The sequence below is a fragment of the Pongo abelii genome, chromosome 12, assembly GCF_028885655.2.
Source record: "Pongo abelii isolate AG06213 chromosome 12, NHGRI_mPonAbe1-v2.0_pri, whole genome shotgun sequence".
Classification (NCBI taxonomy): Eukaryota; Metazoa; Chordata; class Mammalia; order Primates; family Hominidae; genus Pongo; species Pongo abelii.
In genome coordinates, this window is record NC_071997.2 from 36,604,677 (window position 1) to 36,676,765 (window position 72,089).

At 38.4% G+C, this 72,089-nt stretch overlaps 2 long non-coding RNA genes and 1 pseudogene across 2 annotated transcripts; 1 reads left to right on the forward strand and 2 right to left on the reverse strand.

The window, feature by feature from the left end:
• The first annotated feature begins 999 nt into the window (after positions 1-999).
• Positions 1,000-48,428, forward strand: LOC129057639 (uncharacterized). The gene is made up of 4 exons (XR_008522268.1): positions 1,000-1,288; positions 7,842-7,952; positions 39,392-39,510; positions 47,567-48,428. It is a non-coding gene; the product is annotated as an uncharacterized LOC129057639 (long non-coding RNA).
• On the reverse strand, positions 44,625-46,190 carry LOC100455721 (elongation factor 1-alpha 1-like; annotated as a pseudogene).
• Positions 48,429-50,892: 2,464 nt separating the features above from the next.
• LOC129057638 (uncharacterized) lies at positions 50,893-55,738 on the reverse strand. The gene is made up of 2 exons (XR_008522266.2): positions 55,171-55,738; positions 50,893-50,958 (listed from the first exon to the last, which is right to left on the reverse strand). It is a non-coding gene; the product is annotated as an uncharacterized LOC129057638 (long non-coding RNA).
• Positions 55,739-72,089: the final 16,351 nt, after the last annotated feature.

Sequence of the window (72,089 nt, forward strand, 5' to 3'; positions counted from 1 at the left end):
CCCTTGGTCTCTTTCCAGTTGGCCAGCAGCAAACAAGTGAGGGTCTAATGCATGCCAGATGCCAGTCACACAGCTACTTTGTAGGTGCTGTTGCCTGTGACATGCAACTTGCCAATTTAGATGCTCCATTCTCTCTACTGCCTGCATAATTTCTGCTATTGCTTACCTTGCCTTTGCTTATGGGGAAATAGAATCTACTCCTCTGATGTCTACCCTCACAGAGGGGCTTTGCTTTACAGTTGCTTGGCCCAAGGGATTTATATTTCTTTTAATTTATACATCATTTGGCTTCTCAGTGCTATATTTGCCACAGAGTTGCTGGTCCAGTCTGGGTCCCTAAAATCCACACCACAGTTCAGTTTTTAACATACCTATTGCTGTGCTTCAGCTTTCTATCTAAGGACCTAAATGGTGCTATCAAACACTTTTGAACTCTTTCCCCATGAGGCTCCTTGACCCCATACAAGTAGACGGGAACAGACAGACATCTGAGCACAAAGAGTTGCTTAATTCCAGTCACAGATATGTCTGTATTCCAGGATCAGCTAAGTTCAGACATGCAGAGATGTTTCAAGATTTAAAACAAAATGGAATATTCGTTTTAAAGTAGCTCTTGACTTCTAGTCAAATTGGTGGATTGAATGTAGCAAATTACCTTCTTATGTTCCAGTCACCTTCTTATATTCTGAATGAAATATTTTAAAATGCTTTTAAAGGTGCAAGCATCATGTAGGAAACTCTAGATGGAAGCAGAGGATAAACTGAGCTGGCCCCAGGGCAATGGCTGGCTTTTGACACCCGTATGGGATTGGGAAACAACTTTGTAGGAGTCACGCTGAGCAAGGAGTAGACACTGAACTCCTACGTGAACCCAGAAGCTGGGAAATTGCTGCTTGTTCTTGACGAGGGACTGTGCTATCTGTCCTCCAGCCTCAGTCGTAGCAAAGAGCAAACTGACCACTCCCATTCAGAGCTGTAACCAGAAACATCTATGACCTCAGACCTGTGGAACATCAGGTTGCTGGACTCGGCTTTACATTCTCCCTGAGACTGACTGGCAGAGTCCACAGTAGGGTTTGAGCAAAGGCAATCAACAGACCAGTATCCAGAGAGGTCTCAATGACCCAGAGAAAGAAACTCAAGGAGAACCTATGATAGGAAACAAGGTCATAGAGAAGGATGACACAATATTTGAGACAGTTCCAAGAAAATCAGCCTACATCACCCTGCCCACTGGTGAACGCATAACTAAGAAGCAAGAGCCAAGAGAAGAAATGAATTCAACTAAGTAAGTAAGTATGTTTAAAAGAAGCCCAAAAAAGATAAAAGAGGAAATAGTGAACACGATGAAAGAATACGAGGTTATAAAATGGAGCAAGCAAATGTAAAAAATAGCCTAAAATATAGTACTTTGAAATTTTTTGGTGATTGATTAAATAATAGACTGGGAAAAACTGAAGGGAGAATCAGTGAAATGGAAGATAGATTGAGTAAACCTTTCAGGAATCAGCACTGAGACATAATGAGATGAAATATAGAAAAGAAAAAATAAGAGATAAGGAATAGAAAATGAGAAGGTCCAATTACCTTTAACTGGAGTTCCAGAAGTTTATGGCGGGAATAGTGGAGTTAATGTTTAAAACTGTAATACTGACAATTTTCCAGAAATGAAGAAACTCTCAGATTGAAATGGTTGAAAAATATAAATAAGTTGTATAAATATATGGAGAAATGTTGTCATGAAACTGTAAAACCTCAAAGGAAAATCCTAAAACACAACAGAGAAAATTCAGAGTATTGATAAAGAAGCAACAATCTGATAGGCTTCCATGATAAATAAAAGAAGAAATAAGACAATGGAATCAAGTTTTAAAACTCCAAGGAAATATTTTCATTTAAAATTCTTGCTGATAAATGAATATGTAAGAATGTGGACAAAAAGAAAACATTTTCAGTGTACAAATACTTGTTGTTATTTAAATGAGAGTTATAGTGGCTCATGCCTACAATCCCAGAGTTTTGGAAGGCTGAGGTGGAAGGACTGCTTGAGGCCATGTATTCGAGACCAGCCTGGGCAACATAGTGAGATCCTGTCTCTTCCACAAAAAAAAAAAAAAAAAAAAAAAAATAGCTGGTTATGGTGACGTGCCTGTAGTCCCAGCTACTCAGGAGGCTGAGGTGAAAGGATCTCTTGGGCCCAGGAGTTCAAGGCTGCAGTAAGCAATGATTGCAGTACTGCACACCGGCCTGGGTGACAGAGTGAGACCCTGTCCCTACAAATTAGCAAATAAATATATAAAAATAAAGATTATTACAGCAAGATAGATGAAATACACAAAATAATGTACTTAAGCAATAAATGTGAATCCATAAAGAAGGAGTGGGGTGCAAGAAGTAATTGTGAGCACAGAAACACTGTAGAACGTGGTGGTATATTTAAATGCATGTCCACTATAAAATAAGATTACAGTAATGAGGGCAAAAGTGAAAAATATTTTGTTTGCATATGAGTTTATAGGCTGTACGGAAATAAATAACACAATATTAATCATGTGAATTGAGGTTTAAGAGTGTAGAAAGTTTGGAGGGAAGTTATTACTAATTTTTTTGTCTTGTCTGAGAAGAGAATAGGGATATTGATTAATGTTATACTTGTTTGTACAACAGAAATGTAAGTATGTATGTAAAAAAACAAGGGTAAATACACAAATAATAAAAATATAGTAGATAATTTATAAACAAATAGTGGAAAAGACAGAAAATATAAGTAGTTTAATCAACCTAGTGGAAGCTAGCAAAAAGTAAAATAGAAGTGGATAGAATATATATAAAAAACAGAACAAGGTGTCAGAAATAAGTTCAAGTATATTAAAAAATCATAAAACATATGAATGGATAAAACAAAGTAAATGACAGATATACTCAGATTTTATCTAGTCTATATTTTCAAGAAACAAATGTAAAACATAAGGATGCAAAAATGTTGAAAGACAAAGGACTAAAACATATACGCCAGGTAAATATGAAAATAAAGTGATAAAGATTAATAACGAAAAATAATATTAGATTAAAATAGAAAAAGAAAATATTTAAAAAGAAATCTAAAAAATCCCAAGAAGTTATATCAATAATAATCCTATGTATAATAATACTATTTCCAAACTTTTGAACCAAGTACTGACAGAATAACAGATGCAATTGATAAATCCACAATAACAGTAGGAAGTTCAACATATTTCCTTCAGAAAACAATGACTCAAACATCTAAAAAAAATAGAGAGTTAGAAAAACACAGTTGAAAAGTTTGATCTACTAGTTTTACATAGAATTTTGCATGTGACAAAGAATATACTTTTTTCAACTGTATATGAAACTTTCAAAAAAGTACCGTGTATTCATAAAAATGTTTCAACAAATCCCAAAGAATTGATATCGTATACCCATACTGTGACTACACTGCAATGAAAATAAAGAATTAGAAATACATAAAAAAACTCTCAAATATTTATAAAAATACTTAGAAAAATTACATTTCAAAACAATGCATAAGTTATAAGAGGTGATGAGGAAAATTAAGAAAAAGATGATATTTAAAAAATTTGTACTACAGTTAAACCAGTTATCAGAGTGAAATTTATAGCTTTCAGTAAATTTATTAGAAAATAAAACAATTTGAATACTAGCTAGCTAAGCAGCCAATTCAAGAAGTGAGAAAAAGATCAACACAGCTGTCACAATTCATTTTCAATTCTGAAAAAATTCAGACATTATCTCTTTAAACATTGCCTCTGTCCCATTCTCTTCTCTTTTTGGCATGCAGATTAAAAGTATGCTAGACCTTCTTGTCCTATTTTCTGTGCCTTTTTTTCTGCATTTCTTTCTTATATTTTTTCTCTCTGTACTATATTTTCAATAGTTTCTTCTGACCTACTTTCCAACTCATTAATGCTTTCATTAGCTATGTCTAATCTGCTGGCAAACCATGCTTCGTGAACTTTTAAAAAAATTTAATATTTTAATCATAGACGTTCTGGTTTTGTTTTGTTTTGTTTTCAGATTACTTATATCATTTTTTAATAGTTTCCTGTTCCCTGCTGATAATTTCAAGCTTGAATTTTGTTTTTCACTAAAGTAGTAATTATAGTTGCGTTCTTAGTCATATGTAATAACTTCAATATCAGGTCTTTGTAGGTTTGTTTCTCTTGTCTGTTCTCTCTCCATTTTAGTGGTGTGTGTGTGTGTGTGTGTGTGTGTGTGTGTGTGTGTGTGTGTGTGTGTACTAGGTTATCTTTGACTGTGTGCTGGTCATTGTATTTTAAACTTTTTTTGTAGGAATAATGTGAGGTCTAAGATGAGGGTATATTCTTCCAAAGAGGATTCACATTTCTTTCTATCAGGCATTTAGTGACACTACCAGTTTGTGGATGATTTTAATGCGAGATTAAAGTTTGATGTTATCTGGATCATGCAGATGATAAGAGCTCTGATTTCAATAACTTCCTGGTTTATTTTCATATTTTGAGTCTTGGTTTTAGTAGTCCCCAGTTAATATGTGACTGAGTGTTCTTCTTAATCTATATTCCTAATTCTGCAGTTGTTTTATGTTTTGGATATTCATGTTGCTAATTCCCCTACTCCTTTGTTTTCTCTCTAGATAGCAAGTGCCTATTTGACATCCCTTGGATGTTTTGTTGATATCTCAAACTTAACATGATCAAAAGAAGACCTTTTATTAACACACACACTCTCTCTCTCTCATATGTCCACACACTCACGATCCTCTGGTATTTTCATTCCCTTACCCTGGTGCATTATTTAACTGCAGAATCAAAAACCTAGGACCCTGGCCAGGTGTGATGGCTCATGCCTATAATCTCAGCACTTTGGGAGGCTGAGGCAGGTGGATCACTTGAGGTCAGGAGTTCGAGACCAGCCTGGCCAACATGGTGAAACCATCTCTACTAAAAATACAAAAATTAGCTGGGCATGGTGGCATGTGCTTGTAGTCGTAACTACTCAAGAAGCTAAGGTGGGAGCATCACTTGAACCCGGGAGGTGGAGGTTGCAGTGAGCTGAGATCATGCCACTGCACTCCAGCCTGGGTGACAGAGTGAGATTCTGTCTCAAACAACAACAAAAATAAAAATCTAGGACTCATCATTAATCCTCTTTTTTTATTTTCTTGCTGTCTGCTCCCCATTCACTCTATTGGCAAGTTCTCTCAACATAACCTCAGAATCCACCCATTTTTCTCTAGTCTCCAAATCCACTATCACCACTCTATTTCTGGACTGCCATCACCCCTTCCTACATTAATCCAGGGACCAAGTAAATTAGATTAAAGTTTTGCTTCTTCTCTTGCTGAACACATCACGTCCATCTTTAAACCCCAGACAGAATGATCTTCAAAAATGTAAATTGTATCCTGTCCTGTCCTCCCCTGTATAAATGGCATTCTTTTGTTGTTGTTGTTGTTGTTGTTGTTGTTGAGATGGAGTCTCATTCTGTCACCCAAGCTATAGTGCAGTGGCACAATCTCAGCTCACTGCATCCCCTGCCTTCTGGATCCAAGCGATTCTCCCATCTCACTCAGCCTCCCGAGTAGCTGGGACTACAGGTGCATGCCACCATGCCCGGCTAATTTTTTTTTTTTTTTTTTTTGTATTTTTAGTAGAGATGGGGTTTCATTATGTTGGCCAGGCTGGTCTCGAACTCCTGACCTTGTGATCCATCTGCCCCGGCCTCCCAAAGTGCTGGGATTACAGGCGTTAGCCACCATGTCTGGCCTTAAATGGCATTCTTTCAGTTTAGATTAAGGCCCACTGACAACGAAAATCTATGGGTCAGATGTCCATCTATCCTCTCTCCTCCTCTTGTGAACACACTCCATGCCCTTGTGTTTATTTCGTTTACCTGACAGATGGAGCTTATACTGCCCTGGTGACTTCTTATTCTGCTAAGGGACATGCTTCCCTAGGTCTTTGCTGGTTTTGCTTCTTCTGGCCATTCAGCTCTCAGCTTGTGTGGTGTCTTCTGTAAGGGCCCTCCTGACCATCTAATATAAATCACCAACACTGCTCTTGTGCCACTGTTCCTGTCCAACAAATCATGTAATCACTAATTCCTATCTGAAGTGGTTCTGCTTCTTTATTTTCTTGTTTATGGCCTGTCGTTTATATTCGAATGTGGCTCCTAGAATACTATATGACACAGAAAAATGTTCAATAGGTTTTTTTTTTTAATGTGGTTGTTGAAATAGGGACATTTCCTGTGTACTCACCGAGTTGCTTTATGTTCAGAAACACAGGTTACATTTGAATATATGAAATCTTTTTCTCCTTTAGATAAAAAAGGGCAGAGATATGGGATATGGTCTGTGCTTAAGAAGACATCCAGGGAGAGCTTCCTTCCCTCTGCTGGTAGAGGGATGTTCATATCCATTGCAGATCCTCCTCCAAACTGACTCCTGTGAAATATGACTGTAGGCGGGTCCCATCTGTCACTGTCCTGGCACCTAGGACCCACCCAGCATGGGTCCTCTTCCCATCACTCTATCTTTCTCATCTGGCCTTCCGTATCCCCACCTATGTTCATCTTGCCTATTTTCTGGTTGACTGTTTACCACTCCTTTTGCTCCAATGACTCTTAGTAGTTGTATTATTTTAAGAAATACTGTCTTGAATTTGTAAGAGTCTGATTCTTTCAAATAGTTGCATGTTTAATTTGGTTCTTAAAATTACTATGGACTTAAGGATAAGAGTTTGAGACAAACATTAAACACCTAAAAGGTGTTTAATACATGAAGGAATACATACATGAAGAAAGGAAAATATTTAGGTGTGTAGATTTTAGATCTTCAATTGGTAGTTGGCTAATATTTCCATCATAATTATCTTTCAGAGTTTCATGTTTATTTTATATTAGGTTCATTTTTTTCCTACTCTCACCAGGAAAACAAAACAAAAGGGAAATGAATTCCTAGTGTTTGGGCTTGAATAAAGAAATTCTTAGTTCTATTATTATAGAGGGGCTCATAGCAAATACAGGGAGAGGAGAGAGACAGGGAAGCTGGGACACCAATCAGGCTCCTCTCAGGCCAAACTTCTAAGTATCCCTGGATCACCTAACTCAGATTTTGAGGAAAAGACAGATTGTATTGCAAGTGAACATTAAAGAAATAAAAGAGTGCGGCATTTCTGAAACTGTAGTGGCGGGTGCAAGGTGAGCTGTGGCCCTAGGTTGCATGTTATTGCTGCTTTCTCTTTATGTATTCTGTCTAGCAGGTTAATCTTTCAGCTTTATTCATGCACTGTTCACAGGGAATTGATATGCTCTACCACTCTCTAATTCAGATCATGAGCTAATGTTTTGCCTCCACTCCTTGTGTGCATTGTTGCTTATACATTCATTTACTTTGTACCTTTCCAGTATTTCTAATTTCTTGAGAGTTCATTCTACCAACTGTGAGGAATATATCTTTACTGTGTGCATAAAGAATTTAGAGCTACAGTAAAAATGAAATACGAGCAGTCCCTGACTTATGGGGACATTCCAAATATGGTTTATATTAATAAATTTCTTGTTTAAAAATCAGAATGCATTTTGCCATAGCCACAATATGATAAGAAGTTACTAGGTTCCCAATCTAACCCAAAAAAGCTAATTAAATTGTTAAGCTTTTGGGACTAGAATAAGGACTCATTAAACCACAGACTAGGATGGACTATAGAATTGGGAATACTCACGAGTCTAATTGCCCTTTTCAACCCTGTTTTGAAGTCCTGAGGGTACCAGAAATTTATCTCTGCTGACACATTCTTTCTCTTGTTATTTGGTTCCAGGTGGAATTCATGGTGGATTCCTTTGATGGGGATTTTCCTGCTTTGAAAGGAAATAATAGGACGTTTTCAATGTGGAACAGGGCTGAGGTTCTGACTGCTGGCCTAAAAGAAGTAAGTACCTGTTTAGATCCATATGATAATTTCTGCTTAGGAGAGTAACCAAGTGGGAGAGAGCTGTTGTGAGAATCACAACACAAGAAACACCAAAGGAATTGGAAAGCAGTGAAGTGGTTTAAACTGTGAAGCAGGAGAAATGTAAAGTATTGAACGGACTTCTGGAAGGAATGATTCATTTATGTATAAGGTGGTAAAAATTGCCAATAGAAAAGCTGCAGTAAAGTTCACAGAATAAGGTATTTAACCCAGAGCCTATTAGTCTCTTGTCTACTCAATAGAACATCTGAGCCACATTACCATTTCTATTTTACAATGCACAACTGGTATAGTCATTAAATCTTATTAAATCCGTCTAAAACTATTGGGAGTTGTAATTGTTAGTTTTTATGCACTGTGTATAAAGTCTTATCAAACTATAGGCTTCCATAATTGTATTTGAGGCACTTCCTCCCAGAGCCCCTACAAATAATTCCCAATACCAAGGTGCTTGGAGATTCCACTTCTTTTATGTTTGGTCTTATAGGACCAAACATATGGTTGATTTGACCCTCCAGCAAAGTAATGAGATGAATTAATTTCTGGGATGATTAGCTACATTTTATAGTGAGTATATTGGCTTAGTAATGAAGAAAAGCCATATGTACATGTGCTTCTGTGTGGATACAGATTAAGAAAATGAGAGAAGGCAAATGCTTTGTTATGATACCAGAATGTCGAATTTATATTATCTTCATTCTACTCCAAACAAGAGGCTGTCGTTTGAATAACTCTGTTAATCAGCTCAGGTAATAAGTGTTGTGACTGCTTATCTTACATCTCATTCTTCCAGAACAGAAGTGAACGACAACACAGCACAGTGTTGTAATTACCCATAAAAGCCCAGGAATCTGATCAAAATGAAAATAAATGAAACAAATACCAATGTAATTTTCTGTTTTGGGCTGACATTTGGGGAAGGCTGTAGGGTAAATTTTCTCTCAAGTTTTTTAGAATTTTTATAAAAATTGTATTGTTATAGGCCTTCCATCCTTCTGATATGTTGAAAATTTCATTATTTATTGCCATGTTTTGCTGTTTTTTCTAAATCTCAGAAATAAAGGGCAGTTAAAATTTAGTAGTCTTAAGCTCTTGAAATAAAATGGTATCTCTCCACCATGGCACACGTTTACCTATGTAATAAACCTGCACCTCCTGCACATGTACCCTGGAACTTAAAAGCTGAAGAAAAAAATTGCCACAACACTTTTTTTTGGCCACATGTTAAAGGTTTGATGCATTTTTGAATTAAAACCATCAAATTGTAGTCTGAGTCAGAATCTCAGAGGTTTATGTACTTTTTGAGGGGAAGATAGAGTCATGTGTTTTTACCACTCACTACACTCCCCTCTACCCTCTAGAGGTAACCACCAATTTTATGATAATTTTTTCTTACTTTTATTTATCTGTGTACCAGCAATATATAACTCTAAACAAAATAGTTTATTTTGCCTATTTCGGAACTTTATATAGTGGGTTCATATAGAATGTATTATTATTATTATTATTTTGTTTGTTTGTTTTGGAGACGGAGTCTCGCTCTGTCGCCCAGGCTGGAGTGCAGCGGCCAGATCTCAGCTCACTGCAGCCTTGCCTCCCGGGTTCAAGTGATTCTCCTGCTTCAGCCTCCTGAGCAGCTGGGACTACAGGCATGTGCCGCCACGCCCGGCTAATTTTTAGTAGAGACGGGGTTCCCCTATGTTAGCCAGGTTGGTCTCGATCTTCTGACCTTATGATCCACCTACCTTGGCCTCCCAAAGTGCTGAGATTATAGACGTGAGCCACCACGCCTGGCCTATTTTGTTCTTTTAATCAATGTTTTATTTGCAATTTTTTGTATGTATTGCATGTAGGTTTGTTACTTTTTATTACTATAAGCGTTTCATTGTATGACATCACTGCAACTCATTGATTCTTTTGAAGCGGAACATTGATGTAGTTTTTGGTAATTGTGAACTCTACTGCTGTGAATATTCTTATACATATCTACAAGAGCACATGTGCAAAAATTTCTCTAGGGTATATATCTAGAAGTAAAATTGATGAGTCAGAACACATGTGTATTTAAAGCTCTAACAGATAATGCCATTTTCCCCCTAATATGGTTTGGCTTTGTGTCTTCACTTAAATCTCATCTTGAGTTGTAATCCCCTGGTACTGAGGGAGGAACTTGGGTTGAGGTGATTGGATCATGAGGGCAGTTTCCCCCATGCTATTCTTATGATAGTGAGTGAGTTCTCACGAGACCTCATGGGTTTATAATTGTTTGGTAAGTTCATCCTTTGCTCATTCTTCTTTCTCCTGCCACCTTGTGAAGAAGGTGCCTGCTCCTCCTTCTGCAGTGATTGTAAGTTTCCTGAGTCTTCCCCAGCCATGCAGAACTGTGATTCTATTAAACCTCTTTCCTTTATAAATTATTCAGTCTGGGGTAGTATCTTTATAGCAGTGTGAGAACAAACTAATCCTGGAAATTTGTACCACAGAGAATGGGATACTGCTATAAAGATACCTGAAAAGGTGGAAGTGACTTTGGAACTCGGTAACAGGCAGAGGTCAGAACAGTTTGGAAGGCTCAAGAGAAGACAGGAAGATGTGGGAAAATTTGGTACTTCCTAGAGACTTGTTGAATGGTTTTGACCAAAATGTTGATAGCGATGTAGACAGTGAAGTCCAGGCTGAGGTGGTTTCAGATAGAGATGAGGAGCTTATTGGGAACTGGAGCAAAGATCACTCTTGCTATGCTTAAGCAAAGAAACTGATGTAATTTTGCCCCTGCCCTAGAGATCTGTGGAACTTTGATTTGAAATGGGAACTTACGTTTAAAAGGGAAGCAGAGCATAAATGTTTGGAAAATTTGCAGCCTGATGATGTGATAAAAAGAAAAATCCATTTTCTGGGGAGAAATCCAAGCCAGGTGCAGTAATTTGCATGAGTAATGAGGAGCCAAAGATAATGGGGAAAATGTCTCTAGGGCATGTCAGAGGTCTTGGCAGCAATCCCTCCCATCATAGGCCTGGAGACCTAGGAGGAAAAAATGGTTTGTGGGTCAGGCCCAGGGCCACCCTGCTCTGTGCAGCCTCTGGACTTGATGCCCTGTATCCCAGCTGCTCCAGCTCCAGCTGTGGCTAAAAGGGGTAAGGTACAGCTTGGGCCATTGCTTCAGGGGGTGCAAACCCCAAACCTTAGTGGCTTCCATGTGGTATTAGGCCTGCAGGTGCACAAAAGTCAAGAATTGAGTTTTGGGAATTTCTGCCTAGATTTCAGAGGATGTATGGAAATGTCTGGATGTCCAGGCAGAAGTCTGGTGTGGGGCAGAACCCTCATGGAGGACCTCTGCTAGGGCAGTGCAAAGGGGAAATGTGGGGTTGGAGCCCCCACACAGAGTCCCCACTGGGGTACTGCCTAGTGGAGTTGTGAGGATAGGGCCACCATTCTCTAGACCCCAGAATGGCAGGTCCACCAACAACTTGTACTGTGTGCCTGGAAAAGCCACTGGCACTCAATGGCAGCCATGAAGGCAGCCAGTGTGGAGGGTTGTACAAAGTCACAGGGTTGCAGCTGCCCAAGGCCATGGGAGCCTCTCCTTTGCATCAGCATGCCTTGAATGTGAGACATGGAGTCAAAGGACATCATTTTGGAGCTTTAAGATTTGACTGCCCTGCTGGATTTTGGACATGTGTGGGAACTGTAGCCCCTTTGTTTTGGCAAATTTCTCCCATTTGGAATGGGAGCATTTATCCAATGCCTGTACCCCCATTGTATCTTGGAAGTAACTAACTTGATTTTGATTTTACAGGCTCCTAGGTGGAAGTGACTTGCCTAGTCTCAGATGACACTTTGGACTTGAACTTTTGAGCTGATGCTGAAATGAGTTAAGACTTTGGGGCACTTGTTGGGAAGGCATATTTGTTTTGAAATGTGAAAGAGACATGAGATTTGGGAGGGGCCATGGGCAGAATGATATGGTTAGGTTTTGTGTCCCCATCTAAATCTCATATTGAATTATAATCCCCTAGTGTTAAGGGAGGAACCTGCTGGGAAGTGATGAGATCATGAGGGCAGTTTCCCCGATGATGTTCTTGTGATACTGAGTCAGTTCTCCCGAGATCTGATGGTTTTACAAGTGTTTGGCAAGTTCCTTCTTTGCACACTCTCTCTCTCACCTGCCGCCTTGTAACATGTGCCTACTTCCTCTTTCACTGTGATTGTAAGTTTCCTGAGGCCTCCCCAGCCATGCAGAACTGTGAGTCAATTAAAACTCTTTCCTTTATAAATTATCCAGTCTTGGGTAGTATCTTTATAGCAGTGTGAAAATGGACTAATACACTCCTTGAGGTTTAAACCTCTGATGATTAATTTGTTTTGGATGTTGCTGGATAAATAGTTCATACTTGGATATTTTTGCATTGACATTTGCCAGTTGACATTTTTGTTTAACTTCCTCTATTTATCTGTACTTGGTATGAAAGTTTTGCTAGCATCATGAAGTGAGTTGGATAACTTTTATCCCTTTTATCTTTTATTGAATGGTTTGTATAAGATAGAGAATGTATGTGCTACAGCATTTGGTAGAATCCCTCGTAAAACTACCTGGTCATTTTGCAGTAATGGCAGATGGGGAGATTTTGATGCCCACATACATTTCATTAATTGTTATTTTTTTGGAAATGTTTCAATTGCATTGTGCCAGGGCTTTTTTTTTTTTTTGCATGAAACTTTAAGAAACAGATTTATTGAGATATAATTTGCATAGTATAAAACTCACCCTTTTAAGTTTGAAGTGTACAATTCGTTGGTTTTAACTGTATTGAGAATTGTGCATCCATCACCTCATCTAACTTTAGAATACTTCCATTTCCCCTAAGAGAATACCTAATACCTACTAGTAGTCACTCCCCATTCTCCAACCCCTCAGTCCTAAGGAACCACCAATGTGTTTTCTGTCTCCATATATTTGCCTATTCTGGGTACTTTTTATAAATGTAGTCATAAAATGTGTGGTCTTTTGTGACTGCCTTCTTCACTTAGCACATTGTTTCCAAGTTTCATCTATATTGTAACATGTATCAGTACTTCATTCCTTTTATTCTTGGATATCCGGCATTGGCTATTATAAATAATTCTGCTATGAATATTCATGTACAAGTTTTTTCATGGACACATGTTTTAATTTCTCTTGAATATACCTAGGAGTGGAATTTCTGGGTAATATGGTAAATCTGTTTAACATTTTGAGGAATTGTCAGATGGTTTTTAAATTGGCTGCACCATTTTACACTTCTACCAGCAATGTATAAGGGTTTTAATTTCTCCACATCCTTGCTAGCACTTATTATTATCCATTATTATTATTATGATTATTATTATTGTCATCCTGTTTGATGTAAAGTGATATTTCACTGTGGTCTTGATTTGCATTACTTAATAGCTAGTGATTTTGACATCTTTTCATGTGCTTAATGGCCATTTGTATATCTTCCTTGGAGAAATGTTTACCCAAATCCTTGGCTCATGTTTAAATTGATTATTTGTATTTTTATTATTGAGTTATAAGAGTTATATTTTGGACATCTCATCAGATGATAAGTTACAGTTTGAAAATTTTTTTGTCATTCTGTGGGTTTCCTTTTCTCTCTCTCTTTCTTTCTTTCTTTCTTTCCCTCTCTCTCTCTCTTTCTGTCTTTCTTTTGTTGTTGTTGAGACAGAGTCTCTCTCTGTCACCCACACTGGAGTGCAGTGGTGTGATCTCAGCTCACTGCAACCTCCACCTCCTGGGTTGAAGAAATTCTCCTGCCTCAACCTCTCAAGTAGCTGGGATTACAGGTGTGTGCCACCACACCCGGCTATTTTTTGTATTTTTAATAGAGATGGAGTTTCACCATGCTGGTCAGGCTGGTCTTGAACACCTGACCTCAGGTGATCTGCCCACTTCAGCATCCCAAAGTGCTGGGATTACAGGAGTGAGCCACTGTGCCTAGCTACCTTTTCACTTTCTTGATGGTATCTTTTGAAGCAAAAATATTTTCAGTTTTAATGATGTACAATATCTATTTTTTTCTTTTCTCTCTTGGACTTCTGGTATTAAATTTAGGAAATCATTACCTAAACCAGATTGACCCTTATGATTAGTTCTACGAGTTTTATAATTTTCACTCATAATTTTAGGTCTGTGGCATATTTTGAGTTACTTTTTCATATGGTATGAGGTAGGAGTCTAAATTTATTCTTTTTGCATGTAGATATCCATCTGTCCCACTACCATTTGTTGAAGACCATTTCTCCCTTGGATTTTTGTGTCAACCTTGTCCAAAATCCATTGACCATAAATGTAAAGTTTTATTTCTGAATTTTCCACTCTATTCTATTGATCTTTATGTGTTTATCTTTATGTCAGTACCACACTGTCTTGATTACTGTAGCTTTGTAGTAAGGTTTGAAGTTGGCAAGTTTGAGTCCTTCAAATTTGTTCTTCATTTTCAAGATTGTTTGGCTATAATAGGTGGATCTTTATGATTACAGGCCTTTTTGTTTTCTTTATTAAGACAGGGTATTACTGTATCATCTAGGCTGGAGTACAGTAGTGCAATCATGGCTCACTGCAGCCTTGAACTCCTGAGCTCAATTGATCCTTCTACCACAGCCTCTCTAGTAGCTGGGACCACAGGCGTGTACCACCATACCACCATACCTGGCTAATTTTTTGTAGTTTTTTTTTTTTTTTTTTTTTTTTTTTTTTTTTTTTTTTTTAGAGATGAGAGTTTTGTTATGTTGCTTAGGCTGGTCTTGAACTCCTGAGCTCAAGTGATATGCCCTCCTTGGTCTCCCAAAGTGTTGAGATTATAGGCATGAGGCACCATGCCCAGACCCCAAACTTTTTGTAGGAGAAGGAAATGTACTGTTAGAATGTCAGCAAACATTTATACCACCTCAATATATAGTAACCCTTCATGTAGCACTGGGAACTGACATTGCAAGCAAACCTGGCCCCAGCCTAGCCCTGGACATCTGGGTCCAAATGTAGCTCTGGCCATTCATGAGTAGTGTAATTTTAACTTCTCCAAATGCCCGTTTCTGTATCTGTGAAGTGGAAGTCAAATAAATCCTACTCACAGTTATGTCAGCTACCTATCATGGCAATAATGCTGGATAATAACCACAAAACCTCACCAATGAACAATAAGTGTTTATTAGTCACATGCCTGTGGTCAGCTGGGAGCAAACTAATGAGCTCTGTTAATATCAGCTGGGATATCTCTCAGATCTGAGTATGGGTCAGTGTGGCCTGGTGATTTGTCTCTGCTCCATGTGCTTTTTTTTTTAAAAAAAAAAAAAAGAACAAATGTTTTTTTTTTTGAGAAGGGGTCCTGCTATCTTGCCCAGGCTGGAGTGCCATGGTTATTCACAGGTGTGATGATAGTGCATTGTAGCCTTGAACTTGTAGGTTCAAGTGCCTCAGCCTCCAAAATAGCTGAGATTATAGCTATACACCACTTTGCTGGCTTCCATGTGCTTTTTGTACTCCATAGTGTTATGGCAATGGCACAATTGCAAGAATGAGAAGCCCAGTCATACATGTGTGTTTCATGTGTTATGACTTGTAACATCCCATTGACTCAAGGAACTTGGGTGAAGAAGGGTCTCTGAAGAACCTACCCAAGTTACTCCATAAAGATAAAGTCATCTGCTACACCCAGATGGCACTCCTGCCATGTTACAACTATCCAAGTCCACTGGAGACATTTCTGTCCCTCCTCTCACAATCTTCAAACTTAAAGAAGCAAGGGACAGCACAATGAGTCTGGGAGGAGAAATGGAAGAGGAGTGGGAGATAATAGTGATAAAAGTCTCCTGCCCCATTGCAGACTTCCCCATCTGAGCCAGGACTGAGCTAGAACAGGGGATAAACTTTGAAGTTGATGCAAGGTAAAAGTTTAATATTGAATTAATCTGGATTTTTTAATACCTAAAAAAGCAGACTAATTGTAATAACTGGGAACGACCACAGTAGTTGTGAGATCTACTCAAGGCTATCTCCAGGGCTAGAGGTGGGAGATTTGCCATAGAACAGAGGAAATACAGAGCTGGCCAAAAAGCAAACTGACTTTCTGCTTGCCCCCTACAAAATCCAACTCATTCAATAAATCTGTTACAGGGACAGATAAAAGTATTCAGAAACAGTATCTGGGTAAGCAGAATTCATTGTTCATGTAATATAACCTATATATATATATACACACTTTTTTTATTATTATACTTTAAGTTTTAGGGTACATGTGCACAACATGCAGGTTTGTTACATATGTATACATGTGCCATGTTGGTGTGCTGCACCCGTTAACTCATCATTTAGCATTAGGTATATCTCCTAATGCTATCCCTCCCCCCTCCCCCCACCCCACAATTGCTTTCACATATATTACCTTTGCTTTCAAAAAGTTTCCACCTGACAAAGCATAGAATTTCTTATTTCTCCTCTATGGACATTGCTCTCTCAACCGTTTTCACATCCATAATGTTATATTCAAACCTACAACCTGTGTACACAAGTTTTATGGTTCATCCTAAAATTGAAAAGAGTATGAATGCTCTTCAGAGTATATGCTGTTAAACCATTGTTTTCCTAGAAAATTCAGTGACTATAATAAACATGGGGTCATGGGGTTAGAGCTTATGTCTGACCCAAATAAGATAAGGTTTTTGGTTTGTAGCCATTCTCTTGGTGGATATTCCCATGACAATAATGTTTGTTCTTAGGGAACCACACATATGTATCTCCCATTGGGGAATAGACATAATTTGGTGGTCAGGATTATATTATCATAATGGTGACACTATCTAGCTCCTCAAAACAAAAACCTGGAAGTCTTTTATTATTAATTTCATCTTTTGATTATAAAATATTTAATTGAATATCTGTATGCAGTATATATAAGGTTTAAAAACTGAGAGTAAATACTCATATATGTGCTCACCTCCCAGGGTAATTAACAGAGTACTATGCCTTCCAGACCTTCCTCAGTCCTCACACCCTCTCTTCTCAGCAACGGCCACCAATATGGTGAATGCTGTGCTTATCACATCTTTAATTTTTCTTAGAGTTTTACCTCAGATGTATGTGTCGATAAACAATAGAGTATCACATGTATCTCAACTCTATGTAAGTGTTGCAATCCTGTATGTTTATTTTTCACATCTTGCATTTTCATTCAACTTTGATTTTTGCTTTGTTTTTGAAAATTTGTATTTAATCTATGGGTTGCAAGTGTAATTTTCATACATGCGTAGACTGCATAGAGGCAACATCAGCGTGTTTAGAGTATCCATCACCCAAATAACATGCATTGTATCCATTAAGTAATTTATCATCATCCACCCCAATATGGTTTGGATCTGAGTCCCTGCCCGAATTGCATGTCAAATTGTAATCCCTAATGTTGGAAATGGGGCCTGGTGGGAGGTGATTGGGTCATGAGGGCAGTTTCTCATGGTTTAACACCATCCCCCTTGGTGTTGTCATGGCAATTGTGAGTGAGTGAGTTATCATGAGATCTGGTTGTTTAAAAGTGAATAGCATCTCCCTCTTCCCTGTCTTACTCCTGCTCTGGCCATGTAGGACATGCCTGCTTGCCGTTTCCCTTCCACCATGATTGAAAGTGTTCTGAGGCTTCCCCAGAAGCTGCTATGCTTCCTTTATAGCCTATAGAACCATGAGCTAATTAAACTTCTTTTCTTTAAAAATTACTCAGCCTCAGGTATTTCTTTATAGCAGTGTGAGAATAGACTAAAACAGAAAATTGGTACCAGGAGTGGGATATTGCTATAAAGATACCTGAACATCTGGAAGTGACTTTGGGATTCAGTAACAGGCAGAGGTTGGCAGAGTGTGGAGTTCTCAGAAGAAGACAGAAAGATGAGAAAAAACTGGGAACTTCCTAGAGACTTGTTAAATTGTGACTAAAATGCTGATGGTGATATGAACAGTGAAGTCCAGGCTGAGGAGGTCTCTGATGGAAATGAGAAGCTTATTTGGGAACTGGAGTAAAGGTCACTTTTGCTATGCTTTAGCAAAGAGCCTGGTTGGATTGTGCCCTTGCCCTAGGGGTCTGTGGAACTTTGAACTTGAGAAGGATGATTTAGGGTATCTGGTGGAAGAAATTCTTAAGCAGCAAAGCCGTCAAGATGTGGACTGGCTCCTTCTAATAGCCTATGCTCATATATGTGAGCAAAGACATGATCTGAAATGGGAACTTATATTTGAAAGAGAAGCAGGGCATACAAATTTGAAATATTTCCAGCCAAGCCATATGGTAGAAAGAAAAGCCCATTTTTGGGGGAGGAATTCAAGCAGGCTGCAGAAATTTGCATAACTAAAAGGAAGGAAAATGCTGATAGCCAAGACAAGAGGGGGGCCTTGAAGGCATTTCAGAAACCTCCATGGCAGCCCCTTCCATCAAAGGCCCAGAGGCTTAGGAGGAAATAATGTTTTTGTGGGCTGCGACCAGGGCCCTGCTGCTCTTTGCAGTCTCAGGACAGTGCTCTCCACATCCCAGCTACTCCTGGCTAAGAGGGGTCAGTACAGGCTTCTTGCTTAACAGGGTGCAAGGCATAAGCCTTGGCAGGTTCCATGTGGCATAAAGCTTGTAGGTGCAGAGAGGGCAAGAATTGAGGCTTGAGAGCCTCCACCTAGATTTCAGAGGATGTATGGAAAAGTCTGGATGTCCAGGCACAAGCCTGCTGCAGGTACAGAATCCACACGTAAAACCTGTCTTAGGGCAGTGCAAAGGGTAAATGTGGGGTTGGATCCCCCAACAGAGTCCCTACTGGGGCATTACCTACTGGAGCTGTGAGAAGAGGGCTACTGTCCTCCAGATTCCAGAATGGTAGATCCACCGACAGCTTCCACCATGCACCTAAAAGTTATGCCTGGAAAGGCACTCAACACCAGCCCTTGAGAGCAGCTGCAGGGACTGAACCTTACAGAGTCACAGGGGCAGGCAGGCCAAAGTCTTGGGAGTCCACTCCTTGCATCACTGTGCCCTGGATGTGAGACATGGAGTTAGAGGAGATTATTTTGAGTTTTAACATTTAAGGACTACCCTGCTGGGTTTCAAACTAGCAAGGGGCCTGTAGACTCTTTTATTTGGCGATTTCTCCCTTTTGGAATGGAAATATTTACCCGATGTTTGTATCGCCATTGTGTCTTACAAGGAACTAACCTGTTTTTGATTTTACAGGCTCACAGGTGGAAGGGAGCCTTGCCTCAGATGAAACTTTGGACTTTGGACTTTTGAGTTAATGCTGGAATGAGTTAAGTCTTTAAGGGACTGTTGGAAAGGCATGATTGTATTTTGAAATGTGAGAAAGACATGAGATTTGAGAGGGGCCAGGGCTGGAATTACATTGTTGGAATCTGTTTTCCCCCCAAATCTCATGTCTAATTGTAGTCCTCAATGTTGGAGGTGAGGCCTGGTGGGATGTGATTGAATAATGAGGGTGGTTTCTCATGGTTTAACACCATCCTCCTTGGTGTTGTCATGGCAAGAGTGAGTGAATAAGTTATCATGAGATCTGATTGTTGAAAAGTGTATAGCACACCCCCCACCTTCCTCCTGCTTTGGCCATATAAGAAATGCCTGCTTCCCCTTTGCCTTCCACCATGATTGAAAGTTTCCTGAGGCTGCCTCAGAAGCTGCTATGCTTCCTGTACAGCCTGCAGAATCATGAGTCAATTAAACTTTCCTTCATAAGTTACCCAGTATCAGGTATTTTTTATAACAGTGTGAGAACAGACTAATACAAATCCCCTCCTACCTCCTCACCCATCTGAGTGTTTATATTTTGAGGTCATCTGCAATGTGTATGGCTGTAATTGATTTCTTCTCTCTCCTGTCCTGTATTTCACTGTGCCACCATTTTATCCTTCTGTCTAAGGATATTTGGATTCTTTGCAATTTTTGCCAGTAAAAATAATTTTGTTATTAACATTCCTGTGTGTGAAACCTGTGGTACCCATGCAAGGGTCCCTCAAAATACATGGGCACAAGAAAAACGGCTGCATAACGTAATGCTATACTTTTGTCATCTACATAGGATGAGAGTACCATTGGCTAGCATCCTTTCCAATCTTAGTAGAAGTAAAATTATGTATCATTTGGTTTTAATTTCTATTTCCTGGTTATTAACAAGGTTAATCTTTTCATGTGTTTTTCAGTGAAGTGCCTGTTGATGTATTGTTTTTCCATTTTTTTTTCTTAAGACTTCTTTTCCTTTTAATTTTCAGAAATCCTTTATAAATACTGGATACTAACCCTTCTCTGGTTATGTACGTCAGAAAGATTTTATCTTTTCAGATGCTTAGTGGTGTTCTTTCAATAACAGAAGTTTTAAATTTTAAAGTGGTCAGGTTTATCAATCTCTTTGGGTTTTGTTCAATGAATTCTCACATAATTTTAGAAGTATTATGCTATGTCCTCATCTAAAAGTTTAACATTTTTGCTTTACACATTCAATCCTTGATCCACATGGAACTATTTGAACTGATGTTTGTAATTGCTGTGAGATTTGTACCAAATTTCATTCTTTCTACATGCATTTCCAGTACCAAACTCTACTGAAGAATACTTTCCTTTTTCAAAGATCTGCAATTCCCTCTGTTATTTATCAAGTTTCTATCAAATTTGTGAATTTATTTCTGATATGTGTTATGTGCCATTGATCTATTTTTCTATTCAAAGCTGATACCACAACATTTTAGTTATTGCTTTCATAAGTCTTGATATTTGACAAGTTATCTCACCTTGTCCTTCCTCAGCAATCTGTTTTTTTCATATTGTAAATTCAATTTATATTGAGTTCAAAAATAAGCAAAACTAAATTATATCAGCAGAGGTCAGGATAGTGATTAGCTTTTTTAGAAATTTATTTTAATTTTAAGTTCTGAGGTACATGTGCAGGACATGCAGTTTTGTTACCTAGGTAAACATGTGCCATGGTGGTTTACTGCACCCATCAACCCATCACCTAGGTATTAAAACCCACATGCATTAGCCATTTATCCTGATGCTCTCACTATCCCTGATCCCCCAACAGGCCCCAGTGTGTGTTGTTTTTCTCCCTGTGTCCATGTGTTCTCATTGTTCAGTTCCCACTTATGAATGAGAATAGGTGGTGTTTGGTTTTCTGTACCTGTGTTAGTTTGCAGAGGATGATGGCTTTCAGCTTCATCCATATCCCTGCAAAGGACATGATCTTGTTCCTTTTCATGGCTGTATAGTATTCCATGGTGTATATGTACCACATTTTCTTTATCCAGTTTATCATTAATGGGCATTTGGGTTGATTTAATGTCTTTGCTATTGTTGTAGTGCTGCAATAAACATACACATGCATGTATTTTTGTAATGGAATGATTTATATTCCTTTGGGTACATACCCAGTAATGGGGATTGGTGGGTCAAATGATATTTCTGGTTCTAGATCCTTGAGGAATCACCACACTGTCTTCCACAATGGTTGAACTAATTTACATTCCCACCATCAGTGTAAAAGCATTCATATTTCTCCATAGCCTCGCCAGCATCTACTGTTTCTGGACTTTATAATAATTGCCATTCTGACTGGCATAAGATGGCATCTCGTGGTTTTGATTTGCATTTCTCCAGTGATCAGTGATGTTGAGATTTTTTTCATATGTTTGTTGGCTGCATAAATATCTTCTTTTGAGAAGTGTCTGTTCATGTTGCTTGCCCACTTTTTGATGGGGTTGTTTGTTTTTTTTCTTGTAAATGTGTTTACATTCCTTGTAGATTCTGGATATTAGACCTTTGTCAGAGGGATAGATTGCAAAAATTTTCTCACATTCTGTAGGTTGACTTTTAGCTCTGATGATAGTTTCTCTTCCTGTGCAGAAGCTCTTTAGTTTAATTGTATGCCATTTGTCAACTTTTGCTTTTGTTACAATTGCTTTTGGTGATTTCATCATAAAGTCTTTGCCCATGCCTATGTCCTGAATGGTATTGCCTAGATTTTCTTCTAGGGTTTTTATGGTTGTGGGTTTTACGTTTAAGTCTTTAATCCACCTTGAGTTAATTTTTGCATAAGGTGTAAGGAAAGGGCCCAGTTTTAGTTTTCTGCATAAGGCTAGCCAGTTTTCCCAGCACCACTTATTAAATAGGGAGTCCTTTCCCCATTGCTTTTGTCAGGTTTGTCAGAGATCAGATGGTTGTAGATGTGTGGTCTTATTTCTGAGATCTCTATTCTGTTCTATAGGTCTATGTGTCTGTTTTGGTATCAATAACATATTGTTTTGTTTACTGTAGACTTGTAATATAGTTTGAAGTCAGGTAGCATGATGTCTCCAGCTTTGTTCTTTTTGCTTAGGATTGTCTTGGTTACACAGACTCTTTTTTGTTTCCATATGAATTTTATTTTATTTTATTTTTTGAGACAGAATCTCGCTCTGTCACCCAAGCTGGAGTGCAGTGGCACAATCTTGCTTTCATATGAATTTTAAAGTAGTTTTTTCTTTTTTCTTTTTTTTTTTTTGAGAAAAGAGTCTGGCTCTGTCACCCAGGCTGGAGTGCAGTGGCGCAATCTCAGCTCACTGTAAGCTCCAACTCCCGGGTTCATGCCATTCTCCTGCCTCAGCCTCCCGAGTAGCTGGGACTACAGGCACCTGCCACCACACCTGGCTATTTTTTTTGTATTTTTAGTAGAGACAGGGTTTCACCATGTTAGCCAGGATGGTCTTGATCTCCTGGCCTGGTGATCCGCCCACCTCGGCCTCCCAAAGTGCTGGGATTACAGGCATGAGCCACCACGCCTGGCCTAAAGTAGTTTTTTCTAATTCCTTGAGTGTCAAGGATAGTTTAATGGAAATAGCACTGAATCTTTAAATTACTCTGGGCAGTATGGCCATTTTCATGATGTTGATTTTTCCTATCTATGAGCGTGAAATGTTTTTCCATTTGTTTGTGTCCTCTTTTATTTCCTTGAGCAGTGGTTTGTATTTCTCCTTGAAGAAGTCCTTCACATCCCTTGATAGCTGCATTCCTAGGTATTTTATTCTCTTTGTAGCAATTGAGAATGGGAGTTCATTCATGATTTGGCTCTCTGCTTGTCTGTTGTTGGTGTACAGGAATGCTTGTGAATTTGCACATTGATTTTGTATCCTGAGATTTTGCTGAATTTGCTCATCAGCTTCAATGACAAAAACCACATGATTATCTCAATAGATGCAGAAAAGGCCTTTGACAAAATTCAACATCCCTTTATGTTAAAAGCTCTCAATAAACTAGATATCGATGGGACATATCTCAAAGTAATAAGAGTCATTTATGACAAACCCACAGCCAGGGAGTTAAAGAGATTTTGGGCCTAGACAATGGGCTTTTCTAGATATAGGATCATGTCATCTGTAAACAGAGACAATTTGACTTCTTCTCTTCCTATTCAAATACCTTCATTTCTTTCTCTTGCCTGATTGCCCTGACCAGAACTTCCAATACTATGTTGAATAGTGGTGAGAGAGGGCATCCTTGTCTTTCATAGGTTTTCAAAGGGAATGCTTCCAGCTTTTGCCTATTCAGTATGCTATTGGCTGTGGGTTTGTCATAAATGGCTCTTATTATTTTGAGATATGTCCAATCAATATCAAGCTGATTGAGAGTTTTTAACATGAAGGGATGTTGAATTTTATCAAAGGCCTTTTCTGCATCTATTAAGATAATCATGTGGTTTTTGTCATTGGTTCTGTTTATGTGATGGATTACGTTTGTTGATTTGCATATGTTGAACTAACCTTGCATCACAGGGATACAGTTGACTTGATCATGGTGGATAAGCTTTTTGATGTCTGCTGGATTCAGTTTGCCAATATTTTACTGAGGATTTTTGAATCAGGGATATTGGCTTGAAGTTTTCTTTTTTGTTGTGTCTCTGCCACATTTTGGTATCAGGATGATTCTGGCCTCATAAAATTAGTTAGGGAGAAGTCCCTCCTTTTGAATTGTTTGGAATCACTTCAGAAGGAATGGTACCAGATCCTCTTTGTATCTCTTGTAGAATTCATCTATAGATCCATCTGGTCCTGGGCTTTTTATTGATTAGGCTATTTATTGCTGTCTTAATTTCAGAACTTGTTATTGGTCTATTCAAGGATTTGACTTCTTCCTGGTTTAGTCTTGGGAGGGTCTGTGTGTCCAGGAATTTATCCATTTCTTCCACATTTTCTAGTTTATTTGCCTAGAGCTATTTATAGTATTCTCTGATGGTTGTTTTTATTTCTGTGGGGTCAGTGGTGATATTCCCTTTATCATTTTTTATTGTGTCTATTTGATTTCTTCTCTCCTTCTTTATTAGTCTAGCTAGCAGTCTATTTATTTTATTATTTTTTTCAAAAAGCCATCTCCTGGATTCACTGATTTTTTTGAATTTTTTTTGTGTCTCTATCTCCTTCAGTTCTGTTCTGATCTTAGTTATTTCTTGTCTTCTGCTAGCTTTTGGATTTATTGGCTCTTGGTTCCCTAGTTCTTTTAGTTATGATGTTAGGATTTGAGATCTTTCTAGCTTTCTGTTGTGGGCATTTAGTTCTTTAAATTTCCCTCTTAGTACTGCTTTAGCTATGTCCCAGAGATTCTGGTATGTTGTCTCTGTGTTCTCATTGGTTTCAAAGAACTTCTTGATTTCAACCTCAATTTCACTATTTACCCAGGAGTCATTTAGGAACAGGTTGTTCAATTTCCATGTAGTTGTGTGGTTTTGAGTGAGTTTCTTAATCTTGAGTACTAATTTGATATTTGATAGCACTGTAGTCTGAGAGACTGTTTGCTAGGATTTCAGTTCTCTTGGATTTGCTGAGGAGTGTTTTACTTCCAATTATGTGATCGATTTTAGAGTAAGTGCCATGTGGCACTGAGAAGAATGTATATTCCATTGATTTGGGGTGGAGAGTTCTGTAGATATCTATCAATTCTACCTGATCCAGAGCTGAGTTCAAGTCCTGAATACACTGAATACACTTGTTAATTTTCTGTCTCAATGATCTGTCTAATATTGACAGTGTGGTGTTAAAGTCACCCACCATTATTGTGTGGGAGTCTCAGTCTTTTTGTAGGTCTCTAAGAACTTGTTTTATGAACCTGGGTGCTCCTGTATTGGGTGCATATATATTTAAGATTGTTAGCTCTTCTTAATGAATTGATCCCTTTACCATTATGTAATGCCCTTCTTTGTCTTTTTTAATCTTTGTAGGTTTAAAGTCTGTTTTGTCAGAAAGTAGGATTTCAACCCTTGCTTTCTTTCTGCTTTCCATTTGTTTGGTAAATTTTCCTCCATCTCTTTATTTTCAGCCAATGTGTGTCTTTGCACATAAGATAGGTCTCTTGAATACAGCACACTGTTAGGTCCTGACTCCTTATCCAATCCAATTTGCCAGTCTGTGTCTTTTAATTGGGGCATTTAGCCCATTTACATTTAGGGTTAATATTGTTATGTGTGAATTTGATCCTCTCATCATGATGCTAGCTCAGCAATCTCTTGGCCTGAAGGAGCATATGGCATACTTTGCTACTTTAAATAATTTCTAGAATTAACATTCCAAGTCCTATGAAAAACTCTCTGTGTTTTATATTTTGACACTGGCATACCTACCAACATTATTATATGCTGTTTTCTTGCTAAATTACATAATTGTTTTTAGACTTTGAAACTACCAGTCAGTGATTTAAAAACTATCTTAAGGCTGGGCATGGTGGCTTACGCCTGTAATCCCAGCACTTTGGGAGGCCGATGGGGGTGGATCACGAGGTCAGGAGTTCAAGACAAGCTTGACCAACATCATGAAGCCCCGTCTCTACTAAAAATACAAAAATATCCTGGGTGTGGTGGTGTGTGCCTGTAATCCTAGCTACTTGGGAGGCTGAGGCAGGAGAATTACTTGAACTCGGGAGGCAGAGGTTGCAGTGAGCCAAGATCATGCCACTGCACTCCAGCCTGGGTGACAGAGTGAGACTCTGTCTCAAAAACAAAAAACAAAAAACAAACAAAAAAAAGCCATCTTAACAAGTGACCAGAGTTAACATCAAGATACTACATCATATCAACATCACGATTCCCTGATATGATGTACTCCCTCTGATATTTCAGTTTCCAGAATTGCCCCATTCCAAATCATTTTCCACCTGCAGCCAGAATAAGCTTTTGAAAATGCAAATGTGACCACGTTCTTTACTTAAAACTTAAAAACAATGGTTTTCTATGGCCCTTAGAAATCAGTCCAAAACGTCAGTATGTCCCTCCAGGTCCTTCATGATTTGAACTTTGCTTATTCCTCTGGTCTTCCATCTCCTTCACCCTCTTTGCCAGTTTGCCTGGGCCACACTTGGAGATCCTCACTAGTGCCATGCCCTCCCACCCCAGTTTAGAGCTGTGTCACACCTTGTGTCCCAAAGTTTCCCTGTAGAGTAGTTACAAAACTATTGGTCTTTATAGCATCTCCTGTCTTTCCTCCCTTTTCTTCTCTGCTCCCCCCACACTGATATACTTCTTGCACTACAATGGAATGACCCAACCTTAACTACCATCATGAATTTTAAGGATCTCTATCCAATTTGGAAGCTGAGATGGCAACCGACAAAATATTGACAAAAAATAGCTGAAACAATAAAGGTTTATTTTTTTCTACAAAATAAGCAGCTGGTATTGGTTGATCCGGAGTTAATTCCATGGCTCAATGATGTCAGGGTAAGCTTCTTTCTTTCACTATTTGCCTCATGGTCACAAGATGGCCATAGCAGCTGGAAGCAACCTAGAGAGGAAAAAGGTCTTCTCTTCTTTATTATTCTCTTTTTATCAGGCAGGGAAACATGTCTCAGAAATCATCTGGGAGACTCACTTTCATGTGCCATTGGCCAGAGCTGCCCCAATAATTTGGATCTGGCATATCTGACAGCTATGAACACAGGCTTCCTCTGCTAGCAAGGAGGAAAGGCGAGGGGGATCATAGTAGGAAAATGTCTGACAGAGGATTTCCCTGTTTACAGTGAAGATTTCTGTGTGAACTTGTGAAGGAAAGTATTCTGAAAATAAGGGGTTATTATCCAAAATCTATTTGATAATATCTTGAGCTACCCAATATGGCAGCCATTAACCATCTACAACTTTTTAAAATTAATATTAGATTAATTAAAATAAGATTACATAAAAAATTCAGTGTCTTTTTTTGTAAGTCATATTCCAAGTGTTCAACAGCCACTTGTGGGTACCTTATTGAATAACACATATAAAACAAATTTCATCCTTGCAGAAAGTTTTATTAAATAACTGGTTTGGAGCTTACTTAGAAAACCTTTTGAGGGCTGATCTAGACCAGGCCTGTGAGAGGGTCCTGTATATTGATAGTTCTTAACAAACATTTAGTAAGTTGAAAAAAGTTAGAAAAATTGCATAAAGTAGATTTATTGCATCTAGTTTTACCACTTTTTGCTTTAATTGGTTATAAGTAATTTTATTCTAGTAAATTTCCTTTTAAAAGTAACTATAAAATCAATCATATGACACATTTTATCTTTTTTCTACTTTTTAATTAATAGACACATTTTTTTGAAAAGGCCACACTCTCAAAAAGTTGAAGTATAAAATTAAATTGTCAAACAAATAGTTATGATTTGCATTGCAAGCAGAATTATTGTAAATATATATTAAGCCAGTTAATTATTCAGACCATTTAATGAGTTCCATTAATGTGAGCAAATTCAATCCATTGATTATATTTCCAATGGTTATCCCTGTTAACGTATGAAAAATAAAAGAAAGTAAAACTCAGTTGTAGTGTAGCAGTAACTCAACAGTTCACACAAGGACTTTAGGCTCCAGCAAAGCTAACATACATGCAGTGTCCTGAAGGCACCATACTATATCACCCTTTCAGTCCTATGTCAAAGGATATTTACTTTGCATACTTTGTGTTTTTATTATTTACTTGAATTATTTACTTCAATATTTTATTATTTACTTGAATATTTTACTTATTCAAGTAAATAATAAGTATTTTATTATTTACTTGAATATTTTACTTTAAAAAACTATGTTTTTATTTTTATTTTTTTAATTATACTTTAAGTTTTAGGGTACATGTGCACAACGTGCAGGTTAGTTACATATGTATACATGTGCCATGTTGGTGTGCTGCACCCATTAACTCATCATTTAACATTAGGTATATCTCCTAATGCTATCCCTCCCCCCTCCCCCCACCCAATAACAGGCCCCGGTGTGTGACGTTCCCCTTCCTGTGTCCATGTGTTCTCGTTGTTCAATTTCCACCTATGAGTGAGAACATGCGGTGTTTGGTTTTTTGTCCTTGCGATAGTTTGCTGAGAATGATGGTTTCCAGCTTCATCCACGTCCCTACAAAGGACATGAACTCATCATTTTTTATGGCTGCATAGTATTCCATGGTGTATATGTGCCACATTTTCTTAATCCAGTCTATCATTGTTGGACTTTTGGGTTGGTTCCAAGTCTTTGCTATTGTGAACAGTGCCGCAATAAACATACGTGTGCATGTGTCTTTATAGCAGCATGATTTATAATCCTTTGGGTATATACCCAGTAATCGGATGGCTGGGTCAAATGGTATTTCTAGTTCTAGATCCCTAAGGAGAAAACCCCATTGTCTCAGCCCAAAATCTCCTTAAGCTGAGAGGCAACTTCAGCAAAGTCTCAGGATACAAAATCAATGTTTTTAATCATTATATATTCACAGGAAGTTTCAAAAATAGCATAGAAATGTCCTAATGTACCCTTCACTCAGATTCTCCCAATGGTTGCACCTTATGCAATACTATCAAATATGTGATGGCAGATTTCCCAAACCAGGAAATTGACATTGACACAATATGTGTGTTTAGTTCATTTATGCAATACTATCAAATACTGATGGTACAGGACCAAATCCAGGAAATTGACATTGGTGCAATATGTGTATTTTGTTCAGCATCATTTTATTACATGTAGAAGATTCTTGTAATTACTACAATCAAGTTGCAAAACTGTCCTATCATCACAAGACTCCACTGTGTTATCCATTTGTAGCCCCAACCAATCCCTATGTCTCCACACCCTTCCCCTAACCCTGTTATTCCTAACTCTGGCAACTGCTAATCTGTGTTTCAGCTCTACAATTTTATCATCTTGAGAATGTAATGGAAGTGGAATCAGAATATACTATCTTTGATACTGACTTTTTTTTACTCATGTATTGTCCCTGAGATCCACTGAAGTTGCTACAAGTCTCAGTAGTTTGTTTCTTTTTATTGCTGAAGTGTATGGTATGAATGTAACACAGTTTGTTTAACCATTCATTGATTTATAGAATATTTTTATTGTTTTTAATTTTTGACTGTCACAAATAAAGCTGCTATAAAAATTTTTGTGGGGACATAAGTTTTCATTTCTCTAGGATAAATGCCAAGGAGTGTGACTGCTGGGTTGTATGGTAAGTGTATGTTTAGTTTTTTGAGAGGCTGTCAGACTGTTTACCAATGTCACTGTACCATTTTACATTCCCAACAGCAAAATCTGAGAGATCCCATTTCTCCACATCCTTACCAGCATTTGATATTTTCATTATTTTAATTTTAGCACTTCTAATAGGTGCATAGGATATCTCATTATGGTCTTTGCTATGGTTTGAATGTGTACCCTCCAAAACTCATGTTGAAATTTTAAACCCATTGTGGTAGTCTTAAGAGATGGGGCCTTTTGGAGGAAAGAATAAGTAATAAGTAATGGGTTACTGATAGATTAGTGTTTTTTTGTTACTTATTAGTAATCTATTGCTTATAAGATATTTTATTATAGTAATCTATATTTATTACTTATAGTGTTTTTATTACTTATAGAAATATTAGTGATAGATTGCTAATCTATCTATTATTGATTAATGTTTTTTTATTAGTGCTTTATAAAAGGACTGGAGAATGCTAGCTAGTCCCTTTGCCCTCTTGCCTCCTACCTTGTGAGGATGCAGCATTCATGGCATCATCTGGAAGCACAGAGCTACCCTCACCAGACACTAGACCTGCTGGTACCTTGATCTTGGACTCTTCAGTCTCCAAAATTGCAAGAAATAATTTCTGTTATTTACAAATTACCCAGTTTGTGATTTTTTAAATATCAGCACCAATGGTCCAAGACAGTCTTCATTTGCATTTTCCTAGTGGCCAGATATTGAACATTTCTATGTGCTTGGTGAAATGTCTCTTTAGATCTTTTGCACATTCTAATTTCTGTTGAATTTCTAGACTTCTTTACATATTACATATATAAGCCCTTTGTCAGATATGGGGCTTGCAGATATTTCGCCCTGTATTTTCATTTTATTAACAAAGTTTCTTACAGAGCAAAAATATAATTTTGATGAAAATTAATTCACAATTTTTTTCAATAATTCATGCTCTTTGTACTAGGTTTAAGAACTCTTCAGCAAGCCCTAGGTCCTGAAGATATCTCCTGTGTTAACGTATAGAAGTTTTATAATTTAATGTTTTACATTTAAATCTATGATCCATTTTGAGTTAATTTTTGTAAAAGGTATAAGGTTTATGCTGAAGTTCATTTTTCTGCCTGTGAATATACAGTTTCTTTGGCGTGATTGTTGAAATGACTATTCTTCCTCTGTTGAGTTGTGTTTGCACATTTGTCAAAAAATCAGATCAGTTGGCATTCTTGTATCGGGTTGTTTCTGAATTCTCTATTATGTACCATTAATCTATGTGTCTGTTCCCTCTGCCAATATCACACAATCTTGATTACTATGTCTTGTAGTTGTCTTGAAGTTGAGAAAAATAATTTCTCCCACTTTCTTCTTTATTTTTTCAAAATTGATTTAGCTATTGATCTAGCTTCTAGTTTCTTTGCCCTTCTGTAAAAATTTTAGAACAATTTTATCTATGTCTACAGAAAGTCTTGCTGAGCTTCTGATAGGAATTGCATTATACATGTATACAAATTTAGGGAGAGTTGACATCTTTACTATATTAAATTTCTAGTCCACAAATATGACATGTCTTTTGATTTTTTTTAGAACTTCTTTGATTTATTCCATTAGTAATTTTTAGTTTTCACCGTGCAAGTCTAGTCTATATATTTGGTTAGACATACACCTAAGTATTTTGGGGGCAGTAATAAATGGTATTATATTTTAAATTTGTTTCCCCATGTTATTGCTAATATATATAAGTACAATTGATTTTTATACGTTGATCTCTTACCCTGAGATCTTGCTTCACTCACTTATTCTAAACTTTTTGTAGATTTCTTGGGTTTCTCTGTATAGACCATTATGTCATCTGCAAATTGGAGCAGTTTTACTTCCTCTTTTTTTTTGTCTGCACGCCTTTTATTTTGTTTTCTTGCTTTATTTTTAGTACTATAGTGGACAGGAGTGGTGAGAGTGGACATCCTTGCTTTGTCTCTTTTTCATTTCTGAATAATGCTGAATTCTTAGAATAAGCTAGGAAATGTTTCTTTTTCTTCTGTTTTCTGGATGACATTGTGTAGAATTAGTGTTAATTCTTAAATATTTGGTAGAATCTTCCCATGAAGCCATCTGAGCCTGGAAATTTTTTTGGGGGGGATTTTTAAGTTATAAATCCAATTTTCTTAATCATTATAGGGTTATTCAAACTATTTTGTGTTGGGAAAGTTGTGATACTTTGTTCTTCTCAAATAATTGATCTGCTGCTTCTAAGACATAGCATTTATGTTTGTAGAGTTGTTCCTAGTACTCTTATATTATCCTTTTCTTATCTGCAGTAACAATATTCCCGTTTCATTTCTGCTATTGGTAATGTGTGTCTTCTTTTTTGTTTGTTAAAAACATCTTACTAGATGTTTGTCAATTTTAAAGATTTTTCCAAAGGATCAAGTTTTTGTTTAATTGATTTTCTTTCTTTTTTTGTGTTCTAAATAACATTGATTTCTGCTCTTCTCTTAATTTTTGCTTTCTTCTGCTTGCTTTGGGTTTATTTTGCTTGTCTTTTTCTGGGTTCTAAAGATAGAAACTTCAACTACAGATTTGTGATTTTTCCTGTTTTCTAATATGTGCTACCAGTGCTATAGATTTTCCTCTCAAAACTGCCCTAGACAGCATGTTTCATTTCATTGGCACTTGAAAAGAATGCATATTCTGTTGTTAGATGGTATGTTCTATAAATGTCAATTAGATCCTGTCTGATAATTTTGCTGAGCTCTTCTGCTGATTTTCTGTCTAGTTGTTTTATCAATTGTTGAGAGAGAGGTATTAAGGTCTCTGTTATTGTGGTTTTTACATTCTCCTTTTAGTTATTTCAATTTTTGCTTCACATGGGTGCATACAGATTTAGATTTGCTATACCTTCTTGGTAGATTGCTATTTTTTGAAATCATGTAATGCTTCTTTTTGTTCCTGGTAATTTTTTTTTTTTTTGGCTTGGATGTCAACTTTATCTGACAACAATGTAGCTATTCATAGTTTCCTTTGATTAAAGTTTGCATGGTATACCATTTTCCATCCTTTTACTTTCAACCTACTTATAACCTTACATTTGAAGTGAGTTTCTTATAGACAGAATATAATGGAGTTGTGTTTTTTGTTTGTTTGTTTTGCTCTTATCTATTTTCCCAATCTCTGTTTTCTAATTGGTGTATTTATATCACTTGCATTTAATGTAATGCAATTTACAGATACGTAAAGGCTTAGTCTGATGAGTGTTTTTGTTGTTGTTTTGTGCTTGTTCATTTTTTATTTCTCTGTTTTCTTTTTTCTTCATTTCTGTGAACTTAGAATTCTCTTTTGCATTATCTATACAATTTTTAGAAGGACTACTTATCACAAACTACTGGTGTCAGTATTTTACTAGTTTGAATTTACAAACTCTTACCTTCCTTCACATTTCTTTAATATCCCCCATTTATAATTGTTTTGTATATATTATCTACATACAGGGTGCTTCATTGTTCATTGGGTGGCTAGGTTGTGTGAACAGAGTTAAAAGGCTGATTAGTGCCACCAAGGAAAGAGACCAATGCACGATTTGAGGTAGCTGAGAACAGACAATAGACACATCAGGCTCAAGTTGCATGGTGTTTACTTGCAGAAAAAGGAAAGAGCATGAGCACAAGATATAGCCACTTGCAATGCATTGGCCCCCATGTGGCCAGCAGATCCACTGCACATACGATGTTGGCAGTGTGGCTACACACGCTCTAGTTTGTCCTGCAGTAGAAGCACCTTCTCCTTCTCCCATGGGGACCTGAAATATAGAAAGCCAGGGACATGCCTGAGGACACTGACACATACACATGCTTAGGCATAACAAAGGAGTAACTACATCAAGGCCAGAACAGGGAAAGACACTCTCTCACAAGGCGATAAACCTAGCATTAGTTATGAGGGCTCTTTACCTCTTTGTAAGGAAATGTTCCAGGCGTAAGTCTACTCTCAGGTAGCCATTCAAGGGCTGAGGAGCTGTGCATGACTGCCTTTCCCAACACATTGAGAACCACGTCAAACAGTGTTATAATTTTTGCTTTATCTCTCAAACATAGTTTAGAAAACTCAAGAGGAAAAATATTCATCAATATTTTTACTTTTTATTTTTCTTTCTTCCTTCTGCATATTCCAAGATTCTTTCTTTTTTTTTTTTTTTTGAGACAGAGTCTAGCTTTGTTGCCCAGGCTGGAGTGCAATGGCGCCATCTTGGCTCACTGCAAGCTCTGCCTCCCGGGTTCACACCATTCTCCTGCCCCAGCCTCCCGAGTAGCTGGGATCACAGGCACCCACCACTACGCCTGGCTAATTTTTTGTATTTTTAGTAGAGATGGGGTTTCACCGTAGCCAGGATGGTCTCGATCTCCTGACCTTCTGATCCGGCCGCCTCGGCCTCCCAAAGTGCTGGGATTACAGTCGTGAGCCACCACACCCAGCCCCAAGATTCCTTCTTTTATCTCTCCTCTTCGTTTAGAGAACTTCCTTTAGCCCTTATTTTAAAGTAAGTCTTCTGGGGAGAAATTCTCCTAATTTTCATTCATCTGAGAATATCTTAACTTCTCCTTCCTTTCCAAAATGCATTGTTCCTGGATATAGAATTCTGAGTTGACAGTTGGCTTATTTCTTGAAAAATACGTGCCTCTTCTTTCTGGCCTCCAGGGCTTCTAATGGGAAATCTGCTGTAATCTAATTGGTTTTCCCCTGTAGGTTAGGGATCATTTTTCTCTCATCACTGTTTTTAAGACATTTGTCTTCAGTTTTCAAACATTTGACTGTGATATATCTTGTGTGGATTTCTCTCAGTTCATCCTGTTCAGAATTTTTCTAGGCTTTTTGAATCTGTAGAATTTCGGCATTTTCTAAGTTTATTAGTCTGTTCTCATGCTACCAATAAAGACAAACCCCAGACTGGATAACTTATAAAGGAAAGAGGTTTAGTGGATTCACAGTTCCACATGGTTGGGGAGGCCTCACAATCACAGCAGAAGGCAAATGAGGAGCAAGGTCACATCTTATGTAGTGGCAGGCAAGAGAGATTGTGGAGGGGAACTCCCATTTATAAAACCATCACATCTCATGAGACTTATTCACTACCACAATAACAGTATGGGGGAAACCGCCTCCATGATTCAATTATCTCCACCTGGCCCCACCCTTGACATGTGGGGATTATTACAGTTCACGGTGAGGTTTAGATGGGGACACAGCCAAACCATATCGCCAAATATAAGAAATTTTCAGTAATTATTTCTTCAAAGGCTTTTTCATCCCATCTTATATATTCTGTCTTTCTGGGACATCAATGACGTGAATGCAAGACCTTTTATTATCATCCCATAAGTCCCTGAGACTCTGCTCATTTTTTTTCAGTCTATTTTCTCTGTATTGTTTGGATTAGGTAATTTCTATTGTTTTATCTTAAGGTTTCCTAATTATTTACTTTGTTTTCTCCATTCTGATTTTGAGTCCATTTATTGAATTCTAATTTTGGTTATTGTATTTTTAATTTCCAAAACTTCTTTTAGTCTTTGTATTTTCTATTTCTTTGCTGAGATTGTTTGTGTATGTTTCTATTTTTATTTAGTTTGTGGCATGTATTTGTAATTCCTCATTGAAGCAATTTTATAATGGCTGCTTTAGATTCCTTGTCATATAATCCTAACCTCTGTGTCATTTCTGTTGTGTACCTGTTAATTGTCTGTTCTGATCCAAGCTGAGATTTTTTCCAGGTTTTGATACAAGTGATTTTCAACTGAGCCCTGGGTATTTTGAATATTGAATATTATAAGACTCTACTTTTTTAAAAAAATCTACTCTTTTAATAGGTTTCCATTGACATTTCACTGGCAGGGGAAGTGGGTACCACTCTTTTACTGCCAGATGTGGGAGGAAGTCCAGGTTTCCTACTTGGTCTTCATTGACACACCCTGGATGACTAGGACACCTTGTTATTGCCTGGGAGGGGTAGAATTTCAAGATCCCCACTATGTGTTTGTTGATATCCGCTTGGCTGGATGGGATGGGGGTTTCTCATTGCTGCTTCTCACATGGTCTCCACTCACACATGACATAGTGGCCTCATCACCACTAGTCGGTGGTGAAAGTCTTCACTATCCAGCAGACTTCTGATGCCACTCTGGCAGTGTTCCTGGTTGGTTTAGTGGCTTCCTGCAAGTGGCAATTCAGGAACCCTGGCCTTTTGTATCCTGCCGTTCCTCCGTTCCTCAGGATCTTGCAGTTCTTGGTTCCAGATAGCAGATGGGGAGAAAGTAGAGAAGGCACACCTCTGTCCTTGAAACCCCAGTCCACAAGTGATGTACACTAATTTCTCTCATACTCCTTTGGTGAGGACTGATCACGTAATTGCACCTAGATAAAAAGTAGGTTGAGAAATGTAGGCCTTTGCTAGGGAGGTGCTTCCCAATAACTACTCTACACCATGAAAACAGCATTATTTAATGTGACCTACTAGCTTTCTGTATTTTTCGTTCATTGCTCTTTCCATGATTTATAGTTATGTACTTGTATGATTATTTGATAAATATGTTTTTCTGACAAAATGGTAAACCCCATGTAGAACACACTGTTTGTTTTGCTCATATGTGACCCCACTGCTTCTTATTCCTCAGAAGGTGATCATAGGTTTAATAGCATACAAGTTAGCAGATTGTGTTTGCCAGAAGTTCATTCATTCAACACATTTACTGAGTTTCTACTCAGTGCCAGGCACTGCCCTAGTTATTGGGAAACAGCAGTGAATAACATGAGCAAAACTCACTACTCCCTATAACTTACATTCTAATGTGGGAGACTAGGTTGGGAACAAATAAGTAAGTAAACTAGATAGAGGTTTGATGATTATGAATATGAAGGAGAAAAAGAAAGCAAGAAAGGAGATAAGGGTCTGAGGGTTGCAGTTTTTAGAAGAATGATGGGGTGGAGCAGGCCTCAAGGAAGGTGGTATATCTGAAAAGCCAGGAGGGAGGTGACGGAGCCAGCCATGCAGATGACTGGGAGAGGGGGCTATTTTTAAAAGGAACAAAAATTGCAAAAGTCTCGAAGCTGGAGAGTGCTAAGCATGTGTGAAAGAAAATAAGGAGGTCTGTGTGGCTGGATTAGTGTGGGCCAGGGACAGAGAATAAGCAACGGGATCAGGAGTGGCAAGTGGTGGGGCCTTGCAGGCTACTGGGGCTTTTACTCTGAATGTGATGATTGTCAAGAACTGCGCGGAGCCTGGAACTTTACCTTCGTTGTAAGCTAAGAAGAATGCCTGTTACTTCATGGATGCAAACAGAAGACATGAGACTCCTGGGCTAGAGACAGATGGCACAACAGTAGCCAGAGTTCATAGTGGTTTGTGTATAGCTATCCATTCCCTGCTAAGTTGCACAGAGGCAGCACAAGGCCCCATCATGAGTGTCTGCGCACACAGTGGATTGTGTTACAGGAGAAGAACTCGGAGCCAAGAGCCTAGCACTTTCTGAGTGAGCAGCAAACTTTATATGAAACAGCCAACAAGCTGGTCTCCCTTCCTTCAGGAAACTTAATGGCCTACAGGGCCAGCTAGAGAAATTGCTCACTCTCAGAGGACAGATTAGGATTGCAGCTTGGCACACTAAGCAGGAACAGGCAGGGCTACTCAGGAACCCGTGTGGATGGCCTCTTCCAAAGTGGGGTGCTTTCAGGGATTTTGAGCAGAAGAGTCATGATTAGACTTATATTTTAACAGGCTTACTCTGACTGCTGTATTGAGAATACAAGAAAGAAGTTCAAAGGCAAAAACAGGAAGTAAATTTAGGAGGCTATTAAAATAACCCAGGTGAGAGATATAATGATAGCCTGGATTAGATGGTAGCTGTGGAGATGGTGAGAAGGACAAGTGTGGACCTACCTGGAGGAGGAGCTGGCAGGATGTGTTGATGGATTCAACACGGGAAACAGGAGAAACAGAGGAGTCAAAGTCGACTCCATGGCTTTTAGACCAGGGAAATGAAATAATAAGGTTACTGGATTAGTCAGTTCTCAAACTGCCATGAAGAAATACCTGAGACCGGATAATTTATAAAGAAAAGAGGTTTAATTGACTCACAGCTCCGTATGGCTCAGGAAACTTACAATCATGGCAGAAGGCACCTCTTCACAGGGCAGCAGGAGAGAGAATGAATGCAAGGGAAATGCCAAATGCTTATAAAACCATCAGATCTCATGAGAGCTCACTCACTATCATGAGGACAGCATGGGGGTGCTGGGCATGGTGGCTCACACCTGTAATCCCAGCACTTTGGGAGGCTGAGGCAGGTGGATCACTTGAGGTCAGGAGTTTGAGACCAGCCTGGCCAACATGGTGAAATCCCGTCTCTACTAAAAAATAAAAAATACAAAACTTAGCCAGGCATGGTGGTATGCACCTATAATCCCAGCTCATCGGGAGGCTGAGGCAGGAGAATCGCTCAACTGGGGAGGCAGAAGTTGCAGTGAGCTGAGATCATGCCACTGTACTGCACACCATCCTGTGCAGCAGAGTGAGACTCCACCTCAAAAAAAGAAAAAAACAAAGAAGAACAGCAAGGGGGAAACCACCTCCATGATTCCATTACCTCCCACTGGCTCTCTCTCATTACACATGGGGATTACGGGGTTACAATTCAAGATGAGATTTGGGTGAGGCCACAGCCAAACACTATCAGTTACCATTTAGGACAGTGAGGAAATCTCTAGGACTAGTTTTGGTAAAGCAAAAGTGATCAGGAGTTCACTCTTAGACATGTTAAGATTAGATGCTTCCATGTAGAAATGTTGATAAGGAAGTTCAGCAGATAGATCCAGTCCAGAGATACAAATTTGAATGTCTGAGTATATAGATGATGCCTTAAGTCTGGTTCTTTAGAAGCAGAGCCCAAGACAGGGGTTCTTGTGTAAATGGTTTACTCAGGGATTGGGTAAATGATTTATTACAGTCCCTAGATGAGATCTGTAAGAAAGCAAGGGAAGTAGGATAGGATGGGGGAAGAAGCTAGCCAAAGATGTCAGTTTGGCCAGGTGCCGTGGCTCATGCCTGTAATCCTAGCACTTTGGGAGGTCGAGGCGGGTGGATCACCTGAGGTCAGGAGTTCGAGACCAACCTGGCCAACATGGTGAAACCCTGTCTCTACTAAAAACACAAAAATTAGCTGGGAATGGTGGTGTGTGCCTATAATCTCAGCTACTTGGGAGGCTGAGGCAGGAGAATCGCTTGAACCAGGGAGTCGGAGGTTGCAGTGAGCCGAGATCGCGCCATTGTACTCAAGCCTGGGTGACAAGAGCGAAACTCTGTCTCAACAACAACAAAAAGATGTGGGTTCGGCTGACATCTGGCCTCAGCCTGATCCTGTTGGGGAGCTCTGGGAGTAAATGGCACCAGAGTGTGCCACTGTGGGGCACTGGAATGGCCGTTTGTACCCCCAACCCCTACCTCCCCATATCAGCCAGGAAGTGATCTGGATAGGATGACAGCAGCTCTTACTAGGGACTGTGTTCAAAGCCATGATTACCAACGAGCTCCTCCACGGCCAGAGTGTAGACAGAAAAAGGGAAACTGGGCTAAGAATAGCCCCCTGAGCACTTTTCCTGTTGTCGTTCAGGAAGGTGAGGAGAAACCAGAAAAAGGACTTATGTTAAATTGAATATAAAATATCATAATAAAAAGAAAAATTGTTGCCTATCAGTTATGACACAATGCATTAACAATATTCCTTCCTAATCCATGAATTGATCCTCAACAAACCTCTTGTCCCTTCAAAGTCTCCTTTGTCCACTGGAGGGATTTGGTTACTTCTCTGGGCTTCAGTGCACTGTTGAATGTGGGCTCAGCTTTTCTCCTTCACAGGTCACAGTCACAGGACGTAACCCAGCTTCATCCACTCCAGGAAATTGTTCTTCTCAGAGCCCACAGAGAATTTGGATGTTGCTTTCCAAACTAACGGGAAATGTGCACATTTCCTTATGGTGAGTGTTTGCTTCACTAACATTAAATCTTCACTTAGCTCCTCATTGTCATGCTGTCCTGTATACCCAATATCTTCTTGTTTTTGTTTGTTTGTTTGTTTTAAAACCAAATCAGAATGTAACTTTTTAAAGACATTTGAAATGTAATTAAATCCAACAAGTATAGTATCAACATGCATATACTTTCCATTCATGCCACAACAATACAAGCAAATCCACAACCTTACAAATGCCCAGAGAAGTCCACTACAGAAGGGGCAGGTGGAGGGATGAGCCTAAAACAAGCAGACCACTCAAAGGTCTCTAATAGAGAATAGTCTGTTGCCCATCCAGGTCCCTGCACCACCACCTCAAGATGAATGTCTAACCATCAACAATGCAGCTTTCAAGCCCAATAGAGGAAAAATGAAAGAGTCACATGAATTTTTTCTAAATAAATTAAAATCACTTTTTGGGGAAAACTAGTGTAGTTTCTAGTGAGGAACTAGCACTCTTAAATTAAATTGAATTTCTGCATCCTGGGCTTCGTGCCCCAGCCTGCTCACCCAAGCAAAGCCTGCTGGTCAGGAAGCCTTGTGCTCCTCCCACAGGACTCCCACTAGCCTTCATATTGTATATTCTTTTTTTTTTTAGTTTTCTTTCATTTTTGTTTGACAAATAATAATTGTATATTCTCATAGGGTACAAAGTGATATTTTAATATATTTATACACTGTGCAATGATCAAATTAAAGTAGTTAGCATGTCTATCACATCAAATATTATTTCTTTGTTGTGGAAATATTTTAAATCCACTCTTTTAGCAATTTTGAAATATAAAATGCATTATTACTAACTATAGTCAACTTGCTGTGCAATAGAACACCAGAACTTTTTCTTTCTCTCTAACTAACTTAGTACCCATTGGCCAACATCTTTCCTTTCCCTATCACCACTCCCCACCCCAGCCTCCGGTACTCTAGTAACCACCATTCTACCCTCTATTTCTATGAATTTGACTTTTTAAAATATTTTGTATACAAGGAAAATCACAGGGTATCTGTCTCTGTGTGCCTGGCTTATTTCACCTAACATAATGGCCTCTAGGTTCATTAGTGTTGTTATGAATGACAGGTTTTCATTCCTTTTCTGACTGAATAGTATTCCATTGTGTATGTATACCATATTTTTAATCTATTCATTAGTTGATGGATACTTAGGTTATTTCCATAACTTGGCTGTTGTGCATGATGCTGCAATAAACATAGGAGTGCCGATATTCCTGACATAGTGATTAAACCTCCATTGTGTGCATGCCTAGCAGTGAAATTGCTGGGTCATACAGTAGTTCTGTTGGTAGATTTTTGAGGAAGGTTCATCCTATTTTCCAAAATGGCTGTACAAATTTACAATACCACCAACAGTGTATAAGGGTTTCCTTTTCTTTACAGCCTTACCAACATTTGTTATCTTGGATCTTTCTGATAATAGTCAATCTAATGGGTGTGAGTTGATGTCTCATTATGGTTTTAATTTGCATTTCTCTGATGATTAGAGATGTCAAGCATTTTTTCATACATATGTTGGCCATTTTTATGTCTTCTTTTGAAAAATGTCTATTCAAGTCCTTTGACCATTTTTAGAGTTATTTGATTTCCTATTATTGAATAGTTTGAATTCCTTGTATATTTTGGATATTAAATCTTTGTCTGATGCATAATTTGTAAATATTTTTTCCCATTTCATAGTTTGTCTCTTCACTCTATTAATTGTTTCCTTTGCTGTGCAGAAGCTTTTCAGTTTGATGCAATCCTATTTTTGGTCTGTAAAATGAAAGAGAAAAATGGAGAACCAACAAGACTTAAAGAAACTATTACTGAGTAATATAAAAGACATTGTATCCATTTAGTAAGAACTGGATGCTATGGAACGAAGGCACAAGAAAGAGTTCTTGGAACTTAAAAACACAATGGGCTAAGTAACAAAATTCAGTAGGAGACGGCAAGGAAAATTAAAGAAATCTCCCAGATCAAATATAAGGAGGTACAAAATTCGAGAAGACAGAGAAGACATAGAGACTACAGTCAAGAACTGGAGATCAAACATCTAATAGGATTTCTAAAAAGTAACAACAAACAGGAGGGAAACAATTTTTTTTCCTCCAAAGAAATAGTATAAGAACTTTTATACTGTTGAAGGTAACCCTATTTCTTGAATGGAAAAAAACTTACTAAGTGCCAAATCCAACAAAGGCAAAAAGCTGTTGACATAGACACATCATTGTGGAATTTCAAAATATGAAGATAAAGGCCTTTAGAGAAAAACAAGTCAACTGAGAATCAAATTGGCATAAGATTTTTCATCAAGACATCACATGCTAAAAATAGAAGACACTTCTTTTTTGTTTATTTCCAAATTTTCCTCGTGTTGTCCATTGTTTTTACTGTTGCTTCTGAACTCTTAGGAAGAAAAATAATGTATTTACAAATTCTAGGGCTGTTTTGTTTTTATTAGGTAAGTTATTATGAGTAGGTGTGGATTGTAGGTCTTCCCGTCAGAACTAAGCTTTGTAGAGACAAAATTCTTTAAGACGTGCTTGACTTGGTTTCTTCTGTTATCACAGGGGTTCATCCTGGCTGGGGTTCAGAATGCTTGGTGGCTGGACAGGGCAGAGGTGCAGATCCACTCCCCATCTCCAAGATAGGGATCCAAGTGGTCTGAAGAGAGCACCCAAGGGAAAAGATCAAACTCCAGCCTAGAACTGCCAAACCAAAATGGGGCTTGACAGAAGCAAAACTTAGCTTCGAAAGTGAAGTTCCTAGAACCGGGTTCAGTGGGAAGATAAGTTAATTCTAGGGGAAAACAGGAAGCAGAACTAGAGAAATTCTCTAAGGGGAGATAGTCAGACAGGTTTCCTTTGATAAGACCCTGTACATTCAAAGGAGAATGGAAGGCAATTTAAAAGGTATTGGATTTGTTCTAAATATCCACCCACAACACAAATGGAAAAATTTTATGAGAACGGCAAAAACAATTAACTGAGACTGCTGGAGAGTAAAGCCGAAATGCAGTGAACTATATAATCCACCTATAATTATATGCAGTAAACATAAATGATTGACAGCGAGATTCTCATAGCAATTTCTAAGTCTTTCGTACTAAAGACCTAGTGAAACCTTTCGCAGACAATAATTGCTCTTCTGCTTTGGTGCAAATTTCTTTTATTATTGTGCAATCCAGTTTCTTCTGTGTGTTTCAGGCTGTTCAGTCCCAGGATGAGCACATCTCTATAGGAGGGCTTATATTAATATCTTGCCAAAATTATATATATTTGAAATTCACTTGTATGGATCATTTTCACGGGAACTATGAAAGAAATCTGCTTTTTCCAACTAGCTTTGTAATATCTACTAGTACTGGTCCTGCCATTTTAAAAATGCAACTCAACTTCTAAGCCTCTTTGCTCATTTGTAAAACAATTATAATAGGACCTACTATAACCTTCCTCATAGAGATGGGGTATTATAAGGATTAAATGAGATAAAACATGTAAAATGCTGAGCACAGTATTTAGAACATAACAATCCTAAATGATGTTAGTCATTAGTACTATCATCATTACTGTCATCATTCTTATTAAATCTAATTATCAAAAATGCTAGTGAAAAGGCACTGTAATATTTCCAATTTTACAAAGGTCCTGATAACTTTAAGAAGTAACCAGGAAAATCTAGCTGTGTGTTCTATATTTAGAACATTCACATAGCTCACACAATTATTTCTAATTTGTTTTACTGCTAATTTAGGCAGTTTTCTATGTACTGAAACTACTTATCAATAATTTAAAATCTTTTATGGCACAAAGGAAATTGTTGTTTTAAGTAATATTTATGAAAAAGTTATGTAAGGTTAAAACAATGTACCCATTTTGGAACTGGGATACCTACTGTGTCTTCTGAGTGGAAGTCACCAGGGTGACTGGGAGGCCTTCATGCTGACCCAGTTTTGGTTGTCAGGTTTCAAGTACAATTGAATACCATTAAAAAGTGTTATTGTATTGACTTATCCTCGACACACCCAAAGGGCCTTCTGGTTTATTCAGGCTAACTATAAAAGCCAAGAAAAAAAATTAACTCCATGCGTTGTGCCAGTTCAAAGCTGCTCAGGGAAGTGACCCCACAGATGTGATGCCTGAGACAAAAGCTCTTGGATTAACATTTATATGCATTTCAACTTCCATTCCCAGATATCATGGCAAATTAAGGACACTTAGCAGAATACTTTCAGGGCAATGGGATTGGAGAACTATGCGTCTCAACTACTGAAGAACATCAGAAACTGCTTTGAAAAAAGTTGGTTTGCCAATACAGAGTAATTTTCACTGGTTTGGGGTGACTCATTTATTTGTGCCTTAATTCACAGTGTTTCAACCTGAGTTTCACAAATTACTGTAACCGAACCCAGGTTCGGGTGCTTGCTGCTTGAAAGCCAAACACAAGAGATGAAGTTGGTGGGAGGAAAAGCAAGAAGATGGTGAACTAGCATTCTAAAGTACCACCTTCAAATTTCCAGGCAGGCTGCAGGATTTTTATGGGAGAAGGATATAGGGAAGAGGAGGGTGTTTGTATCAAGAGGTGACAGAGGTCTGTAGACATCTGGGCTCCAGTGACAGATGGAGGAGATGGGGAACCTCTTTGTCCGTGGTCAGGTCACAATGCTCTTACAAATCTTTAACAAGACATAGTAGTTGTTTGCATTCTTTCCTTAAGACCAGACTTAGTTTAAAAACTACATGATTGCTGTTTCTGCATGTGATCTCAGTGCTCTAAAATTATTCTAACCTATGTGCGGGAATGGGTAAAGGCCTCTTAAACAAAAATGGAGTCAGTCATGTTAGTTGTTTCACTGTTGCACTGTTACATTACTATCTGGGTGACCTTAAGCAAGAACATTTGGGGTCATGACAATTTTTCAACCTTTATTTTTTCTCATTAAACGTTTTTAATGGGTCTCAAAATTCTGTGACAAATTTTTGGTCAAGTTGTTTCCATTAAAAAATACTGATTTTAAAAACTAATAATTTAAAACTGCCACACACAAAAAAGAAAACCAAAGTGGTCCACAAAACATTCTCCTTTCCTTCTGAAGGTTTTACGATGCATTGTTATCATTAACCAGTCTTTTACTACTAAACTTAAATGGCCAATTGAAACAAACAGTTCTGAGACCGTTCTTCCACCACTGATTAAGAGTGGGGTGGCAGGTATTAGGGATAATATTCATTTAGCCTTCTGAGCTTTCTGGGCAGACTTTGTGACCTTGCCAGCTCCAGCAGCCTTCTTGTCCACTGCTTTGATGACACCCACCGCAACTGTCTGTCTCATATCACAAACAGCAAAGTGACCCAAAGGTGGATAGTCTGAGAAGCTCTCAACACACATGGGCTTACCAGGAACCATATCAACAATGGCAGCATCACCAGACTTCAAGAATTTAGGGCCATCTTCCAGCTTTTTACCAGAACGGCGATCAATCTTTTTCTTCAGCTCAGCAAACATGCATGCAATATGAGCCCTGTGGCAATCCAATACAGGGGTGTAGCCAGCGCTTATTTGGCCTGGATGGTTCAGGATTATCACCTGAGCAGTGAAGCCAGCTGCTTCCATTGGTGGGTCATTTTTGCTGTCACCAGCAACATTGCCACAGCAAACATCCTTGACATTGAAGCCCACATTGTCCCCAGGAAGAGCTTCACTGAAAGCTTCTTTGTGCATTTTGATAGATTTTACTTCTGTTGTAACGTTGACTGGAGCAAAGGTGACCACCATACCGGGTTTGAGAACCCCAGTCTCCACTCGGCCAACAGGAACAGTACCAATACCACCAATTTTGTAGACATCCTGGAGAGACAGGCGCAAGGGCTTGTCAGTTGGATGAATTGGTGGTAGGATGCAGTCCAGAGCCTCAAGCAGCATGGTTCCACTGGCACTGCCATCCTTAGGGGTGACCTTCCATCCCTTGAACCAAGGCATGTTAGCACTTGGCTCCAGCATGTTGTCACCATTTCAACCAGAAATTGGCACAAATGCTACTGTGTTGGGGTTTTAGCCAATTTTCTTAATGTAAGTGCTGACTTCCTTAACAATTTCCTCATATCTCTTCTGGCTGTAGGGTGGCTCAGTAGAATCCATTTTGTTAACACCAACAATTAGTTGTTTCACACCCAGTGTGTAAGCCAGAAGGGCATGCTCTTGGGTCTGCCCATTCTTGGAGATACCAGCTTCAAATTCACCAACACCAGCAGCAACAATCAGGACAGCACAGTCAGCCTGAGATGTCCCTGTAATCATGTTTTTGATGAAGTCTCTGTGTCCTGGGCCATCAATGATAGTCACACAGTACTTGCTGGTCTCAAATTTCCACAAGGAGATATCAATGGTGATACCATGTTCACACTCAGCTTTCAGTTTATCCAAGACCCAGGCATACTTGAAGGAGCCCTTTCCCATCTCAGCAGCCTCCTTCTCAAATTTTTCAATGGTTCTTTTGTCAATGCCACCGCCTTTGTAGATCAGATGGCCAGTAGTGGTGGACTTGCCCGAATCTACGTGTCCAATGACGACAATGTTGATATGAGCCATTTCTTTTCCCATTTTGGCTTTTAGGGGTAGTTTTCACGACACCTGTGTTCTGGCGGCAAACCCGTTGTGAAAAAAAAGCGAATTTTCAAATATATTTAAAAGTACTACAGCTACCTAATCATAACATCATTATATCCAAAAACCTAGCAATAATTCCTGAATATCATCCTATATTCAGTATTTTCACATTTCCCTAATTGGATATTTAATTTTTTAAAGTTTATTAAATTGAGGACTAAATGAAGCCCACCTTTTGATCCTCACTCTTAAATTCCTCTACATCATTTTTTTTTTCTGTTGAAGAAACTGGGTAGGGTGTAGGTTTTCACACAGTCTGGATTTTGTTTATTTTATCCCCATGGAATTTTAAGCACATTCCTCTGTTCCCTGCTCCTATAGGTTGATAGATAGACATTTGATCAGACTTAGTCTTGATTTTGTTCTTTTTCTTGACCATGCTACTTTGCAATGGTGTCCTTCCATCAAGAGGCAGGCAATATCTAGTTGTCTCTCTTTTTGGTGATGCTTATCAACCATTGAAATTATTTGCCTAGATCCTTTAATTCATTAGTATTGCAAATGGGTAGTGTATCTCACCTCAGTTATTTACTCATGAGATAATTCCAGAAAGATACTTTTCTTTCATTATTTGGATACTCTGATGAACAGATTTTATACAGAAGGCCTGATAATTGCTGCATTTCTTCTCCCTAATTTTTAAAAAATCAGTCCTAAAAAAATTAATTGGCTCTCTGCATGTATCCAAGGTTGATTAATGAGCTGAATTTTTCTTTTTTTAGTATAATTATAAACTCCTGTATTAAATCATATGTAATGTCTTTTGATCCATTGCAAGTATTATCTTTTTTAATATTCAAATTGCTTCATTTTCAGCCAGTGGGAGCCTATTCAAGTTAGTTCCTCAGTCTTTTTGATAAGACTCTAGTAGTCTTGACAGGTTCCTTGCTTTTGGGCGTGAAGAGATCTTCCAGGCTTTTCTTGCACATTGGAACCAGGCCTTTCTCAAGGAGCCCTACTTTCCATTGCAAGAAATGGTATTTGAAGTCTACAATCCAAGATGTAATCACTAATGGGTTTGTCTTCGTTTCTAGGCCTGTTCAGTGTACAGAAGTAGGAAATATATGTGCGTATGTACATAGTTTCACCCACACATATTCACACACACACATATATATATTTAAAGGTAAGTAGGAACTTCAGTCTAATATTTTCAATTCTAACTGTGGGTTTTTACTTATTATTATCTGTACAACTCATAAATAACACATATACATTTTTAACACATTTTATCCAAAGAACACTCAAAAGCTCTTGGTGGTAAGTGGCTAAGAAAGTAGTGCCTATTCTGGCCTTTTGTGTGCGTATGTGTTGGGGTGATTGCTTTGATTCCTTTGATCTTTTTCTCTGTGTTGCAGCCCCTCCTGACTGGGATGGAGATTTAGATGCTGAGGAGAGGAATGCAGAAGGAACTCAAGTTTATTTATGTTAAATGTTACTTTGTAAAATCTAGCCTCCCACCTTGGAGAATGACTGATTCTAGGACTGGAGCAAGAAATATATAAGCCTGGAGCATCTTTTAGTGCCAGAAAAGAAGGAAATGCTTAAAAAAAAAAGGGAGGAAGGCACAGGAGAGATGGGTGTACGTCAGAGGGACTCAGGAGCCAACTGTAAGAACTTCCAGTGGCCAATGCTGAAATTTGAGCAACAAAATAAAGCAGCACCAAACTACAACCCAAATTATAAATATCTGTGAGTTCATACTAATATAAATCAATTATTTGCTAAATAACTGAATGGGAGAGAAGAGCCAAATCTCCCATGCAGAGGAATTCCAGTAATTCATGCAGATACTCTGCCCTCAAACAGGTGTAACACAACCACGACTCCCACCCTTAAGTGTGGGCTGCACATGGTGACTTCCTTCTGAAAAACTGTCTCAGTCAGACAATCAAGGTCAGCAGCAACTGTGTTATGATGCTGGCAGAGTGTACCTTGATACAGTGTGATGAAAAGGATACTTTGCTTCTGTGGTTTTTCTTCCAAAAACCTGTAATGGTCTAATCACACAAAAAAATCAGACAAATCCCAATCTACAAAATCTTCTCAGAACTGTCAAGGTCATCAGAGCAAGGAGACTCTGAGAGACTGTCACAGTCTAGAGGGGCCTAATGAGGCATGACTACTAAATGTCACATGTTCTCCTGCACAGGGTACTGGAAGAGAGACAGGATATTGGGTAAAAATGAAGGAAATCAGAATAAATTATGGACCTTAATTAATAATAATGTGTCATGTTGATTAATTGAAGTAAATGTACCATACTAATGTGAAGTGTTAATAATAGAGAAAATTAAGTGTGGGATACATGAGTGTCCCTGCACTATCCTTATAATTTTTCTGCAAATCTGTAACTTAAAAACTGAAGTTTCTAATGCAGTTACTTTATTTCTAAAAAAAAAAAAAGATTTATTAAAAAAATTCAGCTCCCCATTTCAGTGTGAAGAGATTTTTTTTTTATTCTCAGTCTCCCCACATTTTAGATATCTCTGCTGTTCCTGGGTCATTGGTCAGTTTGATCACTAGAAAGGCAGCCTGACAGGAACTGACAGGAAATCCCCTTTGTTTTATTGTATATAGTGAAACTCTTTTATCATATGTAATAAAACTACTGAGAGCTGCTTTTCAGGATGTGCAAAAGACCCTCAAGGTCCAACTAGTCTTAGAGAGACCGCTTGACGTGGTGCCAATTTAGCTGGTCACTAATTGGCCCAGTTTGTTCTCTCTGTTTGCATAGGCTAACTTAACAGTAGCATTTCTTTGAATAAATTTTAAGCCTTACCATGGAATAAAGAATGAAAACAAGGCTTCTATCAATGTAGGATTAAATTTTATCAGTTGATGAAACTATTTACTGTTAGAAAATTGGTATATAGGAAAACATAATGTGTTATGTTGGAGTCTGAGTTGCCAGGTTAACAGAAAAAAAAAACAACAAAAAAAAAACAACCACCACTCCAAAGGTTTAACTAAAGAGAGAGGTATGAGCCAGGGTCAAGACATCTAGAAAGGGTGAGGAGAGGCTCTACCAGCAGGAAGCTCTTCCCACTCCAGCGTCTGAAGGGCAGCTGACAAGAGAATCTCACTGGATTTATAGAGGAGAGACTACCTAAGGGGAGCAGTAAAAATGAGCGTGGAGCTCTGCCTAGATGGCCATGTGAAGTTGGAGTGGGGTGAGTGAGGAGAAGTGCACTCTAGCCTCCCTCCCCTTCTGCTCACCGACCTCCTGTTGGTCCCTGCTGTTTGCCAAATCTAGCCGAAGCCCAAGGGTAAGGGCACCCTAATGATGGCCACTCCAGCACTCAGCCTCCTGGGGGCACTGAGCAGAACAGAGAAGGGGGAGAGGATGGATGCAGAGGACAGGTGGAGAACGAGCAGAACTATTAGAAACCTCAAGTGCACGTGGGATTTTTAACAAGGTCTGTGTTTCCCAGCTCTGTCTTTACTCAACATGGTGCAAAGTAATAGGAGGGTGCTTCCCATCACCTGCTCCTCCAACGCCCAGACTTCAGTGTCTAGTCTGTTCCCCACAAAAGGAACCAAGAATCATTGTAGGGTGGCTGATTCCATACCTGTAGCAGGGTAAAATCAGGATGGATCTGGAAAATTTAGTGGCCAAAAAGCAAAGGGCTGTGCTGAAAGAACAAAGAGAACAACTTAAAGACAACTTAAAGAGACACCCACTGGCCAAGTTGTAATCATTTGAGCCTCAAATAGAATTATGTTGTAATCTTTTTTATCAAATATAATTATATATAATATCATATTTTATATATTTAGTCTTTAATATATTTATGTTTTATATGATATAAATATCAAATGTGATTATGGCTATAATCATTTGGGTCTCAAACATAAATACAGTTATGATGAATGAGGATAAAGTGTCCTTAAAGCCATGAATTGATGAAGACACCCCAAAGAGAAAAGTCAATAAGAAAAACACAGACAGGTAATTGTAACACAAAAGAAGGATGAAAATAGTGAAATGGCTTTCATTACTTTATAGATTTTAATAAGCAGGTGACGTTAAAATATGTAGATATTTCTTCTATTAATTCTGTCTAGTTTTAAAGACCAAATATATACTTGCTTCTATCCACGTACAAAGGAATACACCAAAAGAACTGTAAACAAACCAGAGAATCCCAGAAAAGGTAGATACTGAAACCTCAAACAGGAAGGATTAGCTAAGTTGTGGTCACCTACAAATAGAGATGGGCCACATATTCCAAAGGGAAGAATTACTTAAATGTCCTAAGGAGGAAAACTAATTATGTAGACTCAGTCCTTCTTCCAGGAAATATTTATATGGCTGTACTAGTTATAATTTAGTATGTGTTTAATAATGTGTACAGACTATACTTAGCAATACATCCCAAAGCATGAACTCTGAACGATGTAATGCAGGCCAAGTCATATTTTAAAATTACTGCTTGGAGGCATATTACCTTCCTGTGGCTGCTGTAACAAATTTACAACAAACTCAGTGGTACAAAACAACATAAATTCATTCTCTATAGTTCTTGAGGCCAAAAGTCTGAAATCCAGGTGTCAGTGGGGCCTCGTTGCCTTTGAAGTCTCTAGGGAAGTTTCCAAATCCACTTCTGGCCGCTGCTGGCGATCCTTGTCTGTGGCTGCATCACTCCAATCTCTGCCTCTGTGGCATGGTCACACTGCCTCCTTCTCTTTTTTTTTTTTTTTTTGGTCAAATCTCCTCCGAGTGTTTCTTGTGGCATTTAGGGCCCACCTGAAAAACCCAGGATTATCTTTTCATCTCAAGATCCTTAACTAAATTACACCTGGCAAGACTCCTTTCCCAAATAAGTTCATATTTACAGGTTCCAGGGACATATCTTTTGGGGGGACCACTATTCTATACACGACAGTGGGGAGTATGACTAATACTGGTTAAAACAAAACACAAAACCTAAAACCTAAGTACAAGGTCTAGAATTTGAAAGTCTTATTGAGCAGCACCCCCCATTTCCCCTGCTATTCAACAAAGGTAACATTTGAGCTATGCAAGATGGACGAATAAGGTTGAGAGATCTGCTGTACAACAGTGTGCCTATAGCTAACAATACTGTATTATATGCACTTGGAAATTTTGTAAGTGGGTAGATTGCATACTAAATATTCTTATCACAATAAAAGAAGTCTAACTGCAATTTAATTACAAAAAGGAAACGCAGGTTGATGCTTTGCAGCTCCAGTTTGAATTCCCCTGGGAGAAGAAACCATGTCGAGTAGCCGGGTATCTCAGCTCACTGAACAGAAGACAGTTGGCCTAAGAAAGAATTCTCTTTCTCTGGAGTCTGGCAAGATTTCTGCAGTCCCAGGGAGGAATCAAAATATTATTACCTAACTCTTGCAAAGATATTAGAATAAGCATATCAATAACACTTAGAACATATAAACACAGTATAGAAGTAAAAAAGAAATGAAATAAATCCATGCTTTTCATAGTTTAGTTTTGAATATACCTGAATAAATGTATTTTGTGGCCATTACATTTTTATTTTTCTGATGCTTCAGGTGTTTGAACCATTGAAATAAATATGGCTTGCTAAATTTGTTATTTAAAATGTTTTTGGACATATAATGATTAAAATTTGTAATCAATGTTGAAATTCTCAAAAAATACTGGTTTTCTGTATTTTATTGTTAAATATGTTAACTAATTAAATTTTACACTAAATAAATTCCAAAAAGTAATGAATATTTCACGTCACATACTCAGACTCTTTAGACTTTAAAGAGGCTACTAACTGTTTCAATTAGTATTTGAAATATTTCTTAAAGGAAGTCCTGCTTCATTTTCTCATTTCTGCCCTTTGCAGACACCTCCGAGGGTGACCCAACCTTCCTCCTCATCCTCTTTCCTAAAGGGTTGAGGAACCTCCGTCTTTAGAGCTGTAGCTGAGTTGTTGGGTTCTCCTTCTCTGACATGAGGTCTCTCAAGGTGATCCACATTGAATTTTTCCATTAATTCAAATCTAACATCAATTTATTTTTATTAAATTAAATATTCAATCATATGTTCTCACATAAGTGGGAGCTAAGCTGTGAGGATGCAAAGTCGTAAGAATAATATAATGGACTTTGGGGACTCAGGGAAGGGTAGGAGGGGGATGAGGGATAAAAAAACTATACACTGGGTACAGTGTACACTGATCAGTTGATGGGTACACTAAAGTCTCATAAATCACCACTAAAGAACTTATCTATATAACCAAAACCCACCTGTTCCCCCAAAACTATTGCAATTAAAAAGAAATTAAACGCTGAGTCATATTGTTACTCTAATGAATAACCGATTTTTATGGGGTAGACATTTCATACCAATGCCTCATTCTCTAGTTTCATTTCTTCAACAAAATTATATTTTTATGCAGAATAGGAATATATACCTTTCACAAGAATACAGTATTTGCTTTGCTTTTATGTGTAATACATATGGACATATTGCTTTTTTTCCCCCCTCTGAGAACTAATTCTAGATTCTCTACTCACTATTTTTGATGTAGTGATTATGTATTTATTCTTAGTTTAGTTTCTTATGTTCTCAACCATGGTTTTGAGATATGAGGGGACTTCAAAAAGTTTGTGGAAAAATAAAATTAAAAGATAAAAATTTAAAAAAACTTTATTTCTTCACATAAGCTCCATCAAGTTCAAGACATTTTCGTAAGGCACAATACCAGCCACGTAGTCCATCCCTAAACAAATGAAAGTCCTGGGAATTTAACCATGTCAATGCAGTCTATTTTTATATTTTAAGTGAAGAAAAATGGGTGCTTTTCAAAGATTCTTTTAAGATTGGGAAACAAAAAGAAGTCAGAAGGAGCCAAATCAGGACTGTACAGTAGATGCCTATTGATTTCCCATCAAAACTCTCATAAAATTGCCCATGTTTGATTAGAGGAAGGAGCAGGAGCATTGCTGTGGTGGAGGAGGACTCTCTGGTGAAGCTTTCCTGGGTATTTCTCTGCAAAATTTTCAGCTAACTTTCTCAAAACACTCTCATAATAAGCATTGGGCTAAATGTTCATTATGAGATAAGCAAGGGCTAAAGTTATCATTCTTTAGCCCTCCAGAAAGTCAATGAGCAAAATGCCTTGAGCATCCCAAAAAACCGTTGCCATGACCTCTGCTCTTGACTAGTCCACTGTTGCTTTGACTGGACCACTCCCACCTCTTGGTAGCTATTGCTTTGATTGTGCTTTTTTCATACTGGTAAAGCCATGTTCCATCTCCTTTTACAATTATTTGAAGACATCCTTTAGGATCTTTATCCCATTTGTTTAAATTTTCCATTGCAAGCCCTGCTCCTGTCTGAAGCTGATCTGGGTGCAATGGTTTTGGCACTCATTGAGTGGAAAGTTTGCTTAACTTTAATTTTTCAGTCAGAATTGCATAACTTAAACCAGTTGAGATGTTCATGATGTTGGCTATTATTTGTGCTGTTAATCATCAATCTTCTTCAATTAGGGCATAAACAAGATGATTTTTTTCCTTGAAAATTTATGTGGATGGTCTGTTGGTGTGGGCTTCGTCTTCAACATTGCCGCATCTCTTCTTATAACAAGTTATCCATTTGTAAATTGCTGATTTCTTTGGGTCATTATCCCCATAAATAAAGCATCAATGGTTCACCATTATTCCTCTGAAGGTTCACTGTAAGTTTTATGCTTATTCTTGCTTCAATTTTAGCAGAATTCATGTTACTTTATTATGGGCTTTTTTCAAACTGATCCTCATTAGACATGTCATAACAAGTTAGTACAAGTATGCATTGGTGCCAGAAATTGAAATCCATGCATAATTTTTTCATAATATGCATTTTCCATGAATGTTTTGATGACTCCTTGTAAGCAAGCTTTAATGTTGAATGGATACAAAAGGATGCTCCCTTTGGAAATTGATACCTATTAAATGGCAGAGAACACAACTGGTGGGAATACTTGTTTTCTCCTCTTAATTTGGCAAGTTGATTCAGAGTTCATGGAGAGCAGCTTGAAACACAAATTGAGCTCATTTTTAAATTTGTAGGTTTTTATTTGATGGGAAAAAGATAAAGATTACATATGGTCTTTGCAACAAAGAAAAATTCAGCATAGAAATGTACAGTTCTTTCCAAATTGAACAGTTGGGGTGATCTTTATCAGAAGGAACATGATGAGCTCCTTGAAGATGATTAGGGAAGGCAAGTTGAGGCCTAAAGTCTAAACTTCTCTGTAATGTGTCTCGTCATCTTCTTACACGGTGGTTTAGAGACATCACAAACATTTTATCTTTGCCTGTTGAAATTCCGGGGAAGTGTCCTCCCCAAAAAATGGTGCATCAAGCAATAAATAAGATTAAACAATTCCTTGGACAGACCTATATTGTTGAACCCATTTCATGAGGCAGACAAGGGATTGGGAACTGGAATCATGGAGATTGCAAAGTCAGGGCTAGGCTGGAAGTGCCATTGTGCATGGTGGCAATGTGTCTGGGCCTTGGGAACATGGCTTTCCTGTGTGCAGCTCCCTTCCTGTGCTGCCTTTCATGATGCCTCCTCTGCCTGTGATGATTAGCTTATATGACCATTTCAGTACTCAATTCACCAAGTGAGGTTCTGGACCTTAATTTTCCAAGAGTGAAGGAGGACACCATCCATGGATGGGCAAAAAGTGTGTTGGAAAGTCATATTGACACATGAGACAATCCTCTATGCAGGATTAGAAAGGACCATGCCAACATCACTGTGCAGATCAACATGTCTTTTGCCCAAAAGTGTCCCCTCCCTCCCCTATGTGGACTTGGTCCTGTGCAAAGCCACAGCTGCAACTGTGTGACACTTTGTGTGGCAGGACATAATTGCCCTGGTGCAACTGGGTCCAAGTCTCTAAGATTAGAAAGGATGGGACAAGGACCTGGTGGCTAACAGTTAGCTCAGCTTCACCTCTGCTCTTACCTCTTGTTCTTTGTTTAGTCTCCACTGGTTTCCATTTCATGCTAACAACTTTGGGAGACTCCTGAGATATTCTCCTGGTTGATAGGGCCACAGTGTGCATGTTGGAAATCAAGACTTATCCTCTGGGATCCAACGTGATAGATTCAATAGACATGTCTCCTGAGAAGGTCAAGGAGGGACATCTGGAAAGGCTGCAGTGAGACAACACCTCTACCATGTTGTTGTCAGCCTAAAAAACAGCAGAATGAGATTCTCTTAAACAAAAGATATTTGGTAATATAGCACTGCAATAAGATTACACATACCATAATAACTATGTGCATATTCAGGGGGGTAAAGGAAGACAAAGGTTTTTAAAACATGAGGAGAACTACATAATTATCTTGAAATAATTATTCTTGACTACAAAGATTAGTAACAAGGTTGGTGCCAGTCCTAGGATGGACAGGAAGCTGCTGGGAAGTACTTGCAGAAGTATTTGTGTATAAGGTTGTGATGGTCTTTGTGCAAGGTTGTGGTTTTTGCAGAGTCTTTTTCGTTATCAGGCATGCCAGTGTGTGAGACCTTCTTTTCATGGCATTCCCTGGTTCTGTTTGTCAGGGTTACCTTAACATTAGTGACTTCAGTTTGATTCTGACAACTTTCCCATTGTTCAGTCACCCTAATGGAGAGTCATTTGGAACCCTTCACAAGAGTAGCTGTGGCACAAAGCCTCCCTTATTGCAGGACGGATTGATCAATCCTCTGCTCTTCCTGTGGGGCCCTTTAAGGAGCTGCCAAGCAACTGCATTCCACACCAGGCAGCACATAACAGAGAAGTGTCAGCACTTTCTGGCTGGGAATCACCAATCCTCCTATTCTCATCCTTTCTCTTAGTTTTTGGCAGAATTTTCTCCTGCTTGGACTTTCCTTATACTTATGATGTGAGACACAGCAGCACCTTCCCAGCTGTGCCCCACAGTCCCCATACCAGCTTCCCTCATCTTTCTGCCTGAGCTCCCTTAGATGGCAGCCCTCTGTTCCCCTGGGGTCTTGAGATCTTCTACCCACCCTGAGTAGGGTTGCTCTTGGTTTATCTGAGCCCTGCAAGGGAAGCTGATGTCACCCTGTATAAATGTGCAGAATAATCATAAAACTGGAAAAAAAGCTAGTCTTGTAATTTAAAAATAAACATGAATATGAAGACTATAATGTACTGACAGTAGGAAAAAATAACTCTTCTGGGAAATTCACTCTGCAGGAATCTTTTAAAAATCAATTAAAATCTACAACAGCAGTAGCAACACAAGCTCCATGCCACAAATCAAGGTAAGAGGCAAAATGCCTTAAAAGTAATTCACATTTCTTAATTTTTTTCACTTGTTGAAGACTGCATGGTTTGGCATTGCAATGTTGTATTCCAGAGTCCCCAGTTGTAGGTTGTAGATTAGTTCTAATTAGCTTAGTCTTTCCTATATGTCACATATATGAAACCTTTGCCATTCACTGTGGTTGCTAACAGACTGGTGTCCTCATGATGAATCACATTAGTACCAGGCATGGCCAGAAAAGAGATCAATGCATCTGAGAGTGACTGGATCATCTGTTGGGTGGAATACACATTAGACAACAACTTGCATTGGCCTTCTATTTAGAACTGAAATTTTGTGTTGTCAATCCTGTATTCGACATTGCAAGGTGTGATAGTTGGCAAACATATATAATCTTAGTATTTGGCAATATTTTTAATGTGCATGTTATTTAAATATATATATATATATATGTTTCCTGTCAAACACAGCTACAGAAGAGATCAAACACCATAAAACTCCAGGCTAACTCAGTGTTGAGATCATTGCACCTTTTCATTATTGGCTGAGTCTAAGTTATTGTCTACATGTATTTTGTCTCCACATTGTAGATGGAGCAAGTTCAAATAGACTTTAGAGTTGAAATTGGAAATATGATAATTTGTGACAGGATTCAATTTGATACATATAGTTCTTCACTGTATTACACAATTCCAATGCTTAATTTCCATATAGTGTTTTCTTCTATCATCTCACATAAAATTTTAAATGTCAATGTACAAACACCCCAGTTAAATGTCATTTGTGTTGACTTTTTCTCAAGAAAATTTAAAAATAGAAATTCCTGAAATAGACAATCAATGTTAATGTAAGAATTAGAAGCAATGCACCTGAAAGCAGACCAGAAAATTCAAATTCAGTTCACCATGGAAACTACTTGCAGCTCCATGTGTGTTATGCACACACCTGTGCATGTATACACATTTAATACATATTAAAATTCACCCAGTCTTTAATCCTAGCTATTAATAGCCACATTAAGGTAGAAAAATAGTAAATCATCTGAAGAGGAGAATAAAATGGCTTCTGAAATATCTATAAGTTATGTAGATCTTAAAGTCTAGTAAAGATGTAAGAGCAAATCAGAAGGAGTGAGGTGCTCTCTAATGCAAATTACTTTAAGTGTACAAATGAATAATGATGGGCCAACGTGTTTTCTGCTCATGTTAACTCAGATAATCTATTAGTTACAATAAAAAGCTGCCTGAGATGCAGCAGATTCGTATAAAGACATGATGAAATTCTTAGTTGCTCCCTCTAGGGTAAGTCTTCTTCAAGTGGGTACCAGCAGAAGCTGCCTCCTCCTAGCTTCCCTCTTCTTTCTAATCATAGACAAAATGAATAATTTGATTTGGTTATTGTTTTTGTGCATTTTAAGGTAGGTTTTTTGGCTGTAGGATACTATTAACCTATCAATAAGTCTTCACATATTTTTATTAAATTGCTTTCAGATTATAGTAGTTGGTGCACATCAAATAATATGATTGAGTCTTCTCAGGAAACCTGATTTATTCTGTGGAGCTGGAGCTCAAGAAAGCAAGGAAATTCCTCTGCTCTTTCTTTCAGTTGCTTTCGTCAACTGTGATGATTGTTACAGTTGTCCTCTGCTTCTTTAAGAGGAGCTCTTCAATAGTTCTTTCATGTGACACTTCCCTCTCCTTTACCAAGTCTTGAAAGCCTTAACTTTTGCATCGTTCAGTAAGATGAACTTGACTTTGAATCACTAACTCCCTTGAGCTATCCTCTTGGAGTTGACATTGTTGTTTATGTTTGCTGTTTTTCAGTGTTTTTAAAATCAATGAGGTAAGTGGCTATGTGATACAATAGTAGAGGGTAGTGAGGAGGGAGGACATGGAGGAAAGAGGAGAAGTTTGGCTGAAACAAATTTCTCTTTGGACACAAATGTTCAATATTCCTAATGATTAGAATTTGGGTCTAAAAAGAAGAAGAAAAGCCCAATGTAAGAATTGCTTCTACAATATATGTATGTGAAACCAAACCAAATGGATCCTACAGGATGGGGCTACATTTCAATTAATCTATACAAACCTCCAAATAGCCCAGGATGTGTGTGTGCATGTGTGTGTGTGTGTGTGTGTGTGTGTGTGTGTGTGTGTGTGTGTGTATATATATCTTCCTTTTAGAATCCTTTTCATTGCAAAGTAAGTTTTCTTAAGGTCATTTCCTTTTGGAGCAAAGAACTAAAAACGTTTTCAGAATATGTGCTAGGGTTTGAAATGAACAGTTATGGTGGTTCTTACATACCAGATAAAATATGCAGGTAGATTATTCTCTTGAATGACTAGGAGAAATGGTCATGATATTCCCTTTGAAAACACAAAATGTTACAAAAATGCTAAATAACAAAGACAAAATGCTACTGACTCACTATAGTTTTGGTTATTATCAAAACTTGACTTCACTGACAATTAGGGTTGGTGAGGAACTGCAATTTGCTGGTTCCTGGGTTTCTGTTTAGATAAGGAGCTGTAGTTTGGATGTGTATTAATAAAGCTACCTCTGTATTTGACATACCTACCTCTGATGATTTCATAACAGAATGAAGAGTCAATCCATGTCCTCAAAAATGCCATCTTAAAAATCCAGAAATTGAGTTTTGTAGGCCCAATTATGTCAAATGTATCATCTGAGTAAAATTTTCATGTCAAGAATAATCATTATATTCCATTACTTTTAAAAAACATGAGCAACTAAATTATTTAAAAGTCCATCTAGATACTGACATTTCATTTTTTTCCAGCAGAAAATGTGAAAAAAGGTTAAAAAGGTAAGAAAAAGTCTTTCTTAAAAACATCTGAATGGTAGTGTAATCGTTGGGCAGGTTCTTCTTGCCCATTGCACAGATAAACCCAATCCACTGAGACAGCATTACTGCAGTAAATAAATAGTTTAATTAACACAAGGCTGGCCAAGTGGAAGGGCAGACGTTTATTATTACTGCAATCAGCCTCCCTGAGAACTCAGAGGCTAGGATTTTTATGGATTATTTGGTGGGCAGGGGGCTAGGGAATGGGTGCTGCTGATAGGTTGAGAAAGAGATCATAAGGGTATGGGAAATGGTCCTCATGTGCTGAGTCTACCTCTGGGCTGGAGCCACAGGACCGGTTGAGTCATGAGCCATGGGTCCGGGTGAGGTCAATTGGTTGCCAGAATGTAAAAGTTTGAAAAACATCTTAAAAAACAATCTCAGGTTCTACAATAGTGATATTATCTACAAGAGCAATTGGAAAAGTCACAAGTCTTGTGACCTCTGACCACGATTCCTGAGCAGTAAGGGAGTCATTTTAGCAGAATTCAGGCCCCTCACATAATCCTAATTTTGTGCCCTTTCATTAATCTTACAAAGACCATTTCAGTCCCTAAACAAGAAGGGGATTGATTTTAGGGAAGAACTCTTATCACCCTTGCTTAATTAAACTATAAACTAAATTCCCTCCATGATTAGCTTGGCCCACATCCAAGAGTGAAGACAGCCAGCCTGTGAGGCTTGAAGCAAGACTGAGTCAGCCATGCTTGACTTCTCTCACTGTCATATTTTTGCAAAGGCAGCTTCAGTAGAATCTATATTGTAGGTATGTAAGTGCTTAATGTAAAATACTTTCAACTTTGCCGTAGGTTTTAAAAATTTTAGAGTAAGATATTGCCAAAAAAAATCTGTCTATTCTTAAGTCTTTGAGAACAATTACTGACACAAGCAACTGACCAATTAAAAAGCAAGGAGATATCCCAAGTGTGGAAGACAGTTAGCAGCTGTTCTGCTCAGACCTTGACCAGCCCAGTGCCTCCCTGCCATAGCCCTAATAGCAGGCCTCTGCTTCTGCGTCCTGCTCAAGCATGGCTTTATGATACAGTTTGCCCCTTTGCCGGGCATCTATAGAAGTAGAAAGTTCATTCTCAACATTAAGTCAGAAACTTCCTCCTTCTTAGTTATGCATTTTTTTCCATAGGTTAGGGTGGTGCCTCTCAACCTTGGTACAATAGAAGTTTGGAGCTGACCAATATTTGTTGTGGTGGCTGTCCTGTGCATTGTAGAATGTTTAGCATCATGCCCGGTCTCTACCCACTAGACTCTAAGAGGTTTCCCTAGTTGTGACAACCAAAAATATGCCAGACATCCCCTGGAAGACATTCCCTGATGAGGCCCATTGCTCTGGAGCAATTCCCAGTTATTTTTTCTTTTTTAAAGTGAAATGCTGCTGAGTAGTCAATGTGTAATTTTCTAACCTAAAGCTAGAGTTTTATTTGTATCAGATTTCATCTTATTGAATTGGAGATGTCATTCGGCCTGTTTAAGTCTGTCTGAATTGTAACTTCCTTGTATCCTCTAAGCTCTCTCTTCTTGAGTCCTCTTTCTTGGCTGGGCAGCCAGGCAGGCTGATGTGGTAACCTGGCTTCTGCATCCATCAAGGTCCCAGCAGAAAACAGATGCCTCACTCACTGAGTAACTGAGGAGAGTTTAATGCAGATTTACTGTCAGAGATAATGGCAGAATTTTAGAAATCAACAAGTTGTCATTCATAATTGCCAAAAGTTAGAAGCAACCCCTGTCATTGACAGATGGGATAAACAAAATGGGGTCTATCCATACAGTGGAATGTTACTCAGCCTTAAAAAGGAAGTAAATTCTGACACATGCTGCAATATAGATGAGCCTTGAGGATATTGTGCTAAGTGAAAGCCAGTCACAAAGGGAAAGATTCTGTATGATTCCACTTATATGAGGTCCCTGAGCAGACAACTTCATAAAGACAGAACGTAGAATAGTGGTTACTGGGGGTCGGTGGGGAGAGAAGAGCGGGGAGCGATTTACCAGGTGCAGAGCATTAGCTTTGCAAGATGAAAAGAGTTCTGGAGATTGGTTGTGAATATATGTGGACCTACTAACTGCACTTAAAAATGACTGTGATGATAAATTTTATGTTATGTGAATTTTACCACAACTTTTTAAAAAAGAAAAACTAATGAGCAATGGTGTGGTTCCCGAAAGCTCTCGACAGCCTTGGAGGAGCAAGATGAAGGCTCCCAGCCTTGAGCGTGTAGTTCTATGAAGAGGACTGCCTGACAGGAGCTGTGGCCTTCAGGGGGGATTTCCAGAGAGAGACACATGTGGAGAACAAATACATCAGGCTTCGTCTACTTGCTTGCTCCCTCTGATGTCTGCCAGCACCTCCAATGGCAGAACCAGCCTAGAAGGCAAAGACCCACTGATGTTACCTTTAGGGTCAGCTGTCTGGGGCACACAGCACAGTGGAGAAGAAGGGCCAGGGCCCTGCAGCAGGTGGGGACATCCAGCTTAGGTCTCACTGGCACATGCTGAGGGGACAAGAGTGGTCTCTCCTTAAGCTCTGGCTTCAAAGACCCAGAGGGCAACATCTGGGACCTTTCAAGGGGGAATTGGAATCAGAAAAGGATGAAAAGACACATTCACCATGTAGAAATATGCTGAATTGATTATGGGGCCCTAAGAACATGCCCACAACAAAACCCAGCCCTTGAAGACACCCACAGAGTGAGTGGCTGGTCACATCCAGTAAGCAGAAGCAGACAGCATGAGCACAGTGGGCCACCCCAGAGAGGAGCTTTTTATAGAGACTACATGACCAGCAAGGGTGAACAGTCTTCACAGATTTGTGTGTCCATGTAAGTTGCTATATGTCCTACATCATTCTCACAGTACTGGGTTCACAGTCAGCATCACAGGGCTCTTCCCATTTTGTGGAAGGGTGGTGATTTTGGCCACTGATCTTCAAGCTTGGCCAAGAGAAATCTTAGAGCAGAGAGTAAAGAAACAAAAAGGAAATGAGCAGGACTGATGTTTCTGGAGAGGAGGTGAAGGCAGCGGAGGGACACAGGCTTCTCTTCTCTGCCTTCTAAGGTGATCCCTGAATAGACTCTCATAAAGCCCCCCAGGCTCCATAAAGTATGGCATGGGATCTACAGGTGTCCCTGTCTGCTAGGGTTGCCGTAGCAGAATGCCACTGACTGGGGGCCTTAAACAACAGATATTTATTCTTTCACAGTTCTGGAGGCTGGAAGTCCAGGATCAAGGTGCCTGCAGTTTCTCCTGAGGCCTCTCTCGTTGCCTTGCAGATGCTGCCTTGTCCGTCCTCACATGGCCTTTCCTCTGTGCCCAAGCGTCCCTGAGGTCTCTTTCTCTTCTTATGAGGACACCAGTCCTATTGGATTAGGGCCCCACCCTTATACCTCATTTAACCTTAATTACCTCCTTAAGGGCCCTATCTGCAAATACAGTAAGATTAGGGGTTGGGGCTTCCACATATGGATTGTGTTGCCCAAGACACAACTCAGTCTATAACAACTGGTAAGGTGAAAAACATACAAGCTGCAAAATGAGACTAGCCCCACTTCCACTCACCTTGGGCAGATACTTTGACCTCACAGCAGTGACAACATGGTTATCCTTAAGGATGGTGTTGTCAGGAACAACTCAAGTAAGAAAAATTCATGGAAAGTGCCTGGCATAGGACCTGACCCACAGTAGCGTCTTAACAAATGTAAATGCCTTTCTCTTTCCCTTCAATTACAGTTTTCCAGTCTTGCCCTCTCTTACTCACCTCCCCAAGCCCTAATAAGCAAACTAGAATCTATTGTTTTACAAAAATTCACTGACTTTATTTTATTTTTTCTTTATGATTGAAACATAAAAATTGTACATATTTATGGTGTCCAACACAATGTCTCAATATATATAAATATCTGTCCATACTGCCCAAAACGATTTACAGACTCAATGCACTCCTTCTCAAAAATACCAATGACATTCACAGAAACAGGAAAAAAATGTCCTAAAATTTGTATGGAACTGCAAAAGACCCAAATAGCCAAAGCAATCTAGAGCAAAAAAACAGAGACAGTGAACTGAAAAGGGGTTAAGTCCACAGGTTGATTTAAGTGGCTCAGCTTAGGGAAGAGGGGAGTTAATGAAAGTAGGATGAGGAGTCAGATGGAGACTTCCTTAAGGAGAATTCTAAGTGTCTTTCAGGGCTTTTTGGTGAGGTTGCTGTCACTGTCAATTTTAGCTAATTTTAGTTCAAAACACAGGTTTTTGTTTGGGCTTTAAAATGTTTTATTCATACTACTATCATGTTTAAAAGTCATCAATAGGTGAAATGAAATGAAACAAATAGGAAGGAAAGAATTTTTCTCCAATAATCAGGCAAGGGCTGGTTTAAAGAAAGAAAGAAAGAGAAAAATGCAGTTACAGAGAATCTACCTGGAATAAGTTTATGACACTGCAGCCCAGATTGTCCCTGTTGTAGTCCCTACCCTATGAGATAAAAACAATGTTTCAAAAGTGAGACACTAGCTGAAGTTGCAATAAGAATTAATCTGCCACACTCCTAAGGAACCTGGGTCCTTCTGCTTCACAGGCTCCCTGCTAGGGACTGAATGCTTGTGTCACCCTTACCCTAACTTCATATGTCGAGACCTAATCCCCAGCATGATGGTATTTGGAGATGGGGCTTTTGGGAGATAATTAGGTCATAAGGGTGGAGTCCTCTTGAATAAGATTAAGGCTCTTATAACAAGATATGAGAGAGACTGCTTCTTTCTCTGCTCTGTGAGGACACAGTGAGAAGACTGCCATCTGCAAGCCAGGAAGCAGGCTGTCATCAGGCACCAAATTTGCCAGCACCTTGATTTTGGATTTCCCAGCCTCTAGAACTGTGAGAAATAAATGTTTGCTGTTTAAGCCCCCATCCCCACCCCCAAAACAAACAAACAAACAAAAAGCACAAGATAAAAAACAAAGAATCATTACACTACCTGCACTACCTGACTTCAAAACATACTACAAAGCTATGCTAACTAAAACAGCATGGTACTGCCATAAAAACAGAAACAGACAATTGCAAGAGAATAGAGAGCCCAGAAATAAATCTGCATGTTTACAGCCAACTAATTTTTGACAAAACTGCCAATTGCACAAAATAGGGAGAGGTTACTCTCTTCCATAAATCATGCTGGGCAAACTATATATCCATGTGCTGAAGAATGAAATTAAACCCTTATCTCTTACCATGTACAAAGACTAACTCGAAATGGATTAAAGACTTACATGTAAGACCTGAAACTATGGAAACAACTAGAGGAAAACATAGGGGAAAAGCTCCATGATGGTGGTCTAGGCATAGACTTTATTTTTTAGAGCAGCTTAAGGGTTACAGAAAAATTGAATGGAAAATAGAGTTTCCATCTCTCCCTTTCCCTTCCCGTATGGAATTTCCCCTATTATTAACATCTTGCATTAGTGTGATACATTTGTTAACAACTGATGAATCAATATTAATATATTATTAATTCAAACCATAGTTGTATTAGTCAAAGTTCACCAGAAACTGAAAGGAGATACATAGATATATATAAGAGGAGGTTTATCATGGCAATTAGCTCACACCAATTATGGAGGCTGAAAAGTCCCACTATCTACCACCTGCTAGCTGGAGACCCAGGAAAGCCAGTGACACAGTTCAGCCAGAGTCTGAAGGATTGTGAACCAGGGACCACTGGTGTAAGTCCTGGAGTTCAAAGGCCTGAGAATTGTAAGCCCTGATGTCTGAGGGCAGGAGAAAATGGAAGTCACAGCCAAAGAAGAGAGAAGTTGCCCTTCCTTCACCCTTTCATTTTTCTGGGGGGCTCCCAACAGATGGGATGATGCCTGCTCATGTTGGTGAGGGCCAATCTCCTTTATTCAGTCTCCTGATTCAAATGCTAATGTCTTCTGGAAACACTCTGTGTCCTGAATAGTATTGTCTAGGTTTTTGTAGTTTTGGGTTTTATATTTAAGTCTCTAATCCATCTTGAGTTGATTTTTGTCTAACAGAAGGAGTAAGAAAGGGGGCCGGTTTCAATCTTTTGTATATGGCTAGCCAGTTATCACAGTATCATTTTTTGAATAAGGAGTCCTTTCCCCATTGCTTGTTTTTGTCAGCTTTGTTGAATATCAGATGACTGTTGGTGTGCAGCTTTATTTCTGAGCTCTCTGCTCTATTCCATTGGTCTATGTGTCTGTTTTTGTACCAGTACCATGCTGTTTGATTACTGTGGCCCTGTAGTATAATTTGGAGTCAGATAGTGTGATGCCTCCAGCTTTGTTCTTTTTGCTTAGGATTGCCTTGGCTACTCAGGCTCTTTTTTAGGTTATTTTTTCTAGTCCTATGAAGAGTGTCGTTGGTAGTTTAATTGAATCTATAATTGCTTTGGGAAGTATGGCCATTTTAATGATATTGATTCTTTCTATCCATGAACATGGAATGTTTTGCCACTTGTTTTTGTTACCTCCAATTTCTTTGAGGAGTGTATTGTAGTTCTCATTGTAGAGATCTTTTGCCTTCCTGGTTAGATGTATTTCTAGGTACTTTATTCTTTTTCTGATAATTGTGAATGGGACTACATTCCTAATTTGACTCTGGGCTTGGCTGTGGTTGGTGTGTGGGAATGCTAGTGATTTTTGCATGTTGATTTTGTATGAAACTTTGCTGAAGTTGTTTATCAGTTGAAGGAGCTTTTGGGCCAAGAGCTTTTTGTTCTCTGCTAGCTTTGGGGTTGGTTTGCTCTTGGTTCTCTAGTTCTTTTAGTTGTGATGAGGGGTTGGTAAATTGAGATCTTTCTAATTTTTTGATGTGGGTGTTTATTGCTGCAAATTTCCCTCTTAACACTGCTTCAGCTTTGTCCCAGAGATTTTGATATGTTGTATTTTTGTTCTCATTAGTTTCAAAGAATTTCTTGATTTGTGCCTTAATTTCAAGGTTTTCTAGATGTAGGATCATGTCATCTGCTAACAGAGGTAGTTTGACATCCACTCTTCCTATTTGGAAGCCATTTATTTCTTTCTCTTTCCTGTTGTTATGGCCAGGACTTTCAATACTATATTGAATAGGAGTGGTGAGAGAGGGCATCCTTGTATTGTGCTGGTTTTCAAGGAGAATGCTTGCAGCTTTGGTCCACTCAGTATGATGTTTGTGGGTTTGTCATAGATGGCTCTTATTATTTTGAGGCATGTTCCTTCAATACCTAGTTTACTGAGACTTCTTAACATGAAGGGTGTTGATTTTGTTGAAAGCCTTTTCTGCATCTATTAAGATAATCATGTGTTTTTTGTCTTTAATTCTGTTTATGTGATGTATCACATTTATTGTTTTGTGTATGTTGAACCAATCTTGCATCCCAGGGATAAAACAAACTTGATCATGGTGGATAAGCTTTTGGATGTGCTGCTGGATTTGGATTGCCAGTATTTTGTTGAGGATTTTTGCATTGATGTTCATCAAGGATATTGGCCTGAAGTTTTGAATTTTTTTTGTGTGTCTCTGCCAGCTTTTGGTTTCAGGATGTTGCTAGCCTCATAGAATGAGTTAGGAGGGAGTTCCTCCTACTCAATTTTTGGAATAGTTTCTACAGAAATGCTATCATCTCTTCTTTGTACATCTGGTAGAATTCGGCTGTGAATCTCGTCCTGGGCTGTTTTTCATCGGTAGACTATTTATGACTGATTCAACTTTGGAGCTTGTTATTGGTCTGTTCAAAGATTTAGTTTCTTTCTGGTTCAGTCTTGGGAGAGTGCCTTTGTCCAGGAATTTATCCATTTCTTCCAGATTTCTGGTTTGTGTGCATAGAGGTCTTCTCAATACTCTCTGATGGCTATTTTTATTTCTGTGGGGTCAGTGGTAATATCCCCTTTGTCATTTCTGATTGTGTTTATTTGCATCTTCCCTCTTTTCTTCTTTATTAGTCTAGCTAGCTGTCTATCTATTTTATTAATATTTTTCAAAAAACTAACTCCTGGAGTTGTTGATCTTTTGAATGATTTTTCATGTCTCAATCTCCCTCAGTTCAGCTCTGATTTCGGTTGTTTTTTGTTCTCTGCTAGCTTTGGGGTTGATTTGCTCTTGGTTCTCTAGTTCTTTTAGTTGTGATGTGGACTTGGTAAATTGAGATCTTTCTAATTTTTTGATGTGGGTGTTTAGTGCTGCAAATTTCCCTCTTAACACTGCTTCAGCTTTGTCCCAGATATTTTGATATGTTGTATTTTTGTTCTCATTAGTTGCAAATAATTTCTTGATGTGTGCCTTAATTTCATTGTTTACCCAAAAGTCATTCAGGAGCAGGTTACTGAACTTCCATGAAATTGTATGGTTTTTTAGTAATTTTCGTGATCTTGATTTCTAATTTTACTGCACTGTGTTATTTTAATTTTCAATGCCCTAATAACATATGAGTTTGAGCATGTTTTCATATGCTATTTGCCATCTGTGTATCTTCTTTGGTGAGATGTCTGTTTAGATCTTCTGCCCATTTTAAAATTGTTTTTTTCTTATTGTTGAGTTTTAAGAGTTCTTTCTATATTTTGAGTACAAGTACTTTATCAGATATATGTTTTGCAAATATTTTCTCCCAGGCTGTGGCTTGTTTTTTCATTCTCTTAATGCCTTTTGTAGAGAATAAGTTTTTCATTTTAATGAAATACAACTTATCCTTTTTTTCATGGATTGTGCTTGTGTGTGTGTGTGTGTGTGTGTGAGTGTGTTTCAAGGATTTTATTGTAACTCAAAAGTCACTGCCAAACTCAAGGTCACCCGATTCTCTCATAGGAGTTTCATAATTTTGCATTTTACATTTAGGTCTATGACCCATTTAGAGTTAGTTCTCATGAAAGCTGTAAGGCATGTGTTAGATTTTTTTTTTTTTTGCATGTGAATGTCTGATTGTTCCAGCACCATTTGTTGAAAAGATGCTCTTTTCTCCATTGTATTTCCTTTGTTCTTTTGCCAAAGATCAGTGGACAATATTTGTATAGGTCTATTTCTGGGCTCTTTATTCCATTCCATTGATCTATGTGTCTATTCTTTGGTCAATACCTCACTGTCTGGACTATGATAGCTTCATAGTAAGTCTTAAAGTTGGGTATTGTTAGTCCTCATTAGAAGCTTTTGATAGTGTTACTTTGTGTACAGATTTTATTCCTTTCTTTTAAAAATCTGAATTTATCACAAGATTCTTCTTGCAGCATCATTCTTAGCTTATTTCCTCTCTTTTATTCTGTATATACATTCTTTGCAGGTACATTGTCAAGATTTTAATTTGGGAAACTTCCCTTTTTTCCTGAGTTGTTTTTCCCTCCATTTTGAGTTAGGCAGGCTACCACATTGTCAGAATGGACACGTAGTGGTAGTGAATACTTTTGAACTGTTTTAAGTAATGTCCTATATCTGCAAAGAGCAAGTTTGAATGTTGCAGTGTAGCCTATCCAATTGTAAGTTGGTAATTTTTATAGATGTGCTACAATATCTACTGTTTTCTATTTGATAGTTGTCTTTTAGAATATAAAATACCGATATTGTTTAATGACATTTTTGTTAATACAATACTATTACATATTTAATATGAATATAGACAAAAGTCAATGATGCATTAAAACATAAAGGAGTGGGATATGAATATAATTTCTGAAGCAGCGGCAAAATGGAATCAATAGAAAATTTCAAAAACGGAATTATTTGATATAGTCCATATAAGTAAAGCTAACTCTTACAGCAGTTGAGACACAGATGCAGATGCTAGAAAATTCTACTGAGATTTATATTTTAACATTTCTTAAATACTCAAGTACATACAGCTAGAGGCTGCAGAAAAGCAGAAAAAGGCTTTCACATTTATCAAATGATCTATGGGTCTCTAGCGTTAATAATTGTTTTGAAAATTGCTGTTTCCTCTGAGGTTGCCTTTTAATCAGCATTTGTTCAGCTGCATCATTGTAGGAATTTTTTTATTGCTCTTTGAAGCTGGAGAATTACAGACCCTCTCTCTTTTATTTTACTTTTAAGAGTCAGCTTTGTGTTTGCAGTGTCAAAACTTACATTTTAAGGAGATAGGTAGGGAAAGCAGAGAAACAAAAACCTGCATCTTAGAGACCTTTTGTCTTCTTGGCTGTGAAATTCACAGTGAAAAGAATACCACACTACTGTTTCTGTTCATTTCCAGGAACTTTCAAGGCAGGATTTTAACAATGCCCCATTTTTCTTACTTTCTATCCTTTTTTTAAAACATGGAAGTATCTGATAGTGGGGTTAATTATTCCCTTCTATTGAGTGAACATTCAGAACCAATGCCTGGATAAATGTCACAGTGTTTCCTAACAGAGAAATCTGCTGTATTTCAGTGGGTTAGGGTGACCAGGTTTGCTGCAGAGGCTGTGCAGTGAATAAGGGTGTTGCTTCTAAAGGACAACATTTATACCTCTGATAGCATTAATTTCTATTTTTATAACAACAGTTTTCTAGCTGGTGAAGATAATGTCTTGTCCTAACAAAATTAATACACAATTAATCCTTGAACAATGCAAGGTTTAGGTGCGTCAACCTCCTGCCCAGTTGAAAATTCTTGTAGAACTTTTGATTCCCCTAAAATTTAATTACTAATAGCCTACTATTGACTGGAAGCCTTACCAGTAACATAAATAGTCGATTAATACATATTTTGTATGTTATATATATTATGTAGTGTATTCTTACAATAAAGTAAGCTAGAGAAAAGAACACGTTATAAAGAAAATCATAAGAGAAAATACATTTACTATTCATTAAGTGGAAGTGGATCATCATAAAGGTCTTCATCCTCATTGTCTTCACATTGAGTAGGCTGAGGAGGAGGAGAAATGGGAGGGGCTGGTCTTGCTGGCTCAGGGGTGGCAGAGGCAGAAGAGATGGAGGAGATGGAAGGGGAGGCAGGAGAAGCAGGCACATTTGGTGTAACTTAATCGAAAAAAAAAATTGAAGAAAATTTGTGCGTAAGTGGACCAACAGAGTTCAAACCTGTGTTCTCAAGGGTCAACTGTATTATGAAAATTTTCCAGTAGATGAAAGTAAAGTGTCTTATGGAAGGGAAACCTTTTTTCTAATTTGCACAGCTACAGGGATGATTATGCTTACAAAGGTGAAAACTGCTGGAAGCAGAGTAGATTTGGGGAAGAAAATTCTTGGGTTGCATTTTTGATCCATTAAAGTTGTTCAGCCATGAGACCAAGTATTCAACTAAAAAGAGAGATTTAGATTAGCAATATACATGTAGGAAGAAACACCACCTACACAATGGTGACAATATAGTGATGGGTAAAATCATGAAAAGATGGAGTGTAGAGTTGTAAGAGAAGTTCTAGCATTGCAGGAAATCCAAAGTTTAACAGGGAATGGAGGAGGAATCAGCAAACAGACGAGGAAGGACAACAAGGGGGTCCACAAGAAAGATGCAGCCATGTGACTTCAGGGGAGCCAGGGAAGAGAGAGGCTCAAGAAGGGAGTCATCCTCAGTGTGGAAGTTGCTGAGAGAACAGGTTGGATGAGAAAGGCACAGGTCCTTTGGACTCAGGAGGAAGAGGAAAGGCAAAATGCAGTTGCATGAGAAGTGACTGAGTGATGAACAAATGGCAGCTCTGAGACATTTAGCTGTGGAGGATGGTGATAGGGCAGTGACTGAAGAGGATAAAGGATGGGAGGAGTTTCTTTTTTACTAATGAGAAAGACTTAAGTGTTGGGGGACAGTTTTTCATGGGTCTTTCACACTCCTATGCATCTTGCAAGCAGAGGCATTGACTGCCTTTGTTCAAAACTATATTTTCAGGAATGTTTGTATGGGGAATAGTCTTGGAAGATAGAGACAGGGAAATCCCATCAGGAGGTAGATTTGTTTACTGTCAGTCAACAAGATAATGTCTCCCTCTGGGGAAAAGCTCAGGCAGGCTTTAGGGCTCACTATGAAAGAACTGGTTTCCCTAAGCACAAGGCTTCTATAATGCACCTTGAAATGACCCCAGGTATTACTTGGCCCTTTTCACATTATTTTATGGGCATTGGGGCTCAGTAAACCAATGTCAATAGGCTGGTGCTTGTGCTGTTTGCTGTGAGTAATAAAATCCTTTGCCTCTGACCCAGGAGTCTTGTGTTTTCTCCCATCATCCATAAAATCATGGCAAGCTACTTGTTTGCTTGCAAGCAGAGTCAAATCTCAGGCTTTCACAGTTCTTCAGAGTAAGCATTGATGGTAAAAAACCTGTAGAAAGGGAGAGAAGGAATCATTATAATCAAGTTTTCTGAGATCAGTGAGGAGATGAGATTTAATGTATAGTTGGGAGTTTTCAAAAACAACCTCCAAAATCTAGAAGTCTTGGCATGATTCAGCCACACAGATTCTAGCTCTGTGATATATAGTCCTTTGCATATAACATTCTTCTGCTCTCAGCTAATGTGCTGCTGCTAATTTTAGCAAGTTTCAAAGCCAGAGCAAAAGACAAGAAAAATGTTGTGTGTTGTATTCTCCTCGCGGGCTTATATTTGTAACATACTTTTTTGGACCCTGGTTATAAATAGGGTTTGTCATTTACTGATATTTTACATAAATAATTTTATCTCAACATCTTCTGTGAATGTGTGTGTCTGTGTGAAAGTGTGTGTGTCAGTGTATATGTGTGTCTGCATGTATGCGAGTGTGTGTCTATGTGTGTGTGCATGCGGTGTGTCCGTGTGAATGTGTCAG